Raw genomic sequence first — 71,559 nt, forward strand, 5'->3', positions numbered from 1 at the left:
TCAGGAATGGAGAGTACCGTTAAGGCAGAGTTGGTGTCACATGGGAAAAACTGAAAACTGAGACTGAGAAAACTGAAACTTTTTTTTGTAAAACTATATATTCTGGAGTGATCTGGGTTATCAGTTTCATATCATGTAGTCAGTTTTTGACAGAGCAAAGAATTGATGTCACAAATACATCTGCCTGGGGTGGTTTCTGTCAGCTGGGCTTTTTTTTCTCCCTGGCCTCCTTTTGTGTATGTCATGGGACAACTTTTTATGGGATTCTTAATAGGAAATAAAAGAGAATCAATTTACATACTTAGAAAAAATAGCATCAAACAACTTCAAAGTTTAGCACATTATCCTAAGCACAAGTAAAAGTCTATATGGTTAACTCAATCCCAACTAATTCAACATTTGGTAAACTCTGTTGTTAATCACACGTTCTACTATTCCCAAGCAGAGTAAAAGACTGGTTTATAGGAGACAGTGGTGCAGATGAAAAGAAGCAGAAAATATCCCCTTTGGAAGGATATAAGCTCTTCTCTGAAGTACTTATATCAAGTCTAAACCTCTGCTGTTTAAGTTTCAACCCATTACCCCTTGTCCTATCACTACAGTCCCTAATGAAGAGTCCCTCCCCAGCATCCCCACAGGCCCCCTTCAGATACTGGAAGGCTGCTATGAGGTCTCCACGCAGCCTTCTCTTCTCCAGGCTGAACAGCCCCAACTTTCTCAGCCTGACTTCATACAGGAGGTGCTCCAGTCCCCTGATCATCCTCATGGCCCTCCTCTGCACTTGTTCCAACAGTTCCATGTCCTTTTTATATTGAGGACACCAGAACTGCACACAATACTCCAAGTGAGGTCTCACAAGAGCAGAGTAGAGGGGCAGGATCACCTCCTTCAACCTGCTGGTCACGCTCCTCTTGATACAGCCCAGGATATGGTTGGCTTTCTGGGCTGTAAGTGCACACTGAAGCCACCTCATGTTCATTTTCTCATCGACCAACAACCCCAAGTCCTTCTCTGCAGGGCTGCTCTGAATCTCTTCTCTGCCCAACCTGTAGCTGTGCCTGGGATTGCTCCCACCCAGGTGCAGGACCTTGCACTTGGCTTGGTTAAACTTCATGAGGCTGGCATCAGCCCACCTCACAAGCATGTCAAGGTCCCTCTGGATGGCATTCCTTCCCTCCAGCGTATCAACCAAACCACACAGCTTGGTGTCATCGGCAAACTTGCTGAGGGCGCACTCAATCCCACTGTCCATGTCAGCGACAAAGCTGTTGAACAAGACCGGTCCCAACACCGATCCCTGAGGGACACCACTCGTTACTGGTCTCCAGCCGGACATTGAACCGTTGACCACAACTCTTTGAGTACTACCATCCAGCCAGTTCTTTATCCACCGAGTGGTCCACCTATCAAATTGATGTCTCTGCAATTTAGAGACAAGGATGTCATGTGGGACAGTGTCAAACACTTTGCACAAGTCCAGGTAGATGACATCAACTGCTCCACCCCTGTCCATCACTTTTGTAGCCCCGTCATAGAAGGCCACCAAATTGGTCAGGCAGGATTTCCCCCTAGTAAAGCCATGCTGGCTGTCACCAAGCACATTTCTCATTTTCATATGCCCTAGCATGCCTTCCAAGAGAATCTGCTCCCAGATTTTGCCAGGCACAGAGGTGAGACTGACTGGTCTGTAATTCCCCAGGTCAGCCATTTTCCCCTTCTTGAAAATGGGGGTTACATTTCCCTTTTTCCAGTCGTCAGGAACTTCACCTGACTGCCATGATTTTTCAAATATGATGGCCAGTGGCTTTGCAACTTCATTCTCCAGCTTCTTCAGGACCCGCGGATGGATTTCATCAGGTCCCATGGACTTGTGTACATTCAGGTTCTTAAGATGGTCTCGAACCAGATCCTCTCCTACAGTGGGCCCAAGGTCTAGGTTTTCACAGTCCCTGCGTCCGCCTTCCAAGACTTGGGTGCTGCGGTCAGAGCCTTTGCCAGTGAAGACTGAGGCAAAGAAACAGAACCTCAACCTTCTCCAAGTCCTGTGTAGCCAGTTCTCCCAAAAGCTTCTGGAGGGGGCCTACATTGTCCCTAGTCTGTTTTTTAGCGGCTACATACCTATAAAATCCCTTCCTATTATCTTTAACATCCCTTGCCAAGTTTAGCTCCAATTGGGCCTTAGCTTTCCTAACTTGGTCCCTAACTACTCTGACAACATCCCTGTATTCATCCCAGGCCACCTGTCCTTGCTTCCACTTTTTATAAGCCTCTTTTTTCCTTCGAATTTTCCTCAGCAGCTCATTATTCATACAATGTGGTCTCCTGGCCCTCCTGCTGCACTTCCTTCTAGTTGGGATGCAACACTCCTGAGCTTGTAGCAGGTGATCCTTGAATATTAACCAACAGTCTTGGCCCCCCCTGCCCTCTAGGGCTATATCCCATGGAATCTTGCTAAGCAGGTTCCTGAAGAGCCCAAAGTCTGCTCTCTTGAAGTCCAGGACAGTGAGCTTACTGCACGCTCTTCTCACTGTCTTGAGGACCTCAAATTCGACCATCTCATGATCACTGCATCCAAGACTTCCCTGGAGCATCACATTTCCAATGAACCCTTCCCTGTTGGTGAGCACGAGGTCAAGCAGGGCACCTCTCCTCATCGGCTCCTTTATTGCTTGCAGAAGGAAGTTGTCTTCCACACAATCGAGAAACCTCCTGGATTGCTTGTGCCGGGCCGTACCGTCGCCCCAACAGATGTCAGGGTGGTTGAAGTCCCCCATGAGAACAAGGGCCTGTGAGCGTGAGGCTTTTCCTATTTGTCTGTAGAGTTCTTCATCCACAGGTTCCTCTCGATCAGGTAGTCTGTAACATATCCCCACAGTAATGTGTCCCGTCACCGATTTCCCCTTAACCCTGACCCACAAACATTCTGTTAACTGCTCACCTGTCCCCAGACAGAGTTCCATACTCTCCAGCCTATCCCTAACATAAAGGGCAACTCCCCCTCCCCTCCTACCGGGCCTGTCTTTTCTAAAAAGCCTATAACCCCCCATTCCAACACTCCAGTCAAAGGAGCCATCCCACCATGTTTCTGTCATACCTATTATATCATAGCCCTGTAGATGTGCCCACATCTCTAATTCCTCTTGTTTATTCCCCATGCTAAGGGCATTTATATAGAGGCATCTGATCCAAGCTCCAAATGAAGCCGGCTCAGTGGCTGGAGCAGCTAGAATATTACTACATTGCTCAAACTATTTATTATAGGTGCTGGCAACTGACTGGGTGTGTTGAGATAGAATGATGCCCCCCTCCCCCAGCACAACTAGTTTAAAGCATCCTTGACAAGTCTGGCAAGCCTCCCAGCAAAGCCACTCTTCCCTTTCTTTATCAGAGCAGTTCCACCAGCCCCCAGTAGGCCTGGCCTACAAATGTGGGCCCCATGTCCAAGACACCCAAACCCTTGACTATGACACCTCCCTTTTAACCATTCATTAACCTGTCCAATCCTCCTTGCCTTTGGAAGGTCCTCCCCTGTGTCCTGGAGAATCGTCAAAAAGACTGTCTGAGCTCCAGAACCCCTGACCACCTCTCCCAGAGCTCTGTAGTCCTTCTTTATACTCCTCAGGCTACTACTATCTGTATCCCTAGCACCCACATGTATCACTAGAAGCGGGTAATAGTCCGTGGGACTTACTACAGCAGGCAGCCTCTCCACAACATCCCTGATCCATGCCCCAGGTAGGCAACACACCTCCCTTGCGACCGGGTCAGGCCAACAGATAAGCGCTTCTGTCCCTTTCAAGGCAGAGTCCCCTACTACTACAACCCTCTGCTTTTTCCTGGCGGCACCAGTAGCGATCTTCTGTACCAGTGCACCAGCGGCTGTTTCTGGTGCAAGTGCATTTCCTCATCAGCCCCTTGCAGGGCAGCAAAGCGGTTCAGTGTGGGTACAGCAGATTTAGGAGGAAGCCCCTTGCTTTTAATTGCTCTCTTTCTCCTTTTGTTGTTTTTTTTTGTTACTAATTCCCAGCTTCCCTGATCAACAGCCTCCTTCTCTCCTCCATGAGTTAGAGGGGAAGCTTGAGGCCCCTGTGCTGTTTGGGCCTGGAGCAAGCAGTCCTGCTTCCTCTCAGCTTCCCTGACATCTTGCAGCTTACTGACAGCATCCCGTAGCTCAGGCACCTGCTGGAGGAGGACCTGTACCAGGGAGCAGCGAGCACAGCCCTGCCCATTCTGCACCTTTCACTCACCAGACCAGTGCAGGCACTCTCCACACTCCAAGCTCTGCACCGCAACCTCCCCTCTTACCGGCTCTGTCTGGGTGCCTACGCTGGCCACCACCGGGGCGGTTGGGGCAGAGCTCCCAGACCGGACCCTGGTCATACGGCGAGTGCTCAGCATCCCGCTCACCTGCCCGCGCCAACTGCCGCAAACTGCCTCGACCCGCTCTGTTTGCCCGCTCTGGTCGCCGCGCTCCCTGGGTAGATTTTTAACCACTCACAGTCGGTGCCACTCCTCCTGTCTCCGCCCCCGGTGAGTCACCTCCTCGCGGGAGCTGAGCTCTTTGCAAGTCCTGTCAAGGACTTGAGGCTCCCTCCTCAGTGTCTCTTGTCGCTCTGTGGTGAGGTTTCTGGATGCTGATCTCCCCCGGCTCCGCTCCAGTGCCACAGGTGTCCTTTCTCAAGCCAGTCCCCTCAGCAAGTGACTAACAATGGCCACTGATGGCCGGTTTGAATCTTCCACCGAGCCTCCTGTCTCCACCCCCGGAAAATATCCCCTTTGGAAGGATATAAGCTCTTCTCTGAAGTACTTAAAGCAACTTGATGTTTGTTGCACATCTAGATCAGTGTTAAAGCATCTTTTTCTTCCTCTGCCAATGTAAATTTTCAGTTTGTCTTGCCGAGAACAGATCAAGTTTACCTGCGCAAGCCTCCATTGTTGGAAGCAGCATCTGAAATTCCAGCAAACAGAGGTTTTGAAAGCCCAGTATCCACTGAGCTGTACAAGTAACTCCTTTTACTAGTTTCTTGGTTGAACCGAAACAAACAGAAACAAGTTGTTCTGGGACAGTGGAACTAATGAATCCTAGCTGCCTGGATTTGAATGTGTGCCTCTGAGCATTTTGTCCCCACCTCAGCTCTTGCTCCTCACATGTCCCCTGTGATTCCCTTCACTCCCACTCCCCTCACTTCCCTTACTTCTCCCCAGATAACAGCTGGGCAATGATAGCACATGTTGTAGTTTGTTCTGATGAGTCAGATTGGCCAGAGGGAGCCACACTGCAAATTACTGCTGAGCTCACTTCTTTAGTGGGGGCACTACTTTAGATCCTTTTGTTTCTCTTGAGCTGCCAGTTTCTTGAACTTTGTGTGCACTTAGTGCTGCTGGGAATGTCATGTCTGTAGAGAATCTGGCTGAAACAAATCTGAGGTTGAGAAGTTATTTAAGAGACAGATGGACTGGCAGTGCAATCACACAAGCTTTGTTTCCTAAGGGAACCTGCCTTCAAATGCTTTGCTTGAATCAAGATAAAATATTTTTGCTTTGTTTTCCAAGAATTGTTAACTGCTTGGATTAAACTGAATATGTGTATGAAATGATGTGTTAAGCATTTTAGTACTTTTCTGTCAGGTTGTGCATAATTTGTTTTTTAAAAATAGCATTGGGTTTATTTCTCTCTGTATTTTGCAAGCAGATCATTGCACAGCTAGTCCTGCCTGGCTTATGTTGGCTTCACAGAATTTTTGCTATCATGAGGCTATTCCTTTGATATCCCTCTTCTTTTCCTCTGTATTTATTTGATGCATCACCAAAATGTTGCCTCTGTGGGAGAAATACGTGGTATCCTTGACTACTTAAAGGGTTATGGTATAGGTCCAAACATGGTTTTCTCCTCACCTTAGCATGGTTTCAGGTGTTAGCTAGCTTTAGTTAATTCAGAAGATATAATATTATAAAGAAATGGCTAAGTACACCTTAAGTATTTTTGAAATGACAAGTCCTAGTTTACCATTTCCTTGAACAGACATCATGCTCCTGTTTGGGCTTTTTTGATAATAGCAAAAAAATAAATATCAGGATGGAGTCTTCTGGCATGTATTGCCATGTTATATTTAATGATTAAGGTATTTAATTTTCCTCTTCATGAGCAGAGCAGTCATCAACATTAATTGATTGTCCATCCTCATGAAGAAAAGACTACTCTTAAATTCATAAAATAGTTCATTCACTTAGACCCAGTTTCTCTCAATTCCATCTTCCTTTTCCTAGCTCATTCCACAATTATGAACAGCAATTTTTAATGTGTTGCAGGTGATCTTGGTGTTTTCAGAGACTCAAAGTGATGAGGGTTTCTTTTCTGATCTAATTACTGTTATGACACTTCTATACAGAACTAATAGTAATAAAAAAATAAATACTGAGGCCAATAAAGCTATCATCATATAGCTAACTTTCGAGTAACAAGAGTTTTTCCAACTATAAGAATTATGCAACTGGCAAAAGTGATCAGTAACTCTGAGAAGAATTAATGTTGAAATCCAAGCCCTGGTTTCTTTGTACCAGATGTCAAGATAAGCTGTTAAGCATTAAGATTTTCTAATAATCATTTTTCATCTGCTGCTATTGTTCACTTGTACACTGAAGCACCTAGGTACCCTGATGTCAGAGCAGTGCCATACTCTTCTAATCACTGTATAAACACAGAACAGAGAAGAGGATCCTGCCTTTATTGGTTGGGAATTCTCATTAAAAGTAAATCAGTGTTTTGAGGAACATTGGTAATGGCATTATAAACTATTAATCTAGTCAGTAAATTACATGTCATATTTTGTCTTCATTTCCAGATTGCATTCAGAAGCATTTTTCTCCAACATATACTTACTAATTTTTGTCCTGTTTTTCATTTAATGTATTGTATAAAATGTACCAAGAGAAGCTGGACTTCAGGGAACTATGTGATCACTCCATGCTGCAGGTGAGCTTTGGTGCATTAGTCTTTGCAATGTGAGAGCAAAGAGGTGCTCACTAAATCCAAAAGTCTCAAAACATGGGAGAGAGTGAGAAAGAGGTAGATTGATAGGTTATAGTGGGTTTTTTTATTACTGTATTCAAATCCAGTCTTCACAGTATTAAATGCATCATGGTATTACATGCATCACTGTCAAACTGCTGGCTGCTTAGTGACTGATAAATGGAGTTCACAGGGTAATTCCTGTTCACAGGAATAGCCAAACTTGGTGCTAATTGCCAACTTTGTTGCCATGGTTATGCAGAACAAATATCTCCCTAACCCCCTGGGCAGGAATCAGGCATAACACAAAGGTAGCTAATTTACTGCTCTGAATAGAAATAGGTTGAATAGAAAGCTTTGGTCAGCAAGGATACTAATCCAGTTCCAGTCATTAAGCATCCCCATGTAGAGAAGTGATGTTACAGCTTCCAAGCTGTTAACACAGATGGACGGGTTTGTATGTACTTTCTCTATTGCAAATATCAAACCATGTGAGCCCTGTGTTCAGAAATTCAACAAACAAGAGGCAAGAGCAAAGGAGAAGAATCATTTCTACACAGCCATTGTCTGCCTGTTTAGTGTGTAGGGGGTGTGTGTCTGGGGAAAACGTGTTTGTTTTTTATCCACCTGCTTAGCTCTACCAGTACTCCCAGTGGTAGTGAACTTCCATAGTGGAAACATCACAGAGTTTTAGTATAACATGGCCTACCCAGCTAAGAAATGGCTAAGCACTTTTGTCCGCCTGATGCCACTGTGTTATTAATAGTAAATGGAACTCACAAAACAAATTTGAAGGGTGTGCCACAGAGATGGGAGAACTGGGCTGCTGCACCTAAAAGAAGGAGAGTGGGAGCACACATGGAAAGCCAGAACAACTGGTAATGGTCTGGTGAGCCAGGTGGAACGGACAGATGACTAGTGTTCCTTAGGGAGATTGTCCTCATCTCCCAGCTATGGTTATAGTCCCTGCTTCTTCAGTTCTTCCACTGGCTGCAAGAGTAAGTCTAGTAGACACAAAGGAGATGGAACTGTGATCATTCTGATATTTTGTATGGTTCACTTGCTTTGGCAAGATCCTTTTTGGCCTGTGCCTGGAGGGAATGCCGTGAACAGCTGTTGGCACTCACAGCAATGAAGCGGATACCAGAAAGCTGTCTCTTTTTGTGAACTCAACAGTTCACAAGTGCAAAATTGACTCTAGCAACTGGCAGAAGGGTATGTTCTGCCAGCAAACTGCACAAAAATAATATTATTAGTTAACTTCTTTGGTTATAAAGACCATTTAAATGACATATGACTTTCAAAACAAGCTATTCTATGGGGCCTATATATCTCTCCCCACTCCTATGTTTGTTTTTCCTGCTTTGGCATCTGACATCAATGTCTGTCACTGAACATCTCAACCTTTGTATCTTTCTCATGGGAGACACAGATTAGTGTTTAAGCTTTGTAATTTGGCATTGCTGGCATTTTTTGTTTGCTACAAACCTTTCAGCTGATAGTAATGACATCTAGCAAGTTTCGGAGGAAAAATCATTAAGAATAGGGAAAAAACCCCACCTTTGTGATCTGAAGTGCTCTCTGAATGAACTCTGAGAAGTTTAAATTCAGACACAGCATCCAAACTTTCCATTTGTACTACAAGTGAGTCTATTTACAGTTATTTGAGAGAAAAACAGTGTTGAAAACATCAGAAAAAACATTTTGGTTTTGTTCAGAGAAGGTACGACTGTTGATCAAAAATATCTACAGTGCATTGCCAGTGTATTGAAGCATACTCATTTCCAACACTGAACTGCTGTCTTTTTATTTTTACAGTCTTTGTTTGAACTGAGATCCACATTCATTGTTACTGAGCTTTAATAATCTAAGGGTCACTTGAAGGGCTTTTGTTTGAGAGACCTTTCAAGCCAAGCCAAGGCAGCAGTTTAGAGAATGTTTCTTGTTTGTAGACAAAAATATATTAAAACAACCAAGGGAGCTATTACTCTTCCACATAATTATTTTTAATGTCTCATTGGACATGTATGAAATGCCTTTCAGTTCCTGTGGGAGAATTAATTTTTTTACATTTTTGCAGCATGTCTTTTGTTAAATTTGTATGCTATTTTTCCATTGAGCAATGTTCACCCCAAAAGACTTTATAAACATGAACAGTATCTCTAGGAATATGCTTCCAACATAATCTACATAAGTTCTTTGAGATTTGTCAGCGGTCATAGGGACTGATACCTGCATACCTTGTGTCACCTATTTTTTTTCTGGCCACAATCAAGAAAGAACATGACCTCAGTTCACATGGGGGAAGTGAGAGAACAGCCAAGAGTCCAGGACTGAATGAGGTGGGGTGCAAAGCCATGGGCTGAAGCAGGCAGTGTTAAAGGCAGGTGACAGGGGAGGAGAGATAACCCTCTCTTTGCTTCATTTCTCCTAGTGTATGTATGACAGGTAACTGGAGCACCTTTGTGTCCTTGATGTGAAAATTATCTGTGAGAGTTATGCTGTGTAGCTCCTCTCAGTTACCTAGGAAAGACAGAAATGGAGTGCATCCTTCTCTTTTATAGTAAGAACACATTCAGGGGGAGGAGATCAAGTACAGAAGTTGGGGAAGATGGAAAAAGCAGCTCTGTGGAAAGACAAACCATCCTGTAAGACTGTAGTTCTTGTGTTAATACTTGGGCTTGGACTGGGACATGCACATTATGTGCCATTTCTGCTCCAGAGTTGCAGGCTTAGCAGGTAGATGCATGTGTTTCACTGAAATGTCTTCTTCCTGCTGTGTACTCATGATCCTTTTAATCTGCCAGTTGCCCATTCTGAATGATGCCCTGATGTTTCTTGCTCTGGCATGGAAAGCTCACATAGTTGTCTTAGTTCTAGGGCAAATTGCCCTTCTCCCAGGCATGGTGAATGTTTCAATGACCCCAGGTGGACTGTGCTCTTAGAGAGGCCCTAGCACATGCTTTGGGCAAGGGCCCAGAAAGCATCAGGACTCACTCCAAACCTGAAACCTTCCATGGATTAAAACCGAAGTTACTGCTTAGCAGTATGTTGCACACAGCTCGTTTAGCATGCTGCACTGCATATCACAGTGCCAGTACCTGTCTCACATCTCTCTCCTTAGGCTGATGGAAGGTTACAGGCTCTTCAGAACACAGGCCCATCAGATGGGGAGGGGGAGTTGCTATTTATGTTAGGAATAGGCTGGAGAGTATGGAATTCTGTCTGGGGACAGGTGAGCAGTCAACAGAGAGTTTGTGGGTCAGGGTTAAAGGGAGAACAGTAATGGGAGACATTACTGTGGGGATCTATTACAGACCGCCTGATCAAAAGGACTCTGTGGATGAAGCGCTCTATAGACAGATAGGAACAGCCTCACACTTGCAGGCCCTTGTTCTCATGGGGGACTTCAACCACCCTGATATCTGTTGGGTCGACGGTACGGCCCGGCACAAACAATCCAGGAGGTTCCTTGATTGTGTGGAAGACAACTTCCTTCTGCAAGTGACAGAGGAGCCAACAAGGAGAGGTGCCGTGCTTGACCTCGTGCTCACCAACAGTGCAGGGCTGGTTGGAAATGTGACACTCTAGAGCAGCCTTGGTTGCAGCGATCATGAGATGGTCAAATTCGAGATCCTCAGGACAGTGAGAAGAGCGTGCAGTAAGCTCACTGCCCTGGACTTCAAGAGAGCAGACTTTGGCCTCTTCAGGAACCTGCTTAGCAAGATTCCATGGGATATAGCCCTAGAGGGCAGGGGGGCCCAAGACTGTTGGATGATATTCAAGGATCACCTGCTACAAGCTCAGGAGTGCTGCATCCCAACTAGAAGGAAGTGCAGCAAGAGGGCCAGGAGACCCCCTTGGATGGATAAGGAGCTGCTGAGGAAACTTAGAGGGAAAAAAGAGGCTTATAAAAGGTGGAAGCAAGGAGAGGTGGCCTGGGATGAACACAGGGATGTTGTCTGGGAAGCTAGAGACCAGGTTAGGAAAGCTAAGGCCCAGTTAGAATTAAACTTGGCTGGGGATGTGAAAGATAACAGGAAGAGATACTATAGGTACATTGAGAATAAAAGGCAGACTAGGGACAACATGGACCCTCTCCAGAAGCTATTGGGAGAGCTGGCTACTCTGTACTTGGAGAAGGCTGAGGTTCTGAATTATTTCTTTGCCTCGGTCTTCACTGGCAAAGGCTCTAACCACACCACCCAAGTCTTGGAAGGCAGACACAGGAACTGTGAGAATGAAGACCTTAGATCCACAGAGAAGAGAATCTGGTTCGAGACCATCTTAAGAACCTGAATGTTCACAAGTCCATGGGACCTGATGAAATCCATCCATGGGTCCTGAAAGCCAACCGTATCCTGGGCTGCATCAAGAGGAGCGTGACCAGCAGGTCAAAGGAGGTGATCCTGCCCCTCTACTCTGCTCTTGTGAGACCTCACTTGGAGTATTGTGTGCAGTTCTGGTGTCCTCAACATAAAAAGGACATGGAACTGTTGGAACAAGTGCAGAGGAGGGCCATGAGGATGATCAGGGGACTGGAGCACCTCCCATATGAAGACAGGCTGAGAAAGTTGGGGCTGTTCAGCCTGGAGAAGAGAAGGCTGCGTGGAGACCTCATAGCAGCCTTCCAGTATCTGAAGGGGGCCTGTGGGGATGCTGGGGAGGGACTCTTCATTAGGGACTGTAGAGACAAGACAAGGGGTAATAGGTTAAAACTTAAACAGTGGAAGTTTAGATTAGATATAAGGAAGAAGTTCTTTACTGTTAGGGTGCTGAGGCACTGGAATGGGTTGCCCGGGGAGGTTGTGAATGCTTCATCCCTGGCAGTGTTCAAGGCCAGGTTGGATGGAGCCTTGGGTGATATGATTTAGTGTGAGGTGTCCCTGCCCATGGCAACAGGGTTGGAACTTGATGATCTTAAGGTCCTTTCCAGCCGTAACTATTCTATGATTCTATGATGTGTGCTCTGAAGTTCCTGCAACTTCACCTGCCTTATCTGTTATCAAAAGGAAATCAGACTCTGAATTCAGAGAGTGATAATATAGCTCCATGTCAGTTTTGGCACCTTACACATTATCCAGGTCTAGTCATAAAGCTGATAAAGTTTACCAGAAATGGGTATTTATATAACTGTACTGACTGGAAGTAAACCCAGTTTCAAGTATATAGTGCTCCCAGGTTTTGAAGAGATAAATTACCATATTTGCCATCTTCAGAAAACTAAACTCAAAGTCTTTCAACCTAAGCTTAGGACATACAGAATCATAGAATAGAATCATAGAATAGTTAAGATTGGAAAGGACCTTAAGATCATCTAGTTCCAACCCCCCTGCCACGGGCAGGGACACCTCACACTAAACTATATCACCCAAGGCTTCATCCAACCTGGTCTTGAACACTGCCAGGGATGGAGCTTTCACAACCTCCCTGGGCAACCCATTCCAGCACCTCACAACCCTAACAGTAAAGAATTTCTTCATTATATCCAATCTAAACCTCTGCTGTTTAAGTTTCAACCGGTTACCCTTTGTCCTATCACTACAGTCCCTAATGGTCTGTAATTCCCTGGGTCATGCATTTTCCCCTTCTTGAAAATGGGGGTTATATTTCCCTTTTTCCAGTCGTCAGGAACTTCACCTGGCTGCCATGATTTTTCAAATATGATGGCCAGTGGCTTTGCAACTTCATTTGCCAGCTCCTTCAGGACCCGCGGATGGATTTCATCAGGTCCCATGGACTTGTGTACGTTCAGGTTCTTAAGATGGTCTCGAACCAGATCCTCTCCTACAGTGGGCCCAAGGTCTAGGTTTTCACAGTCCCTGCATCCACATTCCAAGACTTGGGTGCTGCGGTCAGAGCCTTTGCCAGTGAAGACTGAGGCAAAGAAACAGAACCTCAACCTTCTCCAAGTCCTGTGTAGCCAGTTCTCCCAAAAGCTTCTGGAGGGGGCCTACGTTGTCCCTAGTCTGTTTTTTAGCGGCTACATACCTATAAAATCCCTTCCTATTATCTTTAACATCCCTTGCCAAGTTTAGCTCCAATTGGGCCTTAGCTTTCCTAACTTGGTCTCTAACTACCCTGACAACATCCCTGTATTCATCCCAGGCCACCTGTCCTTGTTTCCACCTTTTATAAGCCTCTTTTTTCCTGTGAATTTTTCTCAGCAGCTCCTTATCCATCCAAGGAGGTCTCCTGGCCCTCCTGCTGCACTTCCTTCTAGTTGGGATGCAACACTCCTGAGCTTGTAGCAGGTGATCCTTGAATATCAACCAAGAGTCTTGGGCCCCCCTGCTCTCTAGGGCTATATCCCATGGAACCTTGCTAAGCAGGTTCCTGAAGAGTCCAAAGTCTGCTCTCTTGAAGTCCAGGACAGTGGATGAGGTATAATTTGTAATATGCTCTGGTTTGTGGCATGACTTTACTTTTCCTTGTTTATGGAAAAGAACCATACTTTTCCAGCAGTGAAAGGCTGCAGAAGCTGTTTCTTTAAAGCAGGATGTGATGATAGAAGCAAACTATTGTAACTGTGTAACTTGGTGATGTTCTAGTATGTTAAACCTGAGTTGCTCAACCATATATGACTTAATTGGGTAAATAGTTGCCTTTACATGAACTTCAGTACCCCGGAACAATAATTGTGTCTCAAGGATATATTATAAGATTGTAAGAATAAGATGCAGTTATTGGTATCTTTCGAATGTCACAGCAGCACAATGCTTGTAATGCTTTGTACATTAAAATCACCTCAGATATGTACTTAACAACACATTCCTTGATACAAGGACCATAAAGCAGACTAGGCAATTTATTTGAAGACATCCTTACTCGAGGGCTTCCTGTGAAGTTGATCTTGCAGTGTCATCCAAAGTTCCCTATCCTGATTTGACAATTTTATGGGTTTGAACTCTCACTTGGTTGTTCAAGGTGAGTTAGTTATCGGTTTGTGTGTCCTTACATTTAGAGACTGCCTCATGTAATTGTTTACAGAATATTTAGTTCAACTTCAAGTGCTTCTATTCTAGAGAGATACTGTTGGAGGGAGCTCAGAGGAGGACAGCAGGAAAAGTGAAAAGGACTAAATATGTGCAACCTGAATAAGGTGTAGGAAAAACTGTAATGAAAGGCCGTAATGGTTTATATGTAACTGAAACATGTAAGCATGAGAGAGAGAAAAGAATTATGTTGAGTTTGGCAGGAGGATGTAATGAGTAATAGATGGAATGATGAAGGGGAAATAAAATTGGCTGGATGAAGAAAAGCTTCCTGACCGCGAGATCTTGTTTGATTACTGAAGTTTCCCAGGGGACTTCCATGATTTGGGAAAAGTTGTACAAGACTATTCAGAGCCTCTCAGCACAAAGCATAGCTCTGTAGTCACCTAATAACTTGGCATCCAGGAGTGGATAGTCTTCTCATCTTTTAACTGTGTTTGAGGTTCTTTGGATTCCTTCTGTTTGCTGGGCAGCCCAGAGCATCCCTTGAGTGCTGACTGGCCTATGGCTGCTTTTTTGGTTAGCATTACTATATATTACAGCTCCTGAAGAAACCTGCCTCCTCTGAGCTAGTGTGTGCAAATATGTTTTCTATGGTTATGGGGTGATCCCGTTTCTTTGATGCAGGAGACTGCATGGTTGGATTCAGCTATCCAAAGGGACATATCTCTGAAGATGCATTAGGTGGCAATTTCATGTGCCTTTGCATATGTCCTCATCAATCTGGACCCAAGCCTTTACCATATCTGGGTGGATATAGTTGATAGATGGTGTTGGGGTGAAGTATATTACAAGTGTGAAGTACTCTGAAAACCTTATTTGGCCAGAGAGGGGTTTTTATCCTTAAACAGCAACTAGTAAAATAAGGAAAATTATTCATGAACTTTCTCAACTTATTCAAGAACTTTCATTCCATGATAAAGCACATGTAGCTATTACAAGGTGTTTGTGTTACGCATACGTACAATTATTTCTTTACAGATCTGGTGTCTGTCTAAAGCTGACTCGAGTAGTTCCCCTAAGAGAAGTTTATCTGATGAAAAATTGGGTGTGTTTTAGCTGATACCCAACCAATTTGCTGAATTTATTTTTACTTTTGCCCAGAGGTTTTGAGAGTAAACTGATAGCTGAGAATCCATTTGGATTTGACCAGTGAGGAGAGAAGCATGCAAAAACCCAAGTAGTGAAGACTACAAGGCTTCTACAAATTGTGAAGCTCAGACCGTGGAGCTGGGAAAATGGGCTGACAGACTTTTCCCCTGGTGGGTCTCTTCTGCTTGGCCTTTTAGTGTATTCCTTGTTTTCAACCAGCTGCTCAAAGCAGTAGAACCCATTTGCTCAGACACATGTAAAGTAGCAAATGTTGCTGATGCTTAGAGTGCAGCAATGAGATAAATATTGCAAAAAGCGAGGCTCTTGGGAGCAGAGCAGGCATTGGGTTGGGTGCAGTTTCAAAGCTAACTGGTTGAAACTGTGGAAGCTCTGAATTTTTAAACAAATCACACAAATGTGATATTTTCATGTAAATTAAGCTACTAATAAATAATAATAATAAAAAAGTCTCCTTCTAAAGATACTCCTTCTTAGAATTATCTCCTCATTTGAACAAACATACATGACTTGTACCTACTGATATAGATATAGCTAATGTCTATCAAAGAAAAAAAAAATAAATTTAGATCTGGAGCAGTGATCACAATGGAAGTTTCACTTGCAAAGGATTTAAGGATTTATGGAGACTTGAAGTGAGTATTATGTTTTGAATAAATGCACCATTGACCAGTATCAGATTTCCATAGTCTTTATCTTGTTTTTTCTGAGCAACTGCTCATAACCTTTTTTAATATCTTGGCTAGCATGATGGTGCTACTTGCAAATCTGTTCATAGAGCTATTATTCTATGATAGTGCAATATAGAGAAAGGAATAACACTTACTTAGTTGTTCCTTTCATTGTTTCATTAAAAAAGCCATAAATAATAAGTTTATAGGGTTTCTTTGTGCTTCTTTGTTTTCAACTAATATGTTAAATATTTCAAGAGAGGTTTGTCAAGATATTGCAAAAGTAGCTCTTAGTTCTGATCTGAACTTTATGGAAACCTGCTTTCATGTAATAAGAAGGAAAAGCAAGTGATCAGTCTGAGTCCATGACTTGATGGCTACAGCAAACTCTCCGTGCTTTTGAGTCCTGTGTCATAGCAGTTAGTACTCAGATGAATTTAGCAGAATCAAATATACACAAAATCTGAAGGAAGAGCAATCTCCTGTGACTTCTAAAGAAGAAATTTGACTTCTAAGGCAAGTTCAGCATGTGGGTTCCCTCCCTCCTCTCTTTTCTTCCCCAACTTCTCTCTGTCAAACTCCATCCCTGATTGTCCCTGGGTAGCTCACTCTCAGCATGAGTTTTGCCAGACAAGTCTGCTGGTGGCAGTAGGGTCAACAGAGACTGCTGCTGAACAGTGACAGCCACAAATGTGAAAACAGCTGAGACCTGCAGTGACCTGCTGGTGAGAACAATGCAGGCACCTGCACAACCCAGTGATGTTCTAGTCCATTCTGTGAAGAGCACCAGGGCTTCTGTCTCTGCTTGCATCAGATACTGGAGATTTTAGATGACTGTTCACCCTCGTGGTCAGGCCAGATATTCCATGCAGCAGCATGTGATGCATGCACAAGGGAAAGACTGATTGCAAAGTTCTGATTTTTGAAGAAAAAAGTATATTCAGTGGGGAGCCTCAGAATAAAGAATTGGGAAAGCTTTTGTTTTGGTCAGAGTTTCAGGCAACTAGTTGCTTCCAGGCAACTAGATCAGAAAAAATTAGCTTGTTTGCCTTTGGCATATTGCAGCAATACACATGTATCAGTACATATGGTCCAGAGAGAAGAGAGACACATACCTTTATGTAGCTGCACTTAAATGAAGAACTGGGTATATTCAGTTGAAGCTTAAGGGCTGTGCCACGGGCTGAGGGCAGTGGAATCTCTCTCCAGGCAGTGTAGGAGCTGTTGGCTATGCTCTGCTAGCAGGGCTGGGAGCAGGGATTTGCCATGTTGCAATAACTCTGCAGCTCCAGCCCTGCCACCGTCTCACAGGTCACATCCCTGACAGATCACCCTGAGCTGTGTTGCATAACACAACAACTATCTGTGTGTATTTGCTTACCCAAGGTCTCCAAGCACTCCACAAATACTGCCGGAGTCCTGTAGTGTTCTGGCAAAACTGCCATCACCTCTTGATTTCTCCTTAGCTTGAAGGAGGCATTGAACAGAACCCATGAGCTCTTGTTCCTATCTGCTTTACACACCAAGCACATTGTCTTCGCTGCTTGTCCTCTGCACTAGCTGAGCATCTGTAGGCAGAGGAGATGCTTGGCTTCCCCTGCTGCATGGTACAAGGTGTTAGACCCTGGTCGACTGAAGTCCTTAAGCATTTATTTCAGTGGGACCACTCTTTCTCTAAAGCACCCCTAGTCAGGTGCTTACATCTGTGAATTCCTCTGAAGTGTGTAGGATGAGAACAAAATCCTCTGAAAAGGGTTTCAGATTCCCAGCTGATGTAAGACAGATCAGCCCCACTGGAGCCCCACTACAGTCAGTCCCACTGACAAAGACTAACCAAGGGAGTATCTTTGTACACGGCTGCAAAACAGCTTTGCAAGAACAAAGTGAGATTTGGACTTTGCTTGCACTGTTAGTGTGTTTGTTCAAGAATGAATTTGAAGGATAAAGGCATGGATAGTCAGTGTTTAGGAAAACACACTCATGACTGGTCAGTCCACTGGAGGAACTGGTAAAGGACAATTCACTTTCTGTCGCTGTCCTCTACCACCCACCAGCTAGCAAGACTTGAGGCTGCTAGTGGTAAACTGCACTTCCTTACCCAAGAGTTACCAGAAATACTGCAGCATGTGGCTGGGGACAGCAGGTCCACTTCCAGTAGGGCTTTGGTAACATTTGTGGATGTACAAATGTTTGGTTTACATTTCCAACATGTATTCAAAGATGCCGTTCCAGGTGGCTCAAAGAATTCTTTGGATTGTGTCTGTGCCAATATTGTTACTGATTTGCTTCTATATTATCACATTTGGAGTTCAGTTTGCCTTTATAGTGGGATCTACATTCTACAACCAGGAAGAAATTAATTACTCAGCTATCAGTTTATAATGTATTAAGTTTCAGAATATTTTTTAATTTCTCTTCCCAAAATAATAATTGTATTACTTTTAAAACCATTAGAGAAGCTAAGAACTGAGCATAAGAGCTTCCCCCGTGCGCCCAATTTCTTTTGTATGTATCAAATACCTATACAAATTCTATATAATAGCTTTAGCTCCTCTATCAGTATATCCCATTGTATATCTAAGACTTTTAAAGCATCACATACACTGACTCTGAAAGATGTTACCAATACCCGGTTTTCTGTGAACTCCTCTTCACCAGAGCCCCGGGGAGGGCAGGATGCAGAGGGATACTTTATGGCTCTATACAGCCCCGTGATTTATGCTGAGCCTCGTCTCAGCAGTACGCCGATAAATTCAGCAGAGCCCTCGCAGTACGTCGTACTTGGCTCGGGCCGCACCTCGCACACCTCCGGCACCGAACCGAACACCGCTAGGGGAAATTCGGACCAGGCGGCTCGGCCCAGGGGTCCCGCAGGTGCCGGGGCTGGAGTCGACGTGAACATGGGGTCAGGGCCGCGGTCCCGGCGCGGCTGGGCTGGGCTCATCAATTTCCCATGCTCGGTGTCTGCGTCCCGGCGCGGCACTAATGCGGAACAAATTGAGACATATCCTCTCAGTAATTAGTTCCAGCGTTTTAAAGATTTACGGTAAAATAATGGCCAGAGCCCCACCGGCCTGGCCTGGCTCGGCTCGGCCCTCCGCTGCAGCGCTGGGGAGGCTGACAGGGGCCCGTGAGCTCGCCCCGCCACTCCCGGCCGGGCAGGGGCCGGGCTGGCTGGGCCTGCAGCGGCGCCCACAGCCCGCGGGGGGCGTGAGGAGCTAGCCAATGGCGCAGACCTGAGATACGGGGCTGGTTGGGTGGGGAGGGAGCTCCGGATGTCCCCCGAAGCGTAGGGGCTGTTCACCGGAGAGCCGCCATTGAGTTATCCCTCGCCTCGGGGGAACCGGGATGCCCGACCAGCTTCGCGGAGAGCCGACTAGCGGGCACTCACCTTCTGCTGTAAAAAAAGGCTTTTTTCCCCCCTGAAAGGGTAACCAAAATGTCCTGTTCCCAGCTCAAAAACGCGCCGGTGGCCCCCTCAGCCCGAGCCCGCCTTGCTGGGGTTGCCATGCTGCCCGCGGTGCTCGGCGGGGTGCGGTGGGCAGCGGGGAATGCAGGATCGGGGCCGCTGCGGAGGTGCTTCGCAGCTTTGTTTCGGTTGTTCTTGGCACTTAAATAATCAAACTCAACAACTCCCTGAGTGAAAGGAGACGGATCCACTGCGTGCTGTGAGCGGGATTGGGTAGGGGATTTATCTCTGTTTAAATCAGTTCCCCTCCCCACCAAGCCGCGAGGGAATCATTGCTGAGTTTAGTATGGGGTAGTAAGAATTACCAGTCCTACAGCTAGCTGGTTGGCACGGCAGGGGAGAAAGCGCAACAGGGGAACGCCAGCTGGGGAGGTACTTCAGCTCTGCCCGGGCTGGAGCAGTTTCCCGAGCACCTTCTGCACGGGATCGCGTGGGACCCTCAGTAGAATAATTCTCCTCCTGGAAATATCTGTTATTTATTCTTGTACAGTGTGCCTTCGAAGATTGAGCATTAGCGGGAATTAACATAGCTATGGAATAGCGAGCAAAACAATTAAGACTGATTGCTCCCTGGCAAAGATTTGGATCGGGCCGTGTTTGGAGAGGGCAAAAAGTTCCGGCCCGACCGCGTCTAGACATCGGCAAAGAAGTTGCTGTCTCCTCAGCTGCCACCTCTTCGGCCGTTGCTCGCGGCTGGGCACCGAGGCCTGGGAGCCGGCGAAGGGTTTGCGTAGACGGAGTGACTGGCATCGAGGTCGGGATCTTCGGGGAGCAGGTGAGCAGTGTTCCAGGCACGGGGAAGCAGCTCCCCTCTGCATGTCGGGATGCTCCCCAGGAACCTGCTGCCAGCGCTCCCGGCCTGGGCTGCAGGAATGGGTGCCCGACTAAGCAACGGGATGGGGTACTCTCTCCCTGGTGCTGGCTAGAAGGGAATGGCTGCGGGAAGTAGAGCTGGCCGTTTCCAGAAGCTCCCAACCCGTCCCGGGGTGGAAGAGTCCGGGCTTCTTGTCCCCTCCTCGGGCTGCAGTGCTGAGGGTTTCTCCCGGGACGTCCCGGTAGTCGCTCTGATTCGGAGAATCCTTGTCTTAGCCCGCTACCGCTCCTTGCCCTGCACGACTGAGGCAGCCCGGGAGGGTGCCTGTGCCCGTCGCTGCGCAGGGCCAAGAGGGCATCCCGCAGCTGCCGACGAACTCTGCTTCCCCAGCCTCGATGAGCAAGGGAGTCTGCTTGTTTTACCGCTGGAAGGGCGAGAGGGGCGAAGGTTTGGAAGGACTTTGGCAGTTCTTCCTCCCAAGTGGAACACCACAGACCTAAGCGATGAAGAAAACATTTTCACTTTAAGACGATTTATCAAGCTTGGTTATTTCAAAATAAGAAACACCCCACACTGGTTCGAAAAACAGTACCTTGCATGAAAGGCATTTTCTGTTTGTACCAGGAGAGGTCTAGTTTTCAAGGGAAATTAAATACTCTGCTTAGACTGGGCAAAGGCTTCTATTTCTGTATGTCTTTTGCCCATTTCAGACGCGGAGATGAAGGGACCAGACTCAGGGGTCGGCCCTTCAGAACCTGGCAAACCCAGCAGCCGTCCCGATACCCCACCCCCCGGGGGTACCGGGCCGGAGGGCTGCGTTGTGCGGGGAGCCCGGGGCGAGGGGCAGCAGGGCCCGGGGCCGGTAGTATTCCAGGTGCCGGCAGAGGGTGGTTTAGTTTTGGGTGTACTCGTGAGAAGCGGCGTATCATGTAAACTTAAACGATCTTTAATACCGGAAAAGATAACAAGTCTTTCGCTATTACATTACACGTAGATTCCACCAATAAATAGATTCACGCATTAAAAGAGATTTGAAAAGGGGAATCTCTTAAGTTAGTTTGTAAAAATTAATGTAATTTCATAACAACAAAACCTGACAGTTTTGGTTAAAGAGTTTAAAGAGAAAATGGAATGATACTTGGCTAGTCTAGTAATGCTGATTTTAATCTCTTTTGTCGTAAACCCCTCTGAATTTTAAAATGTCGTTTCAAGATTGGCGATGCATGCGGTAACCTTTAACTCAGCGGGGGGAAGGAAATACCGAAGTGTAATTTGTCGCCGGGAAGACAACGGGTTCTGTCTTTTCAGCTGCAGGTAAATGTTTGTGGCGTTTCTTCTATCAAAAAGAAACGCTGCAAAAGGAGAGAGACGCGGCTGGGGAGGATGGGGCTACGCGCTGCGGGCGTTTTCGGTTTCGGTAGTGGCTGGTGAAGATGCGCAGGGGCCGGGGCGGTGCACCCACGAGTGCCCTGCGAGCACACTGTCCGCGGGAGCTGCCCCACGCGTGCTAGTAGGAGCAACACCGCTTCCTCCCCCACCCCTCCGGTGATTATTAATTAGCAGTTCTGAAGGAAGACGGCAGGATTCCTCTTCTCACGTTTGGCGCTGCAGTGGGCTCGCCTCTGCCCCGCGTCCCACCTGGCCGCAGCGGGTACCTCCATGTCCCGCGGGTCTCTGCCGCCCGCCCCGGGGCTTCCTGCCGGTCTGGGAGGACTCCCGCGCAGCGGAAATTTCGGCATCCCTGTCTGCCGGTGCGACCCTAAACCCGCCGTGTCTCCTGGAAGGACCGTCCGGGGATAACGGATAAGGCGCCATCGGGTCTCTGCCACCGCCGCCGCCGCCGGGCTGCACTCTGTGGAGCTGCTGTCTAGGAGGCTGAGGAGGAAAGAGAGAGTACGGGGCTGCCCAGGAGCAGGGCCAGGTGAATCTACCAAAAGCAGGTTACTTACAGCAATGCGATCCTCCCCCGCATGCCTAGCCTCTTCCTACCCCTCACAAACTGGCAGGTTGGAGGGACGGGGCTGGCACCCGGCCCACTCCGGCCCCGGGCTCTTGCAAAAGGCTCCTGCTCCTGTCCTCGCCGTCAGAGCTCTTTGGTACCTCTGCACGAATGGCCCGGAGCCCCCTGAGGCGAGCGCCTGGTGAGCGGATGGAAAGACACTTTCCCCTTGCAGGGACGGCTCCGCCAGCTCCGGCTCGGGTCACTTTCACCAGCTATTGCAAGGGCGGAGGCTTCTCCGTCCGGTCCCGGGGCTTGAGACCGGGCCACCCTCGGGAGTCCCCACAGACACTGCCGGACCTGGTGGGGAAGTCATCCACACGTACTTACTGGCCACCTGGATCCCGCGCAAGTCTCTCCTAAAGAGAAGGGACGTTAGGGTGAGATTTAGTGGCACTTGCACCAGAAGAAGGGTGGGAGTGATGTGTAGGGAGATATATTCTCCCACAGTAACCTCTCCCCCTCCATCTCCGGCTCTCCTTGTCCACCTTTCTCCTCCCCCACGTGTCTGTCCGGCTGGGTTCAGCAGAGCTGGCTGTGGGCAGCCCCTTGGCGGAGGTTGTGTGAATGGAGGATCGGCGTGGCTGACTCCTCCTCCCCTGCAAGCGCCTCTATTTGAGCTTTGCAAAGTTGAGGGCGAGCAAGCATCCGAGGTTAGGCGTGCGAGGAGGCTGTGCCCCCCTTGCACGGACAGACGGGCACACGCGCAGGCAGGCAGACAGACACACGCGGACGCACAGACACACGCACACCCCTCCCTGCTCGGCCCTGCGCTGGGAGTGGGTGCAGCCCCGAAGGCGATCCTGGAGAACAACCTTTCCCTGTCGCTGTTGCCGGCTCCCTCCGGGCTGGACCCGGGGAGCTGCGTGCCGGATCAAACCTCTCCCAAAGGGCTGAGCTCGCCAGCCTGGTGCCTGCAGCCGGAGCCGGCCTCCGGCTTGGCGGGCAGAGGCCAGGTGTCCTGGAACAAGTGCGGCCCGGGGACAGACTGGCTGCCTGGCGGCAGGCAGAAGGTCTGCGAGCAGATGGGCTCCGACGTCCGAGACCTCAACGCGCTGCTGCCCTCCGTGCCCTCTCTGCCTGGCAACAGCAACTGTACCATGCCGGTGAGCAGCGCGGCGCAGTGGGCTCCCGTCCTGGACTTCCCCCCGGGGACCTCCTACGGCTCTCTGGGGGCGCATTCCTTCATCAAGCAAGAGCCGAGCTGGAACGGGTCGGACCCGCACGAGGAGCAATACCTGAGCGCCTTCACCGTCCACTTCTCCGGTCAGTTCACGGGCACGGCCGGGGCTTGCCGCTATGGGCCCTTCGGCGCCCCGCCGCCCAGCCAGCCGCCCTCCGGCCAGGCGAGGATGTTCCCCAACGCTCCCTACCTGCCCAACTGCCTAGAGAGCCAGCAAGCAATCCGCAACCAGGGTAAGGGCAGAGCTGCCGGGCTGGGAGGGCAGTCCCCGGGGCCCCCCGCTTGGCCGGGCCGGGCCGCGCTGGATGTAAACACCGAGCTCAGCCTTTCTCCGCAGGGGCCGAGAAGGGTTAAGCGAGGCAACCCTTCCGTGTCTCCTTTCCTTCCCTGGGCGGTAGCCACTTCGCTCAGAGGGGGCTCTAGAAGCCAGGATGTGCTCGCTCTCAGCCCGCTGCTCTGCCAGGCTGGCTGGACCCCCCGGGCCTTCCACGGGTCGGAGCAGCCTCTCGCCTGCTTGTTCGGGCTGGGGATGGAGCTGGTGCTGGAGTGGATGTGGGGCTGGTGCCCCAAGACAATTCCCTCAGCAAGTCCGTTGGGGGGTGGGAAGAGGGTGTACTTCCAAACCCCATCCCGAATCCGAAAACCGCTGTCCTCACATTAGTGCTTTCAAGTCCTTTAGAGAGTTATGCACTGAGTGTCCCAGGCCATGATTTATCTTCAGCATCTCCGTGGCCGAAATCGACTGCGCTGTCGATCGCGGTGGCTGAGAAATTCTCGTGGGCTGCGCTCAGGGGGATGGATGGGTCATTCGCTGCCTGTAGCACAGGGATCACTGTCTGGTCGTTTTTCTTCCAGTGGCTGCAGTAGAAATATCTGCGGGTGCAAGGGGAGGAGGAGGAGGAAGGAAAGGGGGCGAGCTTGCGGAGAGCTTGCCCGGGGCCTTTCGGTCTGCTTCCCTCTGCTTCAGCTGCCCCAGGGCCGTCTGACCGAGGAGGGATCGGGCCGTCGCTCCTGCGGGCGGAGGGAAGCACGGCGAAGGGCCGGAGCGGAGGCCTAGGCGGTGTGTGAGCCGAGGTCGGCGAGATGGCCCCAGGCGACGTTTGCCGTGCGTAGAGGTAACGGCAGCAGTTGGGAAGTGTTTGTTCAGCTGCACGGCCGAATACGGGCCTCCTTCGGGTAGTGCATCCCGGTGCCCCCGCTCCACTGCCTTCGTCTCCCGGCCCCCCTGGCCGCTCGGCCCCGGGTACACAGCTAACGTGAGGAACCGCAGAGCGGGGCACCGGGGTCTTGCAGGCGGGACCGGCTGAGGAGATGAGCAGCAGCCCTGGCACTCCGCGACAGCGTCGGCCTCGCCAGGTTGGCGGCGGGGCGGCGGAGCCGCTGCGTACCCTGCGGGGCTCCGAGGTCCCCCCGGAAGAGGCCTGTGATCTTCCCAACACAGAGCGCGGCGGATCAGGTAGCTGTGCCGGGGAAGTCTTTAAGACATGAAATGATTTTAGATATCGTAGAGGATTTGTAATGGCTGGGCACAAATAGCGACGGTAAGGTGAGAGGAGGGTGAAGGAAATTAGCTCAGCCCTGGGTGTGTGTGAGCGGGTGGGAGAGGAAAAAAATACCTGCGACCCAGAGCCATCCTGTCGCCTGAGTTTAACCACCCCAGAGAGAAATAGAGCCTTTAACGCGCCGAAACACTGAGCCGGTGCCGGGGTTTACTTGGTCTCCGGCTCTGTGCTGGAGGCGCTCGGTCTGCGGCGCAAGGCCCCGCACACAGACCCCTTTGCGTGCCGAGAGCAGGGGCCCAGTGGCCGTACACTTATCTTCGCACCTCCCGGGCCTGGCTGGTTGGATCGAGACCCTATGAGAGCGGTGTTCGGCTTCTCCCGTGATCCGCCGGGCCTGGGGGCTCCGCTATGTTCGGGACTGCTCTCCTCATGAACAGCATTGCCACTTAGCCATAGCTATGTTCAGCGGCGACACGCAGCGAACTCCTTCGGCAAGGAGGAATTCGGCAAAGAGCGTTTGATTTCCTTTTTTGTTTGTTTTATGTGTGTGTGTGTATGGATAAAGTGTTCTTCCTTTGGATCTCCTCAAGGCTGAACTCCTGGGTTGGTTTTTTTTTAAGCCGGTTGCTCCGACCGTGGGAAAGATGCTACCTTGGCTCTGCCATGACACTTCTGCCAAGTCTGGGGTGGTGTGGGGGTTAGGGAACTAAAGCTTTGAAACCTCTGCCCAGTTTTCCTCTCCTCGTTCGCCTGTCTCTTTCATCCAGCTGGGCTCCTCCAACAACTGGACGCCTCCAGTTCTCCACCAGATGTACAACTTTCAATTATTTTCAGCACATCTTAATCAGGCTTGTCTCTGATAACGCCCTAATTAAAGAGACCTCACTATCGGCAGCTCGGTTCAGAATTCAACTTTCTTATCACATTCCTGAAGCTTTGGGTCAGGCAACACCGGAAAATGCAGCCAAAACCTCTTTCTGCTCCGAGCTGAGTTTTGAAGGTCACCGAAAGTCTGCGCCGGGCCAGAAGTAACGTGGAAAGTGTTAGTGTTTGCTGAAAGTTAAAAAAGAAGCAGAGGAAAACGGGGAAAAGGGAGTTGAAGGTTGAGGCTCTACCCTGAGGGCTAAGGGAGGAGATAAGGAGCGAGAAGCAGCTGTGGGATGGGAACCCGTGAGGTACTGGCCTGTCATCGCTGCCGCAGAGCAGCAGAACTGGGCTCCTGGGGCGAGGGGATATGGGACAAGCCAGCCCCACATCTACCCCAGCTCCGCAGCCTCAGCTCCGGCTTACATTCCTCGCGAAGGGGAATGTTTCAAAGGATTGCTTCTTCCTCCCTTTTTCCTCAACCTCCCCTTACCCCCAACCCATTGCTCCCGTCGTTGCTCCCGCGCAAGGTTAATGAAGTTCTATAATGTCTCTGGATCCAAGCTGTCTGCCCAGAGAATGAAGTGGAGAAGCAACAGTCGCACCCATTTTTGCCTCTCCACTTTATTCTCACTGCTTCTCCCTGTGATATGTATCTATCGATGTGCTGTTGCGATGCAGAGCCCAGCACCAGGCAACCAAGGGAACTGAGAGAGGAGCCTGAAAACAGCCCAGGAGTGCTTCCTCTGGACTGACAAAATCCTCCCCGGCCACAAGCCACTTCCCGACGGGCAGGGAGGGGGTGCCCGGGCTGGATAAGTGGGGTTCAGGGGGACAAGCAGTGCTGCGTTTGGTTTATTTTCCCAGCCCGGGCCAGACTTTTTGGTTTGTTGTTTTGGAAGAGTGACTCTCAGAGGAGCTCGCTCTCGGGGTAAACGCTGATGAGCCGAGAAGCCTCCGAGATAATATTACTTTGTAATTACTTTTTTAGCTGAGTTGTTTAGCCAGCTCCAAGTCATTAATGAAAGCTGGTGTCCAAGCACCTGATTTACGGTTTGGTGTCGGCTCGGGGTCAGCAGAGGTGGGTGCTTTCCGTCTAAATCTGCTCAGTGTAGGAAACGAAATAAGCTGTTTATTATTTGGGAGAGTAATTTTCGCCGAAAGGAGGAGTTTTATTTTTGCATGTAACATTCCGCCTCTTTATTGCAGACTCTTCAGAAAGCGGCTTTAAAAAAATGATTAAAGGGTAACTTCTAAATTAGAAACGGCAGAGGAGTACACTGAGCAGATGGGAACCTTCCTCTTTAATATGAGCAACAATTAATGAAAACATCCTTTTTATTACCGAAGCCGATCTGTTCTCTTTAAACACGAACGAGACTTCCGACTTTCCCCCCGTCGGAGCAGGCTGCCCGGCGAGCCTCTCTCCACGGCGGGGGGGTTCCATCGGGGTCCATGGTGGTCCCACCGGGTTTCCACCGCTCTAGCCTGGCCCGGCTCGCAGCCTTGCAAAGTGCATGTGCTGGGAGATGAACGGAGGGACACTCATTGTCGTTTTCCTCATGGTGGGCGGGCAGCAACCATGAGCATGGTGCCACAACCGAGGAGGCTTGGCGGGAGGAAGGGGGGACTGGCGGCCGAGCGACCCCAAGGCACGTCCTAACCCCTCAATGCTCGCTCCCTCGGCAGGTTACAGCACCGTGGCGTTTGACGGGACCCCCAGCTATGGCCACACGCCGTCGCACCACGCCGCCCAGTTTACAAACCACTCCTTCAAACACGAGGACCCCATCAGCCAGCAGCCCTCGCTAGGTAATGTCAGCCCCGCGGGGGCCCTGCCTGCAGGGCAATCCGGTGTCATGCCGCTGCCCCACAGCAGTGCTATCGTGGAGCTAGAGCTGCCCAGGCCCGGGGAACAGGGCCCTGCAGCCCCCTCCGCAGCGCGGGGTTGACTCTGTGCCGCTCTCTCCGCAGGGGAACAGCAATACTCGGTGCCTGCTCCTGTGTACGGCTGTCACACCCCCACCGATAGCTGCACTGGCAGCCAGGCCCTGCTCCTCCGGACCCCTTACAACAGGTACCTTGCCTTGCCTTCTCCTGCGCTGGTCGTGGTCTCCCCCCTGTGTGCCGTCCCAGCAGCTTTCTCCTTTCGGCAATGAAACAGATATGTGTTTTTCTTTCTCAAAAGAAACAAAGATTTACGAGTTAAAAACAAACAAACAAACCGACCCAAACTAAACCCCCACAAAACAAAAGAGGACACTGCGCTTTCCACCCTGAGCCATACCGTATCTCAGAGCTTTACGCGGCCTCCTGCCCACCCCGGGCCAGGTTTTGCGGGGTCCGTAGCCGCTCGGAGAGGGCACTGCGTCAAGCCCCTCGGGGCTCGGGCACTAAGCTACCGGTTAGGGGCTTTTCGCTCCGGTTCCAAGGTGCCGACTGCCTCTGGAAAGCAGGAGCCGGGCTGCCCGGCCTGTGTTTTCTCTTCATCCGAGGCGGGGTGAAACGCTCGGGATAGCCCAAACGCTGCTCCAGGGCATCTCTCACTGCCCGGGGTAGGCTCGGGCCCTGCAACTCCCCTTGGCTCACGCTGCACAGTGGGGATAGACCGCTCAGGCCACGGGATCCCTGTGCCTTCACCCACTCCACTCTGGGATTCTCCCAGCCGCTCTTCCTCCAGGCCGGGAAGATGTGAGAGCGCTCGCTGGTGAGCAGCAGCGATGGGCAGAGCGTGGTACAGGCAATTAAAAGGCAGCCGCGTCCAGGGGCTTCACCTTGCAGAGCAAGAGCCCTTCCGATGGTTCTCAGGAGCCACGGGGAATGACCTGCAGGGAGCTTATTTATTGAAAACGGGACAATAAACCCGTCGGGTTTTCCTGCGGGGAGAAAGGTGCGGCTGGAGCCTTGCTGCAGGCACGAGTGCTCCTGGCCCGCAGACGGGTCCCTTGCATGTGTAGCTTCCCGTTCTCTTCGGTCTGACATGGGGGCTGGGAGTTTCTCTCTTAGTTTTACAACGTGTTTAGTGAGCAAAGAAGTTCCCCAAAAATTATTCTTCATCTTTTTGTGAACTTGGAGCCAGTCCCATAGCTCGGAGTTGCTAAGTGACCCTCGCACACTAAACAATGTGCCTCCGTGAAGGAAGTGGCGAGCGGCTCCTCTTGTAGGCCGGTTATATCATCTCTGATTAATCAACACTGGATGTGGGACAACAAAATTCTGTCACTTCCAGAAGCTACTTTGCTAATGAACGTGAGCTGACGTCAAGGGAAGGAGGGAATGAGGTAATGAAGGAAGGAAAGAAGCCTATCCAGAGAGATTAGCTTGCCGAATAATTGGCGGGGCGAGCTCCTGCGCTGGAACGGCAGACTGCTCAGGGAAATCTATAAATACGGTTTGCAGGGGGGGCTTGGGCTGTCCGCTCCCCCGCCCAGCCGGCCCTTGCCCAGCTCCAGTGTCGGGGCTCCCGGCTGCAGCAGCACCGTGGGCGCTGTGTCCTGCGGTGTTTGTACGTTTGGCGGCGCGGGCCCCGTCCCGGCAGGTGTGATTCCGACAGGAAATGCGCTGCTTGTGCCGGGAGCTCCCTCCTCCGTGTGTCTGTCCGTCGGTGGCGTCGGAGGGGGGAAAGCACAGGCAGCATCGCCCCCGGGCCGCCGCCTCCCGCCTAGGTCCCCAGGACCTGCATCCCATCACGAACGGGCAGAGCGGCGATACCGGAACGGTTTCTGCCCCATCTTGGCCTTGGTCTGCTCCGCTCTCTGGGAGGTTTGCTACTTCCTTCGATAGCATAAGGGTTTAAGTCCTTAAATCTCACACCTGTACCGTATGGAGGGCAGCTCCCCTTACACAGAGCTTCAGCATCCAAGCCCGAGCAGAGGGTGACTCCCTTATTCCCTACCGCATACGTTCAGAAGCATCTTGAGAAACGGTGTTCCTACTACAAGTGCACTTCCTAGGAAGTGTTGTCAAGAAAGCGGATGAGTAGTTACGGTGCAGAAACGGACGCGACTCCTTAGTCACATCTCCAGCGGCATGAAAACCGACCGCCTGTCTTTATCCACATTTATATTGATTTGGCCAAACCGTTATTATTATTTTTTTTAAAGACTGTACTTATTCCGTACCCACTCTGTGAAGTTTTCTCTCGTTTTTCGCCGTTCAGGCCACATTTGCCAGCTCTGATTCGACAGCGGGTGGCTCGGTGGCCGCGTCTGAGCGGCGAGGCCGGCAGGGATGGATGGGATAGGGGTGTGCATGGCACTGTTGCGCGGGGTGCGCAGGGGATGGTGCTCATCCCCGGCGTGACGCCCATGTCCCTCCTCGCACCGGCTAAGGACGGCAGCCGTCCCCGCTCGCTTTTAGCAGTGCGGCGAGCTCGGGAACCGGAGGTGTTTGGAACCAGAGGTGTTGCCTCTTTCCGCGGCGGGATGCAACAGGCGGTGTTCGCCTTGTGCACCACCTCTCCTCGGGCAGCGCACGGGAGTTTTTTGAGTTTCCTATCCACCCCATCCTGGCCGAGGCTTGGAGTCCGCTGGCTCCCGCAGGGCCATTCCTCCCATATGCACATTTCTCTGCTGTGCCAACCCAAGGAGATGCGGGAGGGACTCATCTCTGATGTTCTTTCTTCCCCCTACCAGTCACCCTACCGCTGCAAGGGACCTCAGCGAAGCCTGCCGGCTTCCTGCCAGGGAGTAACGGGGATGAGCGACAGTGTCCTTGAGCCGGGGTAGCAGGAGGTACCCTAGGGCTAGAGAGCTTTCACTTTCCCCCATACCAGGTAAAGGAGCTCGGGAAGGGGGCAGCTTGGATGAAACGGTTAAATGATCATAATTCTTTTACTACGAAGGAGAAATATCTCCGACATCTCTCGCCTCGGCAACTACTTGCTCTCGGTTTATAGCGCAGCCCGCTCCTCTGCCAAGGAGCGCTGCGGCGGTGGTTGATAGCTGGATACGGATGACAAACCCGCGCAGATTGCAAGTGTGCATTAGATGACTAGCGTTTGTGGGACTATTAAAATGGTGAAGTGAACTTTTCTACCTCGCGCTGTTTAATGTAGTAAACATGCTCGATGTTGAAAATTTACTGTGAGTCACACTTACAAAGACTTTAAAAGTGGAGGAGTCTCGGTGCAGATTATAGCTCTTTCTGTGCAGAGGTCAAGAACTCGGTAATACTGCAATGCAGGCCAAAACAAACTCTATATGATCTACTACTGGTTTCCTTTTGAGTTCCCTTTTTGCTCAGCGTTGACTTCCTTTTATTCCACTCCAACTTACATTAATCCCCGTTGTAGAAATGTGTCTCCCCCCCGCCCCCCCTTCCTCTCGTTTCTCTTTAAAAGGATCTCTGTAATGAAAATAAGTTATTTTTAGTGTCTTCTCTGTGGCCGTTTAGAGGGCCAAGGATTCAGATTGGAATCGGGGCAGGCGGATCCCCGGGGACCCCGCTTTCCTTCTCATCATTCAAACTTCATCCAAAAACGAGATTTCGAGAGGAGCAGTTAATTCCATGAGATGATCTCACGGTACTGCCAATAACAAACCATGGCGAGGTGTAAATGGAGTCAGGGGTGTCTTGCTCTCTGTCCCGTGCTAGACATGAGATGTTTAGTTCCGATGGCCCCGGGCATGGTTTACAGCTACGGCTTGGACTATCCAGACTTTTTGAGGTGTAAACCTCGCAGGACCGTGTGCTCAGCATCTCCACAGAAAACAAATCTCTCCCATTGGCCACTGCCCGCAGCAGAGCTGGCACCGGCCCCCTCTGCATCCGGGTGGGGGGCATGGGGGTGCCACTCTGGGGACACCCAGGTGCCAGGGCACATCCCACCCGGGGCGTGCCGAAAGGCCCCAGCGCATCCCGCAGGACCTCAAGTCAAACCCCTCCTTCTCCCCAATTTGAAGAGGGCCTCTCCCGGCCCCGGCGCCAGGGGGGTCTAAGCGGGGCTGGCGTGGGGTCCGAGCCTGCCGCCTACTGCCCCGGCACTCCCTCCTCTGACTGCTGCCTCACCGCAACTGCCGCGGGAGGCCGGAGAGGGCCGAGGGCTGCGGGTCTCTCCTGCGCCCATCCGAGCCGAAGGGAAGGAGTGCGGCAGAGCAGGGTTCGGCCGCCCCGGGAGCCTCCAAAGGCTGCAGGCAGCTCAGGCTCCGCCGCTGAGGTGCCATTGGAGCTGTAGACCCAGGGGCACCTGGACAGAGCGGGCGTTAGACTGGGCGGGGGGCGGTGTGAGCCTCGGCTTCCTCTCGCTACTGGAGAGGCGCTGGTTTCGGAGCTGTGCGGTGCGGTTCGGTTCTGTTTGGACACGGTCACCCGAAGGCGGCAATGCAATACAGTGGCTGCGAGGTCGTGACAAGATGAATAAGTGTACTGCTTTATGAAAAAGCAAAGGAGGGGGGAAAGTGGATATTGTGGGGGAGGTTCTTATAAATGAACTGTCAAGCGAAAGAAAGTTAAAGGGAAATCTCCTGCTGTAAATGCATCGGGCGGGCACTTCTAATAAAAATCAGGGTCCTGGAGGAATTAATTACAGCAGCATTACAGGAAGAATTCGTGGAATTGCAAAACGTGGTTGGCACAGACCAGCACGGGCTGCTATTGCGAATGGGGAAACTGCAGGAGAGTTGAACAATTCCTGGGCTGATATGCGGGACATTGTAGTAGCATAATAGCACTTCAGGCACACGGATGAATAATAGCGTCCAGTGATACTGACAAATGATATTGTGCATACTTCGAGATTGAAGTCACTTAATTTGTTTTTATATGCAAAAGCTTCCCACTGGATTCTGACTTTTTTAGGTCGCTTCTACCTGCCACGAATTAAAAAAAAAAATATAAGGGGGAAGAAATACCTTTCTCTACTACCAGAGTGACAGAAAGTCGCCACGTAAGGCCAGCGAGGGGAGATGTCATTAATCAGCCTACGGGGAGACCTGCACAGGCCGCGGGCGGCCGTTCCGGGAGCGCTCCTGGAGCCCGCCGCGGGCAGGGCGCGGAGCAGGGTCCCCCGAGCCGCGGCCACGGCCCCTGCTCGGCACCGGGGGGTCCGCTGGGCTCCGGCTGCCCGCGTTTGGAACGAGCCCGCTCCAGCGGCGAGCTCCGCTTATCGCCCAGCCACTCCATTTTTCTTTGGCTTGTCAAGCCCCTCTGTGTAGCAGCATCCATCAGGAGTCACGATAGCTGTTCCGCTCCATTAGCCGCATGGTCTCTCACCCTCCCGCTTACACCCGCTAACGGAGCTGCCCCTTTCGAAAAGATAACCCACGCCGGGAGCCCGCCGGGCCGCCCGTAGTCGTTTCATTCATTTCAATATGTCAATATCGGATACGGCTTTTCTGCAAGGAAAGTTTGTATGTCTCCACTCCCATCTGTTTCCAAATCAACAGGCTTGCTGATCCAAAGAGGCTTCCCGAGCCACAGCCATTCTTTTTTTCTCAGTTTCCTTTTATTTTATTTTTTAAATTTGCAATACATCGATAAAATGAATTATATAAAATATATTAATTTTCTGCTATTATGTATTGAAAACCAATAACAAAATGTTACTGTCTTGACAAAGTGGTTTTTATCTGATCGCTATGACGTTAGTTCTGATTTTGCGTATTTTCACAACAGTGACAATTTGTACCAAATGACCTCACAGCTTGAGTGCATGACATGGAATCAGATGAATTTGGGATCTACGCTGAAGGGGTAAGGTGCTCATTTCCTTTTTAATCTCTTGCCCTTGCATAGCTGTGTTGCTGAGCTAACTCCACCTTTTATTTCACGACTTGGATCTGGTCACTAGTCCGAAAAGCTACAAACAGTCCCGACAGTGGTGCATTCCCTGGCCAGAGTGACTGCGGTTTTCATAGACGGGAAGTGGGGCGGTGGGGTGCTGCCTGGTTCAGGGTTACGAAGTGAAGCCATAGGTACGAGCGAGCCATCTTGCTCTGCCACGGGGCTCCACCGAGGGCCGGTCCCTGAGGCCAGTCCCGGCTGGACAGCAGCGGCCCCTCCGTGCTCTCCTCGTCGAGTTGTCGCCTATTCCTACTATCCCTCTTCCCTTTCCCTCCCTTCGCCAGGCCCTGCGTCCTGTGTCCCGGCCCTGCCGCCTCCCAGCTTCCTTCCTCCAGGCCATTGTCGCCCTCCCACCTGCCGGGAAGAGGCTCCGGCCCGCCTCCCCCGCGGGGTTTCCTGCCGCTGGGCGGGCAGGAAAGGCCCCGAGGCGCCGCGGGGCCCCGCCGGGGTGGCGGCCGCGGGGCGGGGGGGAACCGTGCTGCCCCAGCCTACAGCTGCCCCGGCGCTGGGGCCTTGGCGGGCTCCTGGGGAAGACAGGGAAGGGGTCAGCAGGGTGTCAAAGAGCTCTCGGGCCGGGGCTGGGGCAGCTTCCCTGTATCCGGTGCCTCCAGTAATCCTGGCACTAGGGGGGCGCGCGAGAGGACCGAGCTGGTCTGGTGCGCTACCGTATCTTCACCTTGTTTCACCTACCATGAACAAAAGCCACCTTTTGTCCTTAGCCAAGGTAAAGCCAAAGACTGCCTGCTGTGCTCCGAGTAGGTAATTGGCCGTGAGCCCCCTCTACCAAAGGCAGGTGTCACCAACTTGCTGTGAGATCTTCTCAGTGTCTAAGTGCGGGCAGCCTTAAGTGTACAACAGGAGAGGTCTAGAAAAGCCCATACAGACCTATGCTTTCATGCAGTTATCCATAAACGTGGAAAGCTGCTTCAAGATGGACTTGGTGTACTATGCTGTAGTGTGATAAAGGAAAAAATATTACGGGTTTGCTTGTAGTTCATTCACAAATGGTGTTTGAAGGTTAGAGGGAGAAGATAGTAGCATATTAAGCTATCTATATTGGAAGGAATGGGAGAATTAAGTCTAAAGAGCTCTCGCAAGGAGCTCTCTGGTCAGAGAAGATCCCCAAGTCCTTCAGCTGTGTACAGTTCAGTGTCTTTCCTGCCAATCCTCTCTTTTTAAAGATTATTTCCTACTTTATTTTTTCCAAAAGCATTTTTGATTTCCTTTTTTAAGCTGTACCCTTTAAAGATCAGTCATTACAATATTAGACACTGTTTTGTCTCTTCTGAAGAAAATGTCCTGCAGAATGGAGAAACATATCAACCTTGACTGAGGTCCAAGTTATTAGGGCAAGGAAGACATTATTCTTTAGGGAACTCAGTGAAAAAAAAATAAAGACACAATAGAAATATTAAAGGAGTACTGAACAAAATAAATGACTGCTTACTTGTCCAGAAGTCAGAATGTTAGCAGTGTAAAGTATGTGACCTAGGATGCATGAAAGCGGAGGGGGGAGAAATCAAGATGAATGATCTATGGTAAAGAAAAGCTGAAAGTTTTGGTATAGGCCAAGATTGTAGAATCTGTGGAAAATCAGTGCTAGACATAGCCTCATCACTAGTAATATGAGCCAAAATAGTTATCTGTCTTTTCTGGCTGAGAGTTACAACGCACAGTACCTCCAATCTCAGTTGCCATGGACATAAGGTATTCTTCCCAAGATTTACATCTTTAAAATATATGAACTGTTCATAAGTGATTCCCAGGCGTTTTGTATTTCAGATGCTTTTCTCAATCTTGTAGTTGTAATTTAAGAATTTTGGAATCGATCTTTCTGTTGAAATATGGAGCTTCTAGATTGCATCCAACGATGACAGTCCTTGTTTAGCTCCTTGCCTTGGGTTCTCCCCAGCACTTCTTCCTGGCCTCGTTAAGACTTTTGCACATCATAAGAAGGTTGAAAACATTACCAGGAGTTTCTGCAAATCGCCAGAGAACTCTAGAATTACATAAAACTTCTGGGTCATACACTTTACACTTGTTACCAGACCAGCTCAGCAGCTTGCTTACTGTGTTCCTCTTCAATATACTGGAATGAAGCTGTTGCCACCCATTTCAGGTAGTTAGCTAGCGGCTTCTGTGCCTGAGTTATCTAGAAATTTGTCTGGTTTTTAGCTGTTTACATTCTTGCCAGTGTTTGCCTCATCTCCTCACTCCAGATTATAAATTTGGAATTTGGCAAGGAATACTGTCAGATGGCCAAAGTTGTGTCCTTCTCAGGTACTGTGAAGGTCATTCCCACTGAGCTGCAAGCTTCTGAACAGTCCTGTTTATGTATGTTCAGAAGCAAGAGTCTGGCACCTAACCTGTCGAATGAATTTATCTGCTCAGAGCCTGCTTTAGCCCATAGCTTTAGGGCTTTAGAAGACTGTTCATCCTGATTGTTTTTCCCTCTAGGGATATTTTAATGTTTAAACATCTAGGAATGTTTTACTATTTCTTCACCTTGGTGAGTTTTAGTCTTTGAGTGCTTTCAGCAGGTGTAAGCATAAGAAAGTGCAGAAGGCATGGCTGGAGTGACAGAGGTGGGAAGTAAAAGGTATGGAGTAGAGCGCCTGGCCAGCCACTGCTAAGTGGTGGAGAGAGACACCTAAGGTGATTAGAGGTGTCTCCTGGCAGAGTACCTCAGCGTGATAGACTGGCAGGAGAGAGGGAGAGAGGTGTAAATGTGGAAGAAGATAGAAGAGGCTGCAGCCATGGATTCTAGAGGTTTCTATGTGCTGGCAAACCAGCATGAGGGCTGATGGCCCAAACTGAGCTCCTCTCTGTGAGGAGTTGTCCCTGGAGAAGAAAACCCACCACTGCTACCATGTAGTCCAAATGACTTGAATCTGTGTTGTAGACTGTCACTTAGGTTCTGAATGCCAAAGGCTGAGCTCAAGTTATGCTTGTAACTCGTGTGAGGGAAGAAGAGTTCTGTGTGAGCTACTGTGTTGGTTACATGTCTGTTTGTCCAGGGACTTCTCTGCCGTCTTCTAAACTTGGGGTAGATGAGGGAGAGCTGGCTTCTCTGCCAGAGCTGTCACACAAACTGGCAGCTTTAAGGATCTGAAAAGAAAGTGTCATGGTTATGGCAGTGAACATCACCATGGGATTAGATTTTATCTCTGCAGACTGTTTGAGGTTTGTTCCTTATTCTGTGGTATTTTGTTTGGAGCAGCTGAGATCAGATTTATACTATGGCAGGGAAGTTACTGGATCCTTTGCTTATTACCCCAAGAACTCAGGTCCCAGACATCTCAAAATGGATGTTCCACATTGGTGGACACCTTTCCGTCCTTAATATTTTGGTGTTGCTTTCTTATTTGTTCAATGTGGAAAATACTGCTTCCCTTCACAGTGGTGCTGTCGAGGTAGACCTCAGGACTATAAAACCCTCCTTGATATTTCAAGAGCTCTTTATAAAAGTGACATGGAACAAAACTTAGACCAAGAAGTAAATGATATGGAACGGTAGACAAGAAGCACAGTCACATACCCAGCAGCAAGACGTAGCAGAAATATTGCCTAGTGGTCTCTTTAGCTGCTCAAGTAAAAAGGTTCAATCCGTACTTCCAACAGTCAAACAGTCATTTAAAATCGAGTATCTAGCCAGACAAATTTTATTTGTTCTTTCCCCCCCCCCCCCTTTTGTGTTTGCTTCGGTGTTAAATAGTTGTCACATTCCTTGAAACTTTATATTTGTTGCTGTTTGGAAAGAAGATTAGGCATGATCTGTATCGAACACTATTAAGGCTGCATCTAAAACAAGACAGTGAATGCTTATTTTGTCAAAGAGTGAATTGTAAAGTTTTTTTCTGTTTGACTTTGCTGGTATTGTTAGTAGAATTTGGAGGTGCAAAACTTCCTACTTGGGTTCAGTTCTGCAGTCAAGATGAATTGGAAGTGGACAATAACCTATTGTCTCTAATACTGAATTACCCCTTTCCCACTGGTAGCTGAGGGTCTCATTTTGAAAGGAAATGTTGGGTGAAATCCTGATTCCACTTAGGTCAACGGTAAAAAACCCCAAATCAAGCAAAGACTATTGAAGTCAGAGAGATGAGGGTCCCCTGAAGAAGCAGTGCTTTCCTTTCCTCAGCCAGCCGGTTTTCTCATTGGAGATGGCAGAGGGGCTGTAATCTGTACAATCACATGTTTTAGTATTCCTTTGCCTCAGAAAGTGCAGATAAAAATGCAGCTTTATACTTCACTCTCCGTAATAGTATTAGACAAAAAACAGGCAGAAACATGATCTTCTCTATAACTAATCAGAATCTTTTTGCTGTCTCTGTACATATTTTTCCCAGGGTGCTAGGATGGTAAATATTTTAGCAGAGGGAATTAACTCTACTTCTCTTCCTTTATGTTCCGTTATCAACGGGACTAGCCCACACCCTCACTTTGCCTCATTTTTGGCTCTGTTTCTAAACCCTAAAATTCCTGTTCCTGCATTGAAACACAATTAAATTGAGGCTTAATGTGGTGCCTGGTTTATGTAATCTTGCTTTCTGGCTTTTTTTTTTCTTCCAAGTCTGAATCTCATGAATCAATGTACATTCATGTTTCGTTTGAAATTTTCTAACTCTCCTCAGTGTACCCTAAATCTTCCCTTTTTTGGTTTACGAAATAATAATAAAAAGCTTAACTCTTCAGATTAAGTCGTAACTGCTTTATACATTAGACAGGCAGTTTCAGTTTAGCAAAGTAAAAATGGTGTGAGAGAGAAATTGCAGCTTGATTGTTTTTTAAAATATTCAGATTAGAATGTCATCTTTTATGAGGTTTTTTATAACCACTTAGATTGATACAGCTCTCTAAAGCTGTTCTGTTTTCCATCACACATTCTCATCTGTAAAACCTTCATTTTTATTAATCTCTGTACAATCTGTACAGTTCTGAGATTAATCATTTTAAAAGAGCTACTCTCCGAGTGTTAAGGATTTGCTGGGCTAATGGTAAACGTGAGCACTTCTAAACCCTCTGCAGCACATTGCGCCTGCTTAGTGGGTGCTGTTACAGAAGTGTTGGTCTTTGTTTCCCAGTTATCTAGAGATAGGGTTTGTGGCCAGGTTTCCAGATCTGCTTCTGGCTGCCTAGAACCAGAGAAAAGAATATATTGAGCCCTTTTTTCACCAGCTAACTCCAATTCTGTGTATTTATAGTCCAGTTCTGCCTTTGTGCAGTACCCATTGAAGCCAAAGGGAGCTGTGTACTTACAAATAAAGGTGGAACTAGACTGTGAGGCTATGTCCTTTAGTCTTTACTCCAGCAAAGATTTCTGTCAGATCCTGGCAGGCCAGTTTGGCTGCATCTGGCCTTCATTTGTTTTTACCCCTTTTAGGACTTGTGGCAGGATCAGCCTAATGTGTCTCCTAACTATAACTCTGGGCCTTACTGAGGACTTTTTGCTTTTCTCCTTTGGTTAATTAAGCCGTGTTGTCCCCCTGGCTTTAGCTGAGTTCCTCCTGAGGGCTGCTCAGGCCTTGAAGCAGGGGAAGGTGCAGTGTAGGAGCTGTGGCCGTGCTCTCAGCCATGCTATGAGTGCACTCACAGCAGGGTGGTGAGGGCTCTGTTGGCAGTTCTCCAGGCAGCTCTGGTGTTGCCTGAGCAGCCCATCCTGCTGGGAGAGAACTCGTGTGTCCCAGTCCCAGAAGCCTGTCTCTCCCCAGGTATTGGTGTTTACCTACCCTGGATTATCAGTGTTCATGCGAACAGCACAGTATAATCTCTAATGTACCTTCTTGGCTGTCTTGGGGGTTGGACTAGATGATCTTTAAGATCCTTTCCAACTCAAACCATTCTGCGATTCCATGGTTCTTTTTAATTTATAATGCATATATTGTTAGTGGATGCGGGGTGGACACATTGCAGTGCTTTGGTGGAGGTCTAGCCTGTTACCTAGTCCTGAGAGTCTGTAAGGGTAATTTTTCATTATTATAATTACAGATTTGGTGGCCTAAGTGTATAAGGCATCATCTCTTTGTCTAGTTAAACATTGAATACCTGACTAGAAAAGATGAAAGTTAAGGCATCTCCTACCTGCTTAAGATTTCCATTTAGTTAATGCACTGTTAAATTCAGCGACTGCTGTTGCTCATGTATGTGGTATTGCATCTGATCATTACCTCGTGTGTGCAGAGTTTCAGTAATGTATTTAAGAGATTTATAAATCAATTTTTCTGTCAGTGCTTTTATTTTAGCATATAAATTTTAGTTAGCAGCAATATACAATAAGCCAACTGAGCAACAGAGTTTGTGGCAGACATCTGGCTGTATTGGGCAAAGAGGCTGGAAGAAAAAAAATGTATTTCTCAGTGAGGTGACTATCAGTGGAGAGTGAAGGCTGAAATCAAAGGGAGCAGTGGTGAAAACTCCAGCATTCCAGTTTCTTCACTGACTGGAAAGAGGATTCACCTGTAATTTCTGTTTCTCCGAAGGCCAGATTATTTCATAGTGCTTCATAGTGAACAAATAGCATTTTATTCAAGAAATCTCACATGATCCATTTTGCTGTCATCATCCATATGACCATGCTGAGTACCAGCCAATGTCGATGGAAATGTGCCCAGCATAAAATGGGAACTGATTATTGATGCGTTTTTCCTAGGGGACTCGTTAAGCACTTAGTATGTGACGGGTCAAAAGGTTCAGAAAACAGGTTTTACTCTTCAGGACTTTGCAGTTGTGTGTACAGTTTAAGTGAAGTATGACTAAAAATAATGGGAGGAAATGTGAAAAAGGCTGAATGCTGAGGAGGGCTTCCCAACTGTGTAATAAAACTGGAGGTGGAGATTATCTGGAGGATACCACCTATTCATAGATCCATTCCTTAGGGCACAGTCAGGGTCTTTGTCTGCTTTGTATTCCTGGGAGGGATTATTTCAGAACTGACTGGTCTTTGCAGGAATGGTTAAAACTGAAAGATGAAAACCATGTGAATCTGGAGGGAGAGTTAGGCTGTGTTTTATGGCATCAACTTTTACTACATATTCCTTCCAAAGTTTCTGCTCTGGGAAATCCTTTTATCTAGCTATGTGTCTCTCATTTATTGTAATGTGTAAGGTGGATGGTACAGGCGTGAATGAGAGGTTACACCATTAGGGTGACTAATGATGAAATTCATGGTACATATCTAGAGTTTAATCTGATAATGGCATCTTCCTTTATCTGTTATTACATGAGAGAGAATTTCCTGCTGCTGCCCTATAACTTAATTCAGTATGATCACCTGTTTGCTACTTAAAACTGAAATAAACAGAGAATACCTTCCTAAAAGGTGTAGCCTTTGATTTGAATAGCCAGCTGAAGCCAGGGTTTGAAACTGGTATTTTAAGCAGCACAGGTATTGATGTAAAGGAAGTAATCTGCCAGGTGGCAGCCTGCAAGCCACTATGGGGACAACTACTGAGGAACACAACTCACAGACTGCAGTAGGAGCTGTTCACAAGCCCTGCTCCCTCCTGCTTAGTCAGGTTCACAAACCATTTAGACATCTCCTGCATTCCAGTTCCTCTGGCTGCCCTGCAAATCATGTAAGAGGTTTAAGACTTCCTTGTAATTCTACTCTGCACATGAACTTTGAGTGAAGAGAAAGGAAGGACCAGTGAAATGAGAGCCTGGGCCTCAGGGACCCTTTCAAATTGCTATTGCAAGCATTTGGCAAAGACTGGGATAACATCCTATGTATCCATCTCTGTCCCTAGCTGTGTGCCCCTGGGCTTTGTTCTGGCCTTTCTGATTTCTACTGCAGTGTAAAACATGAACACTTACTGCTGCCAATGTATATTAATACATGCGTCAATGTCCACATTAATGTAACATGTGCATTTAAAATTAAACCCTCAAATTTATCTGCATAATTTTTACAGTAAGAAAGTTGCACACAGGAAGCACAGCAATGTTCCTAACATTCTGGACAGGAGAAGATAGGTTTTTGAGGAATGTAACTGGGTGGAACACATGGTTGTGACAGCCCCAAAACACAGCAAAGGCTACAGACATTTTAAACTGTTGTGATTATGCTGCATGAGCAATCTTGAAAATTTACCCCTAGAAGGATATGTAAATACCTGGTAGGGAGAGGCTGGTTTGGTTTTTTAATTGTATTTTTATAAGGGGGTAAGTTGTAATGCATCCTGCAAGCTGATATGTGGGATAAATAGTTCGGACACTGATTTGTAATCTCTGTTTATGAGTACATGACTGCTATTCTTATAAATGTCATCACTTTCTTGGTAGTATCTGGTAATATCTGAGTCATGAGGTGCTGACAAAAATCCACTGCACTTAATGTGAAACTTGAGGCATTTTGCTCATTCCAAAAGATATTAGCAATAGGCAGCCCCACATTTAACTGATAAATAATGTGTACATGTGCACATGACACAGTCATGCTGCTGTGTGGATTTTTCCCTCTTACCTAAAATCTTTGTGGAAATACATCAGAGTTCAAATTATGACATTTTTTTAGTTTTTTCTTTTACTGGGCTGTCATAGTGGATACTGATAGGTGTATGGATGGAGTCAGTGCATTGTGACAGTAGAAGCAGAGCCATCTGAAGGTAGAACAGGCTTCCTTTGGTGAATTGCATTTGAACTTGGATATCCAGGCTATGAAAGCAAACTCTGCATGTGTTATTACTGACTTAAGAAATGAAACCTCTCGCATGGAGCTGAGTACTGAAAAATATTTCATTTTCCCATTATTCCCCTCTTTATTTACAGCCATACGGCAGGATATGAAAATGAGAACCACAGTGCTCCCATGTTGTACAGCTGTGGGGCCCAATACAGAATACATACGCATGGAGTTTTTAGAGGCATACAAGTGAGTATGGTAGGACATTCTTCCTAGGGAATTAAAACTGCTGCCTGTTTATATTTGTGTACTATTTCACTGGTATTTATAAATCCATCCTTGGTTTGCAGTTTCCCTGTGTCATCAAGAAATGCTTTACAGAGTGTTCTGACTCCACTAAAGCCATTGAAGTACAGTGTAAGATTTCTTTCTGGCAGTCATTTAAAATTATTTATTTCTTCTTCTAAAGTATGTCTGCAGGGCAATATTCCTTACCAGCCTCTCAGGATGTTCCAAAACATGCAATCCAGTTGACACCTCCTAGCTCTAGTCACTCTGGTTGTGTGAAGCTTGCATGGTTACAACACACTATATCTGACAACTATATACAAAAAAGTATTAGATGACATATTAGATGACTAATGCAAATATATTTCCTTTAAACAAAGTATACTAAGTGGTTGTTTCCTAATGACTAAGTAATCAGTGAATATTTGGGAGGAACTTACCATTCAAGAGAGTTAATTTCCTCCCTTTCTGAAAGTCATGTAATCAATAAATACCATTGTAAAAGCTATACACTCTTAAAATTGATGGCAAAGTCATTACAAAGTGTCTGTCTCTTCTGCATTGCTCTCTGTTGTCAACATACATCAGTGTTTGTAGATAGCATCTTCTTTTCCTTTTCTGCACAGTTTAATAAGTCATTATTCAGTGGCAAGCTCTTACAAATAGGCTCGTGAGGCAGCTTTGTGGAGTGAGTAAAAGTAGGAGTTGACATTCTTTACGGAAGTTAATTGTTCCAGAAGGAGAATATCATCTTTGATGGAACATTGTGACAGTGGCCAAAATGCATTAAAGCTGAACTATTCACCAGCTCCACCTAGATGGGCTTTCTTGTTTTGTTTGTACCAGTTTGAATGAACACAATACGTTAATTTCCCTGTCCTTAAACTTCATGTAAGTATTTAAAATAAAAAGAATAATGCTACTCTGGCTCATGCTCATATTTCTTACACTACTATAAGCCTAAAACTGCTTTATATGCCAACGAATGTTCTTGCAAAATTGTGTGATTATATGTGAGGTCAGAATGTGGACTATTTAAACTTGCACATCAATATTTGATGAGAATTTAATGAACAGATTTTAACACATTAAAGCTATAGTAAGGTTGTACTTTGTCAAAATAGAGTTTTACAGTTTGCAGTATATTTAAATATCTCTGTCCTGGAGAAGTGCCTCTGATTGTTTGTCTTTGAATATGTTAGTAAAAGCTTGAGAACATGCATGTTACATTAGCAAGTCTCTGTCATTGTAGGATGTCCGACGGGTGCCAGGAGTAGCTCCAACTATTGTTCGATCAGCAAGTGAGACAAATGAAAAACGTCCCTTCATGTGTGCGTACCCTGGCTGCAACAAGAGATACTTTAAGTTGTCCCATTTACAGATGCACAGCAGAAAGCACACTGGTGAGTGTCAGCATTGGTTGGTATAAATCACGTCACAGCACTGGACAGCAGAGTGGGTAGGGTGGTTTTAAAATAGCATAAGGTGCAAGAAATGATCTGCCAGGTCAGGGGCAGGCAGAGTCTGTCAGATGAGTATGTATGTGCTCTGTCAGCTGGGCAATATCTCTTTTGGATGCAGAAGACTGAATCTAGTGAAAAAAAACATAGAGCAGTGCTGACAGCAGGAAGATCACCCCCCTCCCTCTCTTATTGTTACAGGGCATCATTCAGAGCTTTGAATCATCCTTGTCCCTGTCTCTGTTTCCTCCATTTGGCAGCATCAAGGCTTGCTCCAGTCTTAACTGTTGTTAACCATTAAGAAGTTTCCTCTGCAAGAGGAACCTAGACATTTAGCAGCCTCTTGCCCTCCTGAGGAAGTCTTTCTGGCTGGGGTAGAGGCAGGGATTGGCAAATGGGTTTCCTCAAACAGCATTTTTCCATGAAGAATTGAGCCTGGAGCCAGTCATTTGTAGGCTAAGATCTGAATTCTCTTTGAGCTCAGGCAATATATGTTCCATCTCAAAATATGAAAATCAAGTGCTCTGATGCACCTTGCTGAAGAGTAAAAGTTATTTTCCCTATTGTGAGATTTATTCTGTTGGAAATGTAGAATTATTATAAATCTTTATATATGCTCCTTATACGTTTTTTGGACTGTCTTTTATATTTTCATTTAGGCAGTTCTTTCTGTGCTGATCTAGAAATCTGTGGATAAAATCTATAAATATGGTTGTTCACTTGACCATTAACCTGATAGGAAGCCAGAGGGATGAAATGGAGGAGGGCAGAGCAACTCATTCTGCGTGACCTGGCAGCTTGTCTGATGTTTCATAATAAGTTTTCCTTTTGGAGACCATATACTGACATTAGTTAATTGTGTAAAATACTTACAGGTGAGAAATGAGCATTACAAAGGATTTTCAATCTCTGGATGGGCCATTCACGAAATATTCAGATAGACATCTTCAGCGTTGCTCAGATTACACATTCAAAATAATTTAAATTGTAACTGGAATCTAGTCTTTGGAGATTAAGTTAAGTTCTACAGAAATGCTATTCTGTTATCTGTAAATAAATTGGAAACAAGAAAATGTGTTCATCTTTTGGGGTCCATTAACTGCAGTATTTTTCTTGAGTATGGCTAAACAGTTCTGATTTTTTCTCATAATCATGATTTCTTTCATTCCTAAATTGTATTTTAACAGTCATAATTTATTTGTTTTGGTCCTGTATTTTATTCCTTTTAGTTGCTTGGCCTTTGCAGTGTTATTCCTGGATGTATCACAAGGACTTCAGCTTAGATATTTTTTTTCCTTAACTGAAGATTTGCAGGATTACACCACATATGATCTAGGCACGCAGAGTCATGAAAGGCCCAAACACACAGGGAGCAGGGGATTAGGACTACAGCCATCTGACATCCCTGGAGAGACTCCTCCCATTATCTTTGAGGTCATACATGCCCCTCTGGTTTATGCTATAGTGGAATAGGGTAGGGGAAGAACTCCTTTCCTTTCCCTCAAACATCTCTTCTGTACAGGTGAGCCCAGATCTTTCTGCCACTGTATTTTGATGTGTTGACAACCTTTGCAAGTTACTTTCCATAACAAACAGGGCAACTTGATTCCCAAGGCTTGTATTTGCTGGTACAAGCATTGCCATTAATAAGACCATGTAAGCTTTTGAAGTTGGTTGCAGCTAAAGAGGGTAAAGCATGTGATAGTGCACTGCTGGTATGAGAGCTGCTTGGAAATTAACCTAGCTGATGCATTCAGATTTAGGAATAGAAAGAAGATTTCCTCTTTGTCATCCTGGCAGGGTTTTGTCCTCAGCCTGTTGAATGGGTGCGAGACATTTCATATGATTAGGGTCTGGAAATTTTACTTACCAATTTCCAGCTCCTGTAGAGACTTTAGAGTATGATTATTTCTATTTCTTGTTCCCTTTCTGTGGTCTGTTAGTCCTAATTTTAGGGAGTGCTTGTCTTGATAACAGTTAGGGTAGTAGTTGGCAGTCAGAACACCTAATACTCTTCATAAAAAAAGGGGTATGTCTCTTTTTCTTATGCTTGAGTGTTTTGATGGGGAGGAATCCTGACAAGCCAGTCTGAAGTCAGGAGAGCTGTCAGATGTCAGCTCAAGTGGAGGATAATTTGTTTGTGTTTGGTATACCCCTCTACAGTCCTCCCTTACTGTGGTTATGGATGCACTTGTGGGCTTGAAGCTCTTGCACCTTTCTTAGCATAGCGGTAAGACAGTTTTTAAAATTATGACCACAGGATCTGAAAGCAGGCTGTTACATACACCCAATACTAAACCAGCAGATAGTATCTTTGCAGAACAATGTTGGCTCTTGATTATCTTTTTCCTTACTGTAATAGATACTTGCAGAGGGCCAGCTCATCAGATCTTCCATTCTTCGCTAGCTGCAGTATTGCAAAATCAAGCAGGGCCCTGAAACACAAAGTTGGATTCTGTAATCAGTTTTACCAATGTTTCAACATTGCATTCGTTGAAAATATGTTGACATTTTGTACCCTCCATGACTGCTTATCCATTGTTAACAATGCCTTTATTGAAACATATTCATCCAAAAAAGCTTTTTTCTTATCTTAGTGTATTTTGCTGCAGTAGATAGGCCCCTGAAAGGAAATGTAAAAATGCATCTATTTTTTCAACAGTACAGCAAATAATGTGAGTTGTCATCCTGTTGCAGACTTCAGAGACTTCTTTACAGAAACAAATTGATGTCTAGACCTCCATAAATTACATTTACGGTGGAAACAACATTCTTGCCAGAGATCCTTTGGGTTCACTGCCACACACTGGAAAAACTGGATTTATCTTGATGGAAAGCTGAGCATTTTTGCAGAGAAAATACCCTGTGCCTACTTGCCAGGGATATTGCTCAGCCTAAATATGCATAGCTGTGGGTATGAACTAACAGTGAGGTGTGAGAATCTGTAACTGATGAAGGTTGCCCTTTGGGTGGCAGGGACTCAGGTCTTGGTGGTAATTTTCTGGGGCACTGGGGGATGTAAGTAACACAGTCTAGTAATGACTTTTATACTGGTCATCTAACAATGATTTCTTTGCTTTGACAAAAATAATTTTGTTATGGTATGTGCCACTGTGCTGCTAAGCACTTTACAGTCATTAGTGCAGTTCATCATTACACCCCCTTTGAAAGACAGAGCTATGTCCTCTGTGTACAGAGATGGTAAACTTATGTATTCAAAATACAAGATTAGTCTCAAAGCAATAATGACATCTCACATTTGAACTATGGTGAGACAACGACAGAAAATGTTACTTTTAAAGGCTCCCTACTAAATAGAGACACACATTTTATCTGTGTTTGCTGAAACAAATAATTTTGAACAGAAATATATTATTGAGGTAAAGTTGTGATTACAGGATTGTACTCATGTGCTTAGGTGTGTATTCAAGTAAAGGGGCTTAAATTGGTGCAGGGTGTATAGACCTTCAGATTTTCATTCAGGCTTGCAGCCTCTGGTTTCAAAATCAGCCTGCTCTCCTTATGCTTTCTTGTTAGCAGCGGGCTTTTGCTCTTGTAGCACTCCGTAATTAAATGCAATGATTGTGAATATTTTGTGCAGTTGTTACAGCAGTAGGAATTTCTCTTTTCACATGTGTCTGGGCAAATGAATTTGCTCCAGAGAAAATGTGCAGGTTCCTCTGATTTAACTATTTTTGAACAACTAGGTTTATTAGAAGCATACATTACAATATGTGCAAAGGCTGATTTGCACTTGTTTGCTGTTGTTGACCTTTAGTTTTTCTAAATACTTCCCTAAATATTAAAGAACTGCTATTCCCTCTGTCCTCTCTCAGCTACCTCATTATGCACTGAGTTTAGCCTTTCTTTTGTGTGCCCTCTCTCAATAATGAAATATAAGTAATCCTGAAAGCATGCGAGTCACAGGTAGAAGGTCTGGGGAAGCTCCATTTTCATGTCCTGTTTTGTTTTGAAATTGTATGTGGTCCTGTAGGAAGGTGACAGCATTATGGAATCGTTTTCTTACATTAAGAGACCTTAGTCTTTTACTGGAGAAGCTTTTAATAGGGCTGGGGAAATTAGACACTGCTCCACCCCCTCTCGGTATAGTGATTTAATGAGGTACTCACAGACTTCCAATCGGGGTCATTCATGTTGTCCTGTTCTGATAGAGTTTCTGGGCGGTAACAGGTATGTGACAATTGGCTTTGGCAGACATTTTGCTTGGCACTAGCTGATGTGGAAGGTGTAGAAGGAAAAGGAAATTAGGATTTCTGTCCAAATATTGTGCCTTTTTTGTTTCTTTGCTTTTTGTTTTCTATGCAGTGTCATAATTTCTTTGTGTAAACATCTTGGATTGATTCCTTTAATATATGCATTGGTCAAATTTGTCCTTAATCAAGGTTGTATTTCAAAGTATTTAAATAAACACTTTTGTGTTCATGCCATTAGACTGGCTATACTGTTTTATTCAAATACCTCCTTAACCATCTTCTGAGTTTGTATTGCAATTAGCAGACAATCATCCTGTCACTGCATTCTGCTCTGCTGACATTCCCCCCTCTTAAATCTGCCAAAGGGCTGAATTCCTTGGAAGTAAGTGATTTCTGAAAAGCAGGCACCCCCTGGGAAGTCTACGCGGTCAAAGTGTATGGAGCTATTTCAAACACCTGTGGCAACTTTAATCCCTTATGCTAATAAATTAAGCACAGCAGACATGGAAATTGTCCACACCTAGGTCTGAGAATCAGTAAACTCCTTTGGGTGACTGGCACAGGAAGTTATCTTATTCTTGCAGATTAAGTTGCTTTTGTAAGATTTTGATTTTAGCTCCACAGTATTTGAAATGCTGTCCTTAACATGCTGCTTATGCTCTGTTGCCAGGTCAGAAGGCTTTAAACTAAACTAGTTTGCACTGGTATCTCAGAATACCAGTGCAACCAGAGTACATATTCTCATCATAATAAAATCAGAAATGCGGACACTTCTGTGGAGAGTTATGAAACTGATAGGTTTTTAAAAATATACCTGGAGAAATTAACCCCACTACGCATGTCAGCTGGTGTTTTTCCTTAGGTCCTTCCTCCTGGACCTTTGTTTTAGATCTCAGCTTTCCGCAGCAGACAAAGCAGGTCCCATCTGGTCTTGTGTGTACTTTCCAGATAAAATCCAGGATTCTCCCAGCTTTGAAGTGAGAGATGTTTCATTACTTCTTGTCCTGAGGCCTCTGTTCAGAGCTGTGGCTCTGTCACCAGACCTTATGTAGGGATAAATGTGATTATATCTGAGGCTTTTGCAGGATTCCAATGTGTGAATCAGATCTGAAAGATCATACAGCCACTTCTGTAGCAGCACAAGGACTATTTTTTTGTGTGCTGGCTGAACTTCACCATACGGCACGCTACGTGCTGGCAGTGTTTCTCTCTTTCCTCAAGCTCCTTGATCTCTGCATTTGTTTTTGCATGTGTTGGTCCTTTGCCTTGGTTGAAAACCAGATTAATTGAGACACTATCTTGTAGGGAGCTCATTTTTTTGAAAAGCCAGAATCTCACTTTTTGTCCCAAAGAAAAGCCATCCCAATGGTCTCTGCTGAGCTGCATGGGAGGTGGAGAAGGAGTTTATATTTACAGGGGGCTTTGCAATAATTCACAGGCTTGCCTGCAGGAGGTGTGCAGGTACATGAGAAATTCTATTTAATGGTGCTTTATGGAAGAAAGAAGAAACATCATTTGTGTTTTGGGGAAGAATATGTATTTTTCTGTGGTTGAATTTTGCTCCATTTCTTTTAATTTCTTTAAATTTAGAGTGGTTAAAATTGCCATTTTAACATGGTTTACATGTGTAACATGGATGCCATTTGTTTAGGTTTTGCTTTAAAATAAAGTTGCTCCTTTGTACAGAATATGTATTACTGAAACAGGTCGAAAGGCCTTAATATGGTTTTCAGAGAAATATAAACCAAGAGATTTCTGTTCTTTTCCAGTAGAAAACAACAACAAAAAACCGTGCAACTGGATTTCTTTTGTAGCTTTTACCTAATGATTTTGTTTGTTTTTTTTAGAATGAGCAGATTCATTATCAGTGTGGGTGCTGATCCTAACACAGCTGTATGGGTTTATAGCACTTGAGTCCTGGGGTACCACTAAGCTGCTTTAAGCAAGAGAGAAGTCTACATCTCATTCTAGCTGTTGTGTTCCCTCATCTAGCTACATGTTCTGGTAAACTGTTTGTCCTTTACAGGTGAAAAGCCTTATCAGTGTGATTTTAAGGACTGTGAACGAAGATTTTCTCGTTCAGACCAACTCAAACGCCACCAAAGACGACACACAGGTTTGTTGACAGCACATCTCTACTCACTGGAGTTCATCTTTAGATGTGAATTGTGATCCAAAAAGTCTACTTCCGAGCCTCTCTTTTTACAATGTGACTGCTCATACGCAATGCCCATAGTGCCAAACCCTTGAAATTAGCTTTGGGAGAGGACTGTAGCTGAAGTTTTTATTAGCAATGCAACACTTTCATCTTGCTGCCATCTTTCTGAAACAGCTTTCTTAATGAACTGTTTGCTTTATACTGTACCCCCAATATAGGGAATCTGTTATTTTATAAAACCAAACAGTTCTGCAAGAAGTTGCCTGATAAATACTACTGTTGTTATTCTGATGCTTGTATGGCAATGCTAACAGGTGAATGCTGCATGTGTCTGACCCGAAAGGCTGGTGGGATTACTGTGCATGTCTGTGTGGGCAGAAGTGGAAAAAGAAAAGCCATACTGACTATAATGCTTAAGATCTTAATTCAGCAAACCACATCATCTGAGATTTGAACCTTTTTTGAACTCTGCCAACTAAAGAAGGATTCCAGGGGCAGCAAGGAGAGAAACGTCAAAGATCTGGCTGGTTGTATTGCAAAAATAGCCTGGAAAGTGTATAGCAGTTTATGTACAGCAGAGAGGGCAGAGCAGTCATGAATGGGTCTGGGTCTCAGGACCTGTCTTTCTCAGTGGATCATTGACAAGGTGAAATGTTCTGAGACAGCTGAAACTGCTTGTGAGTTCAGTCCAAATTCAGTATGTTGTTTTTTGCACAGACACCATTTTCTGGAGTTGTTGGGACAGCCTATTTCAGCATTTCAGGAGTTCTTGGAAGTCTAGATTAGATTGCCAAGGAAGGAAGCAGCCCTTCTCTAGGTCACAGAACATGGGGTGGTGATGAGTTCAGCCTCCTAGCCAAGAGTGGAACCATGAGGGAACACTCTATGGAATATGAGAAAGGGCTTCAGAGTGCTCCTCTGAATTGCAGCAAGAAATTGCATTTGGGTCTCCTGTATCTCGGGGATGTCAGTGGCCTGACAACTGGTTTACTCACTGTTCTGTGATGGATTTCTGCCTACCACTTTTCTTGCTAAAGGTGTTCTATCTCACTTATATGGTATTACTGGGACATGTAGGAACTGTCTTTGAAAGCTGGTGTAGAAGTACTCTCTTGGTATGGTATGTTTTTGCAGCTGCATGCTAGAACATATCTGTGATAAGCAGTCCCCAAGACTTGTCTGTAGTGTGTAAAGTAGTAGTAGAAGTGTAAGCCTATTTGGAGCATATAAATATATACCTCTGTACTTCTATTCTTATGTCATAGTTGCTCATACATGATAGCGCTGGTGCCAAGCCAAAGGATCAGAATTAGCAACATTTGCAGATCCTGCTTAGTCGAGCAGTGTGAGTGTTTGTTCATAATGGTACTGTTTGGATGCTTCAGACCCAGACATCAGAAGAAGAGATTACAAAGAGGTGGTAGCCTAATTAATGACTTTCTATCATTTGTAGGCATGAAGTTAGTAGAAGCAGTTACAGTAACTAGTACAACCCCCCCCAGGCCCTTCAAAATTCAGAAATAGCTGATTTCTTTCACTCTTCCAAAAGGTATTGTGATATAAGATAGATTTTTTTTTCTTTGGTCTCTTCAGGTGTGAAGCCCTTCCAATGTAAAACCTGTCAGAGAAAGTTCTCCAGATCTGATCATCTGAAGACTCATACCAGGACTCATACAGGTAAAACAAGTGCGTAAACTTTTCTTCACATTTATATTTCATTATTTTTAAAGTTTAAATCCAATGGTATTGTAAATTATATGATTAGAAAGTCTCTTAACCAGGAGTTAAATATTCAAAATAACAGAAAGTATTTCAGACTGTGTTGGTTTTTCAATGTGACTACATTCCCCAGGTGTTGCAGTCACTTTTCACAAAGGGCTTTAGATGATTTTGGAAAATAGGCTTTCTTCATGTTTAAGGACATTTCAGCTTGGCAAAATCTATTCCGTCAGCTACTGTGAAATGAACATCATAGTCTCAGCCTACAAATGTCAAGTTGATCTATTGCCTTTACTGAAAAAGCCCTACAAGACAGAAATTTTAATTCCAGCTTCAGCCAAAGGTCTGTAATCTCAAGTATTCATGCCTACTCATGCTTCTCTTAAGTGTCTGCTGAGCCTAATGCAGGATAGCATGGCAAAGCTCTTGCTCTTGCTGCTTGTACTGTAATCTCCCCAGAAGATAAAAGGAGTGCCTTTTGCAAACTCACACTGGCAGACACTAAAGTAAAAAGCTTACTCAAATATTCCAGGACCTTTCTGTGGAAAACACAGTATTTTGTATAAAAGCATGGAAAAAATAGGAGGCCATTTTAGTGTACTCTGCTCTCATGTAAGTGTAAACACCGTTAAGGAGCAACTGCAACAACCTCTGTAGTTTAGTTTCTAGGTTCAGAATTATTCCTGTGAACTGACATTTTCTGTTCCCTTCCACTACGTGTGCAGTATTTTTACTAAGTAATTGTTTACTGAGCACTTTGACATGTTATTAGATGTCACAGGGTTTTTTTCTATACTGGTGTTAACCTTTTAAATTCAGTCTCTGTACAGATGGACAAGGAGCCTGAAAATCTTTTTCTCCCTGCTAAGGATTCTTATTTCTCTTCTGGACCGTAAACCACATATTTAATACTTTCAAAATAAAAGATAAATTTTAATAAAACAAATGATTCACTTGAGAACATGGCATTTTCTGTGGCACTGGCCAAATAAATGCTTCAAGTAACGGCCATATCGATACTTGCAACCTGCAAATGAAGTGCATGGCTGTGTTCCTGGGCTCACCCCATAGTCTCATGGTGAGTTGCAGGGCTTGCTGGGTCCATGTGCATTGGCATGAAGAAAGATACTTTCTTCATCAGCAAGAGGTAACATTCTGGTAGAAACAAAATGGCAAGTGGTTGTCAGGTGCTAGCAAGCCAGGACAAACTACATTTCCCATCACAGTTCTTTGCTACCTGATCTGCCAATTGAAGACTTTTGTGACTCCAGTAATTTTTACCCCAGCTTAGCTAAAACAGTGAAGAACTTGCTCTTTTTTTAATAGTGAAGCTCATATCCCTGTTCTAGTTGTTCCTTGCTGAAAGCCCACACTGCTGTCACTGCTGAAACCAGCGTCCCTTGCACACTGATGCCCTCACAGCACTGATCTTTGGGTGGGCTCACTGCCTGCCACTGGCTTAGGTTCTGTGCGAGCTCTGCAGCTCAGCTGTGTGCTGCTGTGATGTTCTGTTGGCTCTTTTGGATGTGTCAGGCTCCTTTGACTGTAAAATACACATATTCCAAGGGAAATGAGCGTGAGTGGTGGGTGGGGACTTTCCATCTCCATCTTGCCCTATAGCTTTGTTCCCCTTTCTTTCTTGCACCCCCTGAATTTTCCCATAAACCACCCTGCTCAAATTAACTGGCTCCATGTTAAATCTCGATGAAGGAAAGCATAGGTGACTTCCATCTAATTCCATTCTAATTTAAAGTCAACTGCCAAACTATTTGTTAAGCTACAAATTCAGAGGGTTTTGTCTCTACAAGCAATTTTACTGCGACAGCAATCTTTGCTGTAGAAAGGGAAAAAATTAATCAAAAGACAATTCTGTACATCTATATACATTGTTAGAAATGGAAATGTGATTTCTGATATCTGTACAGAGAAGCTGCGCAAAATAATTTGTGCCCAGCACAGAACTAATAGACATAGCTGCCTCCTGTTGTGAGAGGACAACCAGAATTGCTTGTGAAACAGCAAAACTCTGCTGCTTTTACTGTGGCGGTTCAGTGATAGGTAACTCACATCAGTTCACAGGATGGTTTTGCTAATGCTGTCGAGATGAAAGAAGACCTCTTTATACAATCTGTGAGTTTTATCAGTAGCCCTGACCAGGTAATTTTTTTCTCATACTGTTTTATGCACTCATGTGAGGTAGCTGATGCTTTTGCCAGCATGTGTGTTAAGTGGATAAATTAGATTTTAAACACCTTAAATATATTGCATGAAATTTTGCAAAGAGAAATACATATTTACTCCAACCCCAGATCCCCTTTTTTCTGAGTGTGATGTTTGTGAAATACACAGCGTGTGAGGAAAGAAGAGGAGAAGATGCCTGGGTGAGCTCATACCACCCCAGGGTGTCTTGAATTGGAGAGTACAAGGTGTGTAGACAGCACTGAAGAGCCCAGCCCAGAGCTGAATCTACTTTAAAATATTTTTTGGGAAAAAAAGAGAAAATGCAATTCTAGAAGAAACATGAATCACTGGGCACTGCTCTGAGCTAAGGAAAGCATTCCATCAGCATTCCTGCGGCATCACAAACACGGACTGAAATTCCACTTAAACATTGTAGAAAATCGAGAGACCAGATTAAACTGTAAAAAGGTGGTGGCAGTTCTTGTTAAATATGAATTGTCTTTTTTAGTGATTATACTAATGGGAATGTTTGCTCCTTTAACATCTCCCATAGATGTGCATCTACTTTATTTAGACAGTAGAGGGAAAGTTTCAGTCTGGCTCAGTAGACTTCGTGCTGAACTCTGTTGCTTCTACCATGTTCACTTACACTCACCAGTTTCAAAGAACTTCAGCCAAAACTCATTGAACTGGTTGGAAAAACTCTCCTTGACTTGAGGTCAAGCTCTAAATAGTCACTGACAATTTTCACAGTGACTAGCAGTATGTCTGCACCACAGTCCAAGGTGTGACTGAAGCTTGTGCAAATGCCAGAGTGACTTTTAAACTAGCTCCTTTGAGAGCTGAGGGTAGCACAGACATGGCAATGCAATGTTCAATAAGGGCCTGTCATCAGGAATGAACCACTGCAAAATGTTCTACGTCATCTGAAAAGGCTGTTGCTAGAGATCAGCTGAGGGAGGTGTAGGAAAGCTCTGAGTGCTGATGGGATCAGGGATTGAGGGCTCTCCCACACCCTCTTAGGACTGCCCAGGATGCCTTTGCTCCTGACAGGGGCTCTGCCTGACCCCTTACAGCCCTGCAGAAAGAAAACAAATAGCAGTGTCTGAGGCAAGCTGTATACCCAGTTAATAACAGGGTGTTTTGTTAACAGGTGAAAAGCCTTTCAGTTGCCGGTGGCCCAGCTGTCAAAAAAAATTTGCCAGGTCTGATGAATTAGTTCGTCATCACAACATGCACCAGAGGAACATGACTAAGCTGCAGTTGGCCCTTTAGGCAGTCCAAACAAGTGAATAAACCAGTGGGACATTATGAGCTACTGCAAACTTTATCAGCCATCTTCGATCACCTCTGTCAGAAAGCCGCAGCTGTCTTCGCGTCCCATTTGACACAAGTTAACTAAACTGTAGGATTCTGCTCAGCCTTGTCTTCCATTTGGACTTACACAAGTTCCCATTCAATAAGTTCAAGAGATTTTTATTTGTACTTTTGTTAAAAAGTAAGCAAGGTTGCCACAATTATAGAATACTATAAGCTATGCTTAACCTTCCTCATCTGTCTCCAGTTCTCTGGTTTTATTTTTGCTTGAACTTTTCTAGGTGCAAAGTCTTGTGCCTTTTTAAGTCCTACGGCGGGTGGGGTGAATCCTCCCTGTTGAAGGTAAGCTTTACGCTTACTTCATCTGTGCATACACTGAGGTTTCCCAATGCTAGTACTGCTATCCTCACAAAATGAGATGGACCAATCACCTGAGATCCTTCAGGTAAACTTTGTATTGTACTGCCAAAGGGCAAGTTTTTTAAGTTGGAAAATCTGCTTTTGAATTACACAAATCAAACATTTTTAAAGGACATATTTCTAGAGCAGCTAAAGATAGATGACCCAGACCCTCTCTGTACAGAAAATAAGAATCTTACCATTAAGTTAACTAGTTTTTTAAATAATCATATAATTGATCCCCCCCAGACTGTTTTGTTTGTCAATTAACTCTCTCCCTTTCTCTGTCTCTTCTTAATGTATTGGTTTAAATTTATTCTGTTGTAAGATGCATAGATCTTCTTTACACAAACCTAATTGCAAACATTGTAGACATTTGGGATTTGTTTACAATGTAAAGCCACACTGGTTATGTGGCTGGTGAGCTGTATAAACTTAAAACTGAACTTTTAATGGGGCTGGTCCAGGATCTCTGTTAGCAGATTACTCTTAAGATAAGTAACTTAAAAAGACTCTTTGTCAAGTATATGTGGAAAAGACATTATTAGTGTAACAATATATATTGTTTCAGGGGTTTGGGAGGAGGGATTTATTATTTACTTTTAATCGCTTGAAATTGTGTGTATATGTATATCTGATAACATTGCTCTTAGACATCTAAAATTAGAAAGTGTATAAATATTAGATGCATCACTGTTCTGATGTTGTTGCTGTTACAAACTATTGATAACACTAAGAATGTAACCTGCATTTTTCACTGAGCTTTCAATTAAAGCCCATTCAAAGAGAAACAAGTGAGCGTCCAGCAGATGTCTTGTTTCATGTCTGGTATTAAATTTCAAATGCCCTGTCCAATAGTATCCTTTCCCCCCCACCCAACCCCCCCCATATATAAAGGTACCACCAGCACTGATGACCACTAGTTAACCTGTCTAGGTCTTGACCACAATTTATCCATCTCACTTGGGAATCATACTGGCAGCAGCAAACAGTGTCAAGTTTCATATTGTGCTATAAAGCAGTTGCTTCAATCCCTCGTCTGCTTACCAAACTGCTCCTTTTCTTTCAACCTGTAAGATTTGTGTAAGAACTTTATAGAACAGTAAAATCACATTTATAAATAGCAGTGCTGGCCTTCTGTAGGATTGAGTCGAAATCCGGTGCACAGAGAGCTTTGCATGTTAGGATGTCGCAGGCTGACTTTTAAGTAAAAGTTAACTTAGAGTTGGGGTGGCTTAAATCAGTTCAGCAGGTTGAAAAAGACAGTCTCTCTGAGATGATGAAGTGTGAAAATGCAGATAAAAAAATATTACTGTTTCTTTGTCATACTGCCTACTTTTCTTTGGAAGTAAGTACAGCCTGCCTCAGCGCCCTTTGACCTTGCAAAATATTTGTATCTCTTTAGCAAAAATCTTTAATGTATCTTGCCAAGCTTTTTTCTCTAATGTACACAATGGAGTTCTATGATGGGTTGAGCTTTCTATCTTAAAGTGCAGCTGCATCGTCAAGAAAACTCAACAGTTAATTCTTCAAGTCCTCTTTTTCGCATGGGTATTGCATCACTGTTAATTACTGTTGGGGTACTGTGACTCATTTGTATCAGTCAGCTTTATCTTTGGCTGCCAGAAGACAGCATCTCTCTGGAGAAACTCATAACAAGTGGGGCAAACATCAAATATTTGGAGCGGTGTACATAAAATGGCACAGAATTCAAAATGAAGCAACTCCTCTTGCTTTCTTGAGAGAAAGTTCAGTCGCAATAACAATGTCCTCTGATTTACCCAGCAGCAGTCTGTAACAGCTACAAAACAGCCTGTTTTTCAGCCTGCACCCAAACCAGAGAGCTGCCACAAGTGCTTGTACTGAAAGCCAAAAAAAAGAAAAAGCAGCCTCCCATTGTGTCTGCATTAGTCAAACGTAAATAAAACTATTTCCTGTGAACTCCAACCAGAACTCCACTGCAGCACCGTCGCGCTTCCAGTGACATGTAAGTAACTACAGCCAGGGGTTTGCTGCTTTGGTGAGTCGCGTGCCAAAAATGATGGTAGGTGGCTACCAGAAACGAAGCAGGGGCTGATGAGTGACAGAGCATGTCCATTTGTAGCTGCTGTCACCACTTTTTCAATTAATGCATTTACTGCTATACCACTGGTTGATGATCATCACGTCCCCCACCCAGCTGAGTACAGTGAGGACTATTCCTAGTTATTTTTACAGCCTTTGTCATGAGAGACATTTTATGTGTCTCCCTTTCATTTCCTGGTTTTCAGGATTTCTATTAGCAAGGTTAGCCACCTTTATGGGAATGCTTTACTCCATGAATTTCTCAGAAGCAGCCCCCAGATGCTGGTTCTTGCAGCATGCAATACCTCATTTTGCAGCAAGCAGGCTGAGTTTCTGTGAGCTTGACCTCCATATGAAAGATGAGGGGGTTGTGCTCTGTTATATCTTACACATATCCTTAGCTCTCTGGAAAATTTTCAGTCCCACAATTAATTGAGCAAGTCTTTTATAGCTCTGCCCTCTGTTCTTAAGCTAAAAATGTCATTTTGGCTGATGGTTAATACTGCATCATGACTGGCATGCTACTTCTGTCCTGTAGCTTCCACAGCTCCCCAGGATGGAGAATGTTAATTCTATCTACTTTTTCTTGTCACTTTGTGGTGTACAAGATGTGTTGGGTAGGAAAGGGAATGTGGTCTCTTTCTGGTGGTGTCAGGTGGGATTCAGGGGATCACCTGCACCAATTATTTTAAGGCAGCTGAATCCAGCAAAGTGTCCCTTCTACTTTGGGAAAACGTGAGCTAACGTGTCTGAATGGTAACCATGTGCTCTGCTGCTGGTGCATGTGAGGTTCTTTAAGGGTACAGACTGTACTGACCTCACAGGAGGCACAAAGGCATTATCTTGCTGCAGTTCAGGCACCCAATCTGGAGATAGCTCGTCCTTCAGATTCCTGTAAGGAAAGGGGGGACTTACAAAGATATAGTTATTTCCTTCTCTTTCCATGATGGGTTAGGTGAACTGTTCATTTTAGAAGCCACTCCAACCAAGCCTCTCTGTTTCAGGATGTCAGTAGGACTCATTTTACTGCACCACTAACAAGCCTTACAGAGGCTGGGAACAGTTCCTGAAGGTGCAGGTAGGTAACTTAAACCACTGTTCCTTCCTCCTTCCCTTTCCCCAGACAGGAACTGGAAAAACCTTGTCATGTGCAGTCTTTTCCCATTATCAGTGTGACCTGACAGCAAATCCAATATGATGACCTTGTCCAAAAGTCTAACAAGGCTCTGGCATGGATCGAGGGGCTTTGGGAAGGTGTCTGCTGCCCCACACCTCAGAGCCACCTGGACATGAGGTGGGTATAAAAAGGCAACCAGCAGGCACAGGTTCACTACTGCCAGAGGGCAAGAAAACGTTCTGCTGCTCAGTCCCACTCAAGCCTTGTTTGTACCTTCCCCATAGGGTAAGTATGGGTAGGGGGGAGTCACTCAGCTTTTTAGCTGGGAGCTCTTTCTTCTTTGGGGAAAATCATCCTTCCCCCTCCCTACCCTCCAATTAACAACAAAGTAATTAAAGGCAGTGTATGCAGTTCAGAATGGGACTAATGGACAAGAAATCCCAGCTACAATATTTGGGAGGATAAAAGATTCATTAGGATTCTTTTAGTTATTGGAAATCCTGATGACACAAAGCAGCCTAATGAAACAGAAGACCAACGAGTTAAAAAAAGCCCAAACCCAAATCCCAACCTCACTGACACCATTCTAAAAATTAGACAATTAAGAGTAAAGCCAGGAATGTAGCCAGAACTATTTCACCTCAAATAATAAACACAAGGATAAGTTGCCAAGTGAGGTCAAAGAAGCAAATGGTAAAGTGAGTTTAAGAGACAGATAGACACTTTTATGGGGAGAGAGGGGATTGAAGGATACAGTGACAAAACCGGGGGTAGAGCTGAGATAAACCTGGAGGACAGTGGTGGGCCAATAGCCTCAGAGAGTGCTCTGAGTCCTGGTGCTTAGCAGAGGAGCAGAGCGGCTCTTGGTGCTTACAGAGAATTACCTGGCTGTCAGCAGCATCCTGCAAGGGATGAGAGGCAACTGCCAGAACAGTCTGAGGGGAAGGTGAGCCTGGCAGACAGCAGTGGGTGTGCCCTCACTGTGCTGCTCCCAAGCAGTGAATCCTTGGATTCACTAGTGAGATGCCTGGAAGACTTACTTAAAGTCAGGTTTTTGAAGAACTTCCACCCAAGCAGCTTGTCTTCTTGCAAGTTACCTGTGCAAAGCACAGAAACACCAGAACTAAAAACAGAAAGGAAAGAAAATTTGGGGCTTTTTTGTTGTTTTTTTAAATTATTATTATTTTATTTTATTGAAGACTGCTTGTAACATAAGAAAGGTTAGGTAGAATATGAGTCAAATGAGGCAAAGACAATATATACAAGGGTTATGTTGTTCTCTGCTTGTAGGAAGCTTTGAATACTTTCATGTTGTCAGCATAGCTTGATTCCTATAGGAAAAGCTGGCAGAACTTTTGTGGCTTCAAACAGTGGCATGAAGAAGCCTGGTTTTAAGTGCTTGGTTTGCCCATCTCTGTCCTGACAAGCAGGTGTGGTTCCACTAGCGCAGTAAGGCTGTTAGATGGTGGTGGTGAGGGAACCAAGGCCAGCATGGCCACTGGAAGCAAGCCAGCACATTAGATACACAAAGTCCTGTTTTCTATGTAGATTGCAATCCAAACACAAACATCAGCTTCTGCTGCTAAAAAAGTTTGCTGTGATGCCTCAAAGTGCTCTGAGCAGTGAGGATGGTGTGAAAGGATGTATTCTCCTGTTTTCTAACACATAATTTGGACAGCTCTTGTGCTAGGTGCTGTAGAAACCACAAGTACCAGGAAGACTCCGCCCTGAATAAGTTACCAGCCACAGGTGAGGGTTTAAAAGACCAAGTGTTTAAAGGCACTGAAAGTCTCGAATGAGAAAGTCTAGTCCCCAGCAGGGCTTTCCTGTACCTAATGACTAAATACCAACCCCGTAGGTATTATTATGATTTAATAGCATCACCTTTTTTTTTTATGTGAAACAGGCTAGTTATGTTCTGATGAACTTGGGCAGAACCAACATCTTAATCTGCAAATAAGAATGGAAAGACCTGGCTGATCCTCCTGGCTTGAATGACTAGGCAAATCTAATATAAAACTAGTTGTCCTTACCCAGCATCGAAAGAAGCCCTTTTGGCACAAAGGGATTATAAAAAAACCCAGGGCTCTGAGACACCTTATTGTGGAGGTGCGGGAGAGAACTAGAACTGTGTTTACTCTCAGGCTGGTACTTTTTATGGCTTATTCTCATCTGAGTCATGCCCCTGAACTCTCATTCATTTGAATAAAATGCTGGAAAAAAGCTACAAAAAAAAAAAAAAAGTATCCTCACTGCCTGGAAGAAGTCCTGCCCCAAGTTTCTTGGGAAACAGTGTGTCCTCGCGCGTGCTGTACTCACACAGTAATCACGTCTGCTCAGTGTTTCCTCCCAGGAAGGTTTCTGGCATTTTTAACTGTATCGCTGAGGTTTTTAGGTGAAGTTATCGGTCTAGCTGCACAGTAGAGGTACACTGTAAAGGCAAATAAAGAGGTTTTTATCTACTCCAGCCCAACAAAGACCCACATTTATAGGAGAGTTATTTCGCTTTCAGCCACTAGATGGCTCGGCCCGGAGGGTTTGCTCACTTGTGGGACTGCTGCGTTTCAGGCCAAGCCACTGCTGGAGCAATTGCCTAACCTGCAACTGAAGGTTACAGGATTTACAAAGCAGCAGTCAGAGCTGAAGGCTCTCATGTAACACGACTCCAAATACAGTTCAGTAGCCTGAGTATGGTATTGTGTTGTTATTGTAAATGCAGCATTTATCCAAGTGGATTTGGGGAGCTATTGAGAATCAGAGTTTTAAAAATCTGGTGGCCTGGGGCATTCTTCAAAGGCCAAGCACTTACTGTCCTTCAGGCTGCCTGGGACACTGCTGAGGAGAGGTGTGCTTTAAATCACTCACTGTTCTGTTACCTCAGAACTGTGGAGACGAGTGTTTCTGGTATCAGAAGGAAGAATTAAAAGAGAATCAAAAGAAGGAAAGGTCACATGGCAGCAGGATTTGAATTGCCTGCAGTGAATATTGTCCTGGTGAATGTCCACTGGACTGTCTGAATTGCAAATCTCAAATTAGCTTTGGTACTGCTGTGGAATGAATGAAACCCTCTACTGACGGAGCCACTTCCCCAGCCTGCTAAGAGCTGCCAGACTTCAGTGTGCCTTGCTGCAGGCTTCCCCTTTGTGAATCCAGTCTGAAGAGGATGAGCTGCAGTTCCCAATACTGAAGGTCATCACACAGTACAAACAACCTAACAACAGCTTAATATTTCTAAGCTGTATAAATTCCTAGTGTCTGCTACAGGCAGAGTCCAAACACTTGTGTCAATTCTGTACCATGCCCCAGACTGCCAAAAACATTAATATAAGCATATTTATCTGGGCTGCAGTGTGTTACAAGAATTCATTAGGACAATATGTGATATGGTGCTGAAACAGAAGGCTGGGTTTCTCTGGCCAGAGATGAGGAAGTCTAGTCCCTGTTGAACTTTTACTACTGATAAAGACAATGTCTGCTGGCAGCATTCATTTTTTACTAGGCCATCTGCATCTAGTCAAGGATAACTTGACTTTGTGAAAAAGCCATTCATCAGAATCCACCCTGTACAACTTTCTCTTGATGAATAAAGCAACACAAAGAAAGAGCAAGATAGTTAATAAACTTCTTTGGGAGCAAAAGGTCACTGCTGGTGTAAACAAAGCAGTGTCATAGTACTATACAGAAGCATTGAAGTTTCCTGCATGTTTATATGGCTGATGCCCCGTTTCTTTTTTTATCAGTGTTTGTTATCATTTATTTTGCTCTGCTTTAGCCAATCTATAAATCTTTATAACAGTGTTCTTTATTTTCTTAATTTTGTCATTCTCTTAGTGCCTTTTATGACCTGCTTGTGTCCAGTATGTTTGCTACTCTCTGCTGCTAGATGGCTGCCTCCATTAGTTTTTTTAACCCTTTAGTTCTCATCTACCACACACGTCTAATAATTAAATCTTCAGAATATCCCTTTTTTTTTTCTAAAGCTGAATCAAACATTGAAGACATTCCTCTTGTCTCCTTAACAAATCATTAACTATTAAAGGCAAAAAATGAATATGAGATGGGGAAATAATCCTGCCCCAAGCGACAGACCCTTGCTTTTAGCTACACAACACAGGCAGACTAGGCCGTAGCTGTATATTTTTTACACCAGGCCTTTACCACTGCTCTTCAGATCCAAACTGGAGAATCCTGGACTTGCATCCTGTGGGGAGGCAGCAGGTTCCTCCTCCTGCTCTCCCAGTCTTTCGCTTTCATGTTTCATGGCCATGCATGTGGAGAGCCCAGCTGCTAGAAACTGGACCAAATGCCCCAGGCTTCCTTCACTTCAGTCATAGATCATCTAGCCAAGCATTTTATTATGGTCTAAATTAATGACAGCCAGCTAACAGGAGGTTATTCCATATCCATGATGACATACATAAAGCAGCTGATACTTTGGTAGTGTTATTTGGCTATTCAGAGGTACTTGCTTTAGAACCACAACACTTAAAACCTCATAGATAGACAGATGGCATTTGCCTAGAGAACAGGCATTTTCTTGAGCATACAAGACTTAAAATTTTTCATTAAAGAATGCCCAATTAAAATATAATGTGAGTTTTTCTTAATAAAGAGCCTCTAGACTTCACATTTTTTTCCCTTCATGTGCTTTGTGTAATTAGATTACAAAAAGTTTTGTATGGGCTAGATATCCAAAATCATACAAAAGATTGAATTTTCCCCAAACATTTCTTGGAGGATGTTCTCAGCAAAATGTATATTGCCCTTTTTAAGAGTTTGCATCTTGAAACGTTTTGTTTAGTAGAGACTTATGCAATGTAATGTAATGGCACCAGCGTATTTATTGGAACTGGGTACTACAGGGAACCAAAAAATACTAAAGACTCTGAATTTCACAATTAACAATGAATTTTGAGACCAGCCAGTTAAAACATTAATCTCCCTTGTTAATAAATGTAATATAAAGTAACGCACTTCTAATATTATAAACCTCTGCCGAATCTGCAGTATTAGACTCTTAGTTAGAAAAGCCCCATGTTCCTGAAGCTGTAAGATTTCTACCTGACCAGAAATTGCTGGGCTAGGTTCAAAACCCACTGATTATTCCAAATTTACTATCCTAATTATACAGGGTGTCCTGTCACATTGATAGCAAGAGTACAGGAAGGTCTATGTATTTGGATTATATTCTGTGTATCATGTAGTTCAGATGGATTCCAGCACTTCTGTTTAAGTAGAATGAAATTTCAGGTGACAGGGAAACCTAAGGCAGTTACTTTGTTGGGGTTTAGCTTTTATTTTATTTAACTTCCCCTCTTTGTGTAGAACGAGCATTTAGTTTCAGAGATTTAATGACTTTAATAGAAGATAGGAGTGAGCTAATCTTGAGACTCAGTTGAAATACTGGCCCCAAACATGAACTCACTTCAGGAGCAATATAGAGAATAATCATTAATTGTGTAACACTGTTGTCAGGGGAAATTTTGTCATTTTGCGTTATTTAACTTGGCCATTTGCTGGAAATATTTAGTACATTCCTGGCTCTTTTTGCAGAGATCCATCTTTAAAAGCAGGGTTGTTGTTTTACATTTTAAATGTAAAAAATATTCTAAAAGTATAGTAAACTCAGAAAAAAAAAATTCAAGTAACCCTGCTGGATTTTTCAATTGTATTTTTAAATCAAAGATTATTGGGATTTAATGGTTTAATTTTTCTCTTTTATATCAGTGCATTTAGAATTCTGACCTTTTCTGTAAACACTAGTAACTGGTGAAAACTATTGTGCCTTCTAGTTGAAATGCTGATTTCTGTACACTGTGCAGATTGCTTGAGCAGACTGGTATGAAATTTGATTTGCATTAACCAGCCACAGGCAAGGGCAAAATGAAATTACTGTGACCCATGAGAATTTAGAATATTTACAAAATTATGCTTCTGAGCAGCATGGAAAGCAACAGCTAATGTAGGGCATGTTCTGTCTGATTCATGAAGTGAATCACCCTAGTCCAACCTGGTTGTCAGAAGAATTTGGGCTGTGTTCCTTGTGTAAGAGGCCCTTCAGCTGTGATTTGACAAAGAACATAGGGTGTGATACTGAGAAAGAATATGCCATAGTGACTAGGAATTTAAACATTCCAGCTTCAGCAGGTGTGCGTGTCCAAGCCCCAAACACCCACCTAACCAACCAATCAGCTGCTAATGCTTCACTGAACATAGCCCAAAGGAGGAGCAGTCCTGAGGGACTCGGCCACCTCTGTGCACCGTTGCCTATGGCAGTGGTTACCTTTGACTAAACAGTGACTAAAACTTCCCCTTCTGTGTGCTGTAGCCTGTAGCTGGTTGTGAATGAAGCACTTCAGGAATTCTGCAAAAGGTATCTTTGAGGGTATAATTTTGGCTTACATAGGTGAGCCACTGAAATCAGAGTTTGAGGCTTCCTTGCGCCAGATGGGTTGCAGAAATGTGTCAATGGAATGTCAGGGACTCTCTTGGGCTTTTCTGCTCAAAACCCAGAAGATGGTTAATCTAGACTTGAAGTTTTCCACCATATCCCAGTGCTAAATCCAGCTGATAATTATATGACAGGTAAAAGTACTTGCCTGACTAAACTGTTCCATAAGAACTTTTTCAACCATACTTGGTTTTGTTTCTATGCTCTATTTCAGTTTGCACGAGTCACAGAGTTGGTAACAAGTGGTGGATAAAGACTGTTTTTAAGATACAGAAGGTAATTATGCACTGTCAAAGCTATATATACCTTTCTTTCCAGCTGAGCTTTGTGAACACTTAACATAGCTAAATGTTATGATGATTGTAAATTGCATGTGATATTGCATTTGGTGCTGCTCAGCATAGGTGTGCAAGTTAAAAATATCACTGCTATGTTACTATAGGACAAAAAATTTTCTCCATAATGTTAGTTCATCTTGGTTTCTTGTGTGGAGTTAATTCATTCTGATTATGTTGATGTGGCTTTGAACTCTGAAATATTGCAGTATAAGGCACACTGCTAAGTTAATTAAAAATATGAATTGATTTTTCATATGGGCAGCTAAACTTAGGTATCTGTCCCAGGTTTCAATGTCATTGGGCCTTGTTTGCATTTAATCTTTTGGGTCTTTTTTGTGGAAATAAAATTCTGAAAACTGAAGGCAATGTGTTTCTCTCAAGCCCCAACTGGAGCGTTTCATTTCAGTATCTTGTGAGAAAAGCAAATGAGTTGAAGAGTACAGATCTGCCTAAAAGAAAAGTCTTGTACTCAACACGGTGGAGTAAGAGCATTTGGGCTGCAGGAAATACAAGTTTGATTTTCTCCTTTGCCTTATGCAATCCCAGTGAATGCTTTTCATAACAAGCAAATACAACACAGAGATTTTTATCAGGAAAGCAAATCATATTTTTATCTGCAGATCCAGGAATGCTGCTTTTGGCTTTTTTTTTTTTTTTTTTTTTAATCCTTACACCAGATAAATCAGAAAAACTGATACTGGTGGCACTGGATGAAGTTGGCCAGTGATCACTTACTGCAGACCTGGTGGGCACTGAATCTGTCAGGTAACAAGACTGTACTCACTCATGGTATCATTAGTGAATTATACCTTAAATTACTTAGTTCGAGATTACTAGTTGAAGCCTCAGTCAGAACAACGATGAACAGAAATTGCTGCTGTTAGTAATGTGCCTGAAATAAGGCTTATAGTCTGTGCTGAATTCTTCACACCTGGTTGATGACACAATGAAAACTCCATACCTGAAGAATTATAGAAGTAGTCAGGATCTCAGTGCATCTACAGCTGTAGTTATGAAACTATCTCAATGTTCAAAATATGAAAGATGTAAAATTAACAGCCATGGAACTGTAATGTTTCACCTGTCAGAGATCTACTGTTTCCTGCAATAAACTAACAAAAATAGACCATGGTAAAACAGGTATATGATACAATGGGAGAAATCTCTACTACAGAAAACTTTGGATATGGGTCACTAACTTTAGGGAAGTGCTTATCTCCTTTATTTGTTTCCATTATGTAACGAGCACTACAAGATAGCATCCCAGTATCCCATTGTGCCCTAATTTTTTTCAGAATAGGGCTCAGAGATGTGTGTATATGCCAGTTCTCTGTAGGGAACATACTTTTATTGTGTAGGAAATATATTGCTGAATGTATATGAACATTTTAATAAAAACATAACTGATGGTCCCTTGTAAAGGGAAAGGCTATTTCCCTTTACATGAAAAAACCTCCCTCTGAAGCAAACAATTTTTGTAAATTACATCTCTCACTGCACTCTGCTCTGGTAATTTATAAAGGCTCACAATCATCATTATTTCAAAAGATTAGTTCTGTTTAACTAGTCAATTGAACAGAGCAAGACGTTAGTGGGATAGTTAGCTCTGTGTCACAATATACTAGATAAAGGATTATGCCCCACTTAAGAATTAATAACATTTTAAACCTCTACATAAACTATTTTTTATCAATAAACATGTCTCTGTCAGAGGGCCAGATGCACTCACAGGTCTTAATTGTTCAATCCAGTGTCTAATCCCCACTTGATCAAGTTTTTACTGACTTAGCAGCTGTCTGGAGAGTGACAAATTTATGATTCAATTGCAATTTCATCTTAAACTTGTGACTGCATGATCATTTGTGGGAATTAGCTACCTGATAAGATAACAAGGGTGGAAGAAGTGCACATAATTCTGTGCAGCAGAATTAGAGTGTTGCAGAACCCCTTAGGATGCATTGGAAAGACACAAATGGCCATTAAGGGATTAGCCCGTCACTGATTGAGTGGCTGCACAGAGTTGAGGTTTGCTAAATCACTGGAGTGGTAGGTCATTATCCTTGGATACAGGAGACAGTTGAATCTGTGTCCAAATGCATGAGCTGTAAATTGGAGCAAACAGAGTGTGCCAAAAAAGAAAAATAAATGCCGAACCCTTGTTCTTCAACTGTTCAAATTTCCAGGTCATACACCAAGCTTTTTTTCTTTCTTGGCATAAAAAATATTTTTTCACTGCCTTTAGTATCAGCATATTCTTGTCTCTGTAATATCTTTTGAGTGTATTGCTTCCCCTTCAGTGCTATCAAATTCGTGCTTAGTTAACAAATGCTGAAACCTAGATAACATTTTAGAAACTGATTAGGAAAGCAATGTTAGGAGTTTCTCTCTCTAGTTTTGATGTGTTGTGCACAGTCACTGCTAAATATGTAATTAAAACAAATGAGTTTTTCTCATTTGAGTTTTGTAATAATAATATTTTGTTAGGTCTCTTTTCTCCAATAGTTTTACGAGCTATTGAGGTGAATCAACAGTGTTCTGTAATGGTTTTGTTTATTTTGAAGAACTGTGAGAAAAGTAATGTCTTTGTTAAAAATAAATACAAATCCTTTTTTATTTTTATGAAAACAAAAATCATAAAATGCTGCAGGAATAACCCAATATTCCTGCCTTCCTTGAACATGTGTTGATGCAGCTGATGAATAAAATTAACCACTGAGCAATTCCACTTCAGAGCTCTGCAACAATATAGAATAGAATCATAGAATAATTAGGGTAGGAAAGGACCTTAAGATCATCAAGTTCCAACCCCATTGCCATGGGCAGGGACATCTCACACTAAAGCATGCCACGCAAGGCTTCATCCAACCTGGCCTTGAACATTGCCAGGGATGGAGCATTCACAGCTCCCCTGGGCAGCCCATTCCAGTGCCTCACCACCCTAACAGTAAAGAACTTCTTCCTTAAATCCAATCTAAACCTCTGCTGTTTAAGTTTCAACCCGTTACCCCTTGTCCTGTCACTACAGTCCATAATGAATAGTTCCTTCCCAGCATCCCTGTAGGCCCCCTTCAGATACTGGAAGGCTGCTATGAGGTCTCCACGCAGCCTTCTCTTCTCCGGGCTAAACAGCCCCGACTCTCTCAGCCTCTCTTCATACAGGAGGTGCTCCAGTCCCCTGATCATCCTCATGGCCCTCCTCTGCACTTGTTCCAACAGTTCCATGTCCTTTTTATATTGAGGACACCAGAACTGCACACAATACTCCAAGTGAGGTCTCATGAGAGCAGAGTAGAGGGGCAGGATCACTTCTTCTGACATGCTGGTCACTCTCCTTTTGATGCAGCCCAGGATATGGTTGGCTTTCTGGGCTGCAAGTGCACACTGCTGGCTCATGTTCATTTTCTCATCAACCAACACCTCCAAGTCCTTCTCCATGGGCTGCTCTGTATCTCTATTTGGCAGTTCAAATTAATAGCTTAAATACGTCAAATTTTGTAATTTCTGCTGTGCTGACTATGGCCTTTGGCTGGCCTGAATAAGCCCAAGAACCCTTGCAGCTATTTCTTTGTGAGTTGAACTTAATGATCTCTTTTCTCAAGGTATAGATGAATCTAATGTTGTTCAACTTACCTGAATCTAGAAGAGCGCATAACTTTAGAAGGACTTGTTTCCTGAAGCATAGAGTATTTCACTAGAAATGCATGAGCTGTTAACAGCTCCAGAGAAACATGGTTAATTTTTACCACACAATGAGCAATGTTACCTTCCTAACACAACAATAAAATCAGCAGTACAGAGCAGAGATGGAGCTGGAGGCCAAAGCTGAATATTGTACTCGCCTGTAAGTAAATGTTTTCAATATAATTATACTTCACTGAAATTAGCAGAGAAGGCAGGTAAATGTGTTCAGCAGTAAAGGTTTTAGGCCAGGTAAACTTATGTAACCTCAAACAAATGTACTCTTTTGCCCAACACTCATCAGGTGGCACCAGGAATGTTATTTACCACATCTTTTACACTCTACCAGTCTCAGTCTAACTGCTGGAAAACTAGTGAGGTACCTAGGTCTTTGGGAAAAGCCCATACCTAATATAGAAAGTAGAAGAACTGGGACAGTGTAACTGTCTTCAGTGGGAATGGGAACAAGATAAAATAGGGGCTAACATAAATTTGAGGGAAATAAAAGGGAAAAAAGAAAGAAGGAAGGAAGGAAGGAAGGAGGGAAGGAAGGAAGGAAGGAAGGAAGGAAGGAAGGAAGGAAGGAAGGAAGGAAGGAAGGAAGGAAGGAAGGAAGGAAGGAAGGAAGGAAGGAAGGAAGGAAGGAAGGAAGGAAGGAAAGAAGGAAGGAAGGAAGGAAGGAAGAGAGAAGAGAGAAAGAAAGTAAGAAAGATAGGAAACGACAGTTTTCTAGATTTGGATGTAACTCTAATGGCTAGCCCAAGAGTTTGAATTACCTGAAAAGCTTCATCTAAGTTTTAAATGTTGAAATCCTTGGCCAGCTCTACTTTCTAACATTCAGCTGATGTCCAGAAGGTTTGGACAAGGAGATAGTGAGTAGAACTGGGAGAACTAAAAGGAAGGAAAGTGCAAGAAGAAAATCAATCTGCCAAATTAAACAGAGCAAAGGAACAGGAAGAAAAACAGGAAATAACCTAATAAAATCTAGTGGAAAATAGATAACTTCCAGTGGCCCAACAATTTCCTCTCACAAAAAGTATTGGCAGTATAAAACAAATTAGAGGCATATTTCTGTCTGGCTATGGAAAGTAAACTATTTAGGGATGGCATATGGCATTTTGCCCCCTGCAAAGTGCAGATAACTGTGTCAGGTATGAGTCTGAAAGCCCCATAGGTAAAGATGAGTGCACAAATATGACCCAAACAATGGAAGCTGAAAAAGGAACCAGATGGTTATTGAAAACAAACTTCTTCACGTGCAGTCATGTATATCTCTACCCATTTTTATTAGTTCTGCCTTAGAGACTGGGCTCACAGGGAATATAGGAAACCTGAAGGAATGAGGGTAATGCCTCTGTGCCACAGCACCCTGTATTTCTGGAGATCTCCTAAGCAGCCAGGCATAATGGCTGTTTGGGACAAGAGCAGAGAAGGGGGTATGTAAGCTAGTCAGTTTTATTAACTTACTAGGTTCTGGTCTTCACTCTATTAGGTAGCAAAGAGGCCAAAGAGACTTACTGTCCCACAGTGGGTGGGCTCTCACAGATGGCATTTGTTTAAAAATGATGTCACAGCACCAGTGGCTCAGTGCTACCAAGTTCCTGCAACAGTTTTCCCAGCAGTTACCTATAAAGACACTGAGACTAGCAAGTCCTCCCCCATTTGCAGAAAGTTTGGCAAATAAGTAATGAACCCATTTGCAAGTGGAATTCTCATTCTGCAGTGTTTACAGTTTATGCACTCTACAGAGTATGATTTTAAAGAGGCTCAGAGCTTACTTCAGCTTATTAAAGTAAATATTGTAGCATTAGTTGTTAGCCAAAACCAACAGAAATATAATTAACTTGAGTAACTCCGTACTGAGCAATAATACACATGATTTACTTACTTTACTGTGTTTAAACCGATCTTCCATAGAGGCAGAAAGTGTATTGGAAGCCCAGCTCAGTCATGTGAAAGTTAAAATGTGCACTTAAAATGAAAAAGTAATTATTATGCAGGATTCCACAGGTGAATGAAAACACTGTGTTAATAATGTGACTTACTTATGTGTTTTTATCCTCTGTATATATACTATGTGATATAGAAGAAAGCAAATTAATCACAATTAAAGTGAATCCAGACTATGGAATGGACTTTATAGAATCAGAATATTTA

At 45.1% G+C, this 71,559-nt stretch overlaps 1 protein-coding gene across 2 annotated transcripts; it reads left to right on the top strand.

Moving 5' to 3' along the window:
* The first annotated feature begins 22,749 nt into the window (after positions 1-22,749).
* Positions 22,750-55,354, top strand: WT1 (WT1 transcription factor). Of its 2 annotated transcripts, none has more exons than XM_005150599.3 (9): positions 22,750-23,483; positions 27,306-27,428; positions 27,591-27,693; positions 33,231-33,308; positions 42,165-42,267; positions 43,559-43,709; positions 50,007-50,096; positions 51,732-51,824; positions 55,192-55,354. In XM_005150599.3, the coding sequence occupies exons 1-9, from the start codon at positions 23,093-23,095 to the stop codon at positions 55,311-55,313; spliced, it is 1,254 nt and encodes a 417-aa protein (XP_005150656.1). In that variant the 5' UTR covers positions 22,750-23,092; the 3' UTR covers positions 55,314-55,354. The 2 variants fall into 2 exon arrangements, with proteins under 2 accessions (XP_005150656.1, XP_005150657.1); XM_005150600.2 differs by having other exon boundaries at positions 23,093-23,483; positions 51,732-51,815.
* Positions 55,355-71,559: the final 16,205 nt, after the last annotated feature.

This window comes from Melopsittacus undulatus, chromosome 8 (assembly GCF_012275295.1).
Source record: "Melopsittacus undulatus isolate bMelUnd1 chromosome 8, bMelUnd1.mat.Z, whole genome shotgun sequence".
NCBI lineage: Eukaryota > Metazoa > Chordata > Aves > Psittaciformes > Psittaculidae > Melopsittacus > Melopsittacus undulatus.

Bases quoted from the DNA above. Each gene is read 5' to 3' on its own strand.
- WT1 (XM_005150599.3), top strand. From the start codon at position 23,093: ATGGGCTCCGACGTCCGAGACCTCAACGCGCTGCTGCCCTCCGTGCCC. The intron at 23,484-27,305 runs GTAAGGGCAGAG...CTCCCTCGGCAG, and splicing joins GCAAGCAATCCGCAACCAGG to GTTACAGCACCGTGGCGTTT. The intron at 51,825-55,191 runs GTGCGTAAACTT...TTTTGTTAACAG, and splicing joins GACTCATACAGGTAAAACAA to GTGAAAAGCCTTTCAGTTGC.